Raw genomic sequence first — 72,089 nt, forward strand, 5'->3', positions numbered from 1 at the left:
ATAATAAAAATTAAATCACTACGCTATGTGTACCTATACGCATGTAGTAAGTCTATAATATACCCACCTTTCGAGAATTTCATAACAAGAGGTTTTCTAGTCTATGTTAAAATAAATATATTGTATCTCCATAAAAATGTACTTTCATACATATTATATATTGCCAAACTGGTAGGTGCGCAGTGTTGCGAAGGTAGGCACGAAAAGTTTTACACAAATAAAGCCACGTCATGATTGCAGTTTGCAAATAAAGTTTATAAAACAGCCGCTAGTTATAAACTACATAAAAACAGTCCTAAAAAACGTTGTTTGTTAAACTGTCTGAAGATAATATGTAGACTAATTTTTTAATACCTCACTTCTATACTATTGTTGAGTGTGCTGGCTATCTCGTGAAAAAATGATATACAAGGATCAAATCATAATATTGAAATTTGAGGCAAATTTGTTAACGAATGATAACTGTTGTTAAATTTGTCTATTTAGTTAAAATTAAAAAAAAGTGAATAAATCAATGCAAGGACCACTAATGCATTGACTGATTTAAAAAGACAAAGTGAAGGCATACATAAAAAATTGGAGCTTTGGAAATCAAAATTTAAAAAAAAAATCGTCATGTTTCCACTTTTAAATGATTTTGCGCCAGATATATTGAAGCAAACAAAAATCTATTTACTGAGCGTTATGATAGTTTGCTAATGCACTTTCCCCATTATTTATTTCACAAATTTACTCTAATAGTAAAAAAATCATTTGATTTCAAAACTATGATATATTAAATATGTAGGTAGTTGTACGTTTGATGTGATACCTATATCATGAGTGATATATGTAATGATAACTCCCGTGTATGTGTATAATTTAGGAAACACTACATTATAGTACCACACTGCCCTTAACCTCAGAGATAGGTAGGTGGGCCCGACAAATATCCTGGCCTAGGGGCTCGCTTTTCGCAAAATCTTTTTTAAACATCCATCGCATGAAAAATAAATTAATTTAAATAAGTATAAGTAGTAATATAAGTAGTAAAACCTTGTTTATTATTTATATATTTAAGTTTTCTTTATTTTTGTATTAGTGCCTACATTTTTGACTATTTAAAAAGGTGTCTGAATTATTTAATGAAATAAAGGGGGGAGGCGCCAAGTTTCATTTTTTTTTAAAAAGGAGGCGTAATAACATTAAGTTTGGAAATCACTGATGTATTTGATAGGAACCGTAATTTAATACTTGTGTATTTTTGTAGATACTAAACATTATACTTACCTACATATAATAAAACAATCATTAGATTTACTTAGGTGGAAGATAACGGTGTGAAAGACCCCTTACTTCAAAAATTGTACTGAATTCCACACCACCGTGGAGGTACAGTTAAAATGCGGGTTTTTTTAAATCTGTGGTTTTCCCATTACGACTATTTCATTGTACTACGTTTTAACTTAATTTTCTAAGCATAACATATTATACAAACTACAAATGAATATATCTACATAATATTATCTAATTAAAATTTAAATGGTGACTCATAACTTTATATTATAATATAAAACAATCGAAATAATAAAACTACCTACTATTATATTTCTAAGAAAAATACTCACTTTCTGAAATGCAAAATATTAAGAATAACATTACCTACATAATATATACAAAATACATAAAAACATTTTATACATGTGATAGAGGTATTTTTTGCAATTTACATTAAATTTAGTCAATACCATTATGTACGGACTATGTCCAAAATGGTATACCAACATAAAATGAATTGATTTTACAGACATGGGCTGCAGAGAAATGATATTATATTATGTTTATACCTACATCAGATTGAGTATGATAACATTTTTATAATAAAATAATATTATTTGGTACTTATGACATTAAAAGCAAAATTAATAATTAGTAGGTAATCTTAAATGTATTAGTCCTACCTAAATAAATTCACTGATTTCAGGGACATAATAACATGGAGTTAATGTTATAGTATAATAACTACATGTAAATGCAACAGTTTCAATATAATTAATTATTTAGACATGTACCTACTCACTAATATTATTTTTTTTTTTAAAAAAAGATAAAAATAAATATCAGTAAGCACTTATTCATTAGACGTAACCAACTGAAAGAAAGCATAGTGGTTCGTACCACGAGAATGTCGTGTATACTATACTATTGAAAATACTAAAAATACTTTCTGCGACTATTGTATACCTACATACTTCATAAACAAAAGAATATCTAGTTGTATTTGAAATGCATGTCCTGACTAAATAATATTCTTTTCGGGCATAAGTTATTATTAGTAATTTATAACTACAATATAATTTATTATAGAGGTAGAATATGCAAGTACTCATATGCACAAAGGAAAACCGACCGCTTGCTGTGCGTTTTTGTGCAGGTCACTCGAGGTAGGTATATTTTCAAATGCACATGTTCCACAAACTGATGTAAACTTTACAGACCTTGTAATAAGGGTTGGTATTCTTCTAAATCTGGGTAAAAAGGTTTTTATGACATGCCCGAGATACCGGGAATTTAAGGTAAGTGTTTAGAAATAAACGTCATATGAAGCAAAGTTAACATGATAAAATAAACACTAATAACATTACATTAAGGGTTAGTTTGGCATTTATCGTCAGATGCACGGAACATTTTAAATTTCAAGGTTCGTTATATTATGGGAGGATTTATACGAGCCATCAGTCATATAATTAAATTGAACAAACACATAAATTGGTCTCGCTGTTCTAACAAATAACATTTTATAATAGTGTCTCACTTTACAAAATTATTATGTGGGTTTCTCTAACGTATATCTTTTTACATAGCCCTATCACTGTCTTATCAAAATATCGATCAGACTTTGGAAAATGATTAATTTTATATAGAAAACATTCAATTAAACTACTTGTGCATTTTTATTTTTACGCATAAGCATTTTATCTACAAATAGCTAAAAGTAGATTTTTTTGTATATAATAATAAATGGGGTATCCATGATTTAAGGGCCTAAATAAAGTGCGAGTTCTTCATGGCAACGGGAGTGTTAAAAACAATATCAATAAGACGAAATTTGAAAGAAGTCTCCGGACGGCCAAAAAATATGAAAGTGGGCGTGATTGTTTTAGAGCTAGACAGCGTGAATGTGGAAGCGAGATGCACGGCGTGAGCGCGGTTTGATTGGCTAAAGTCATATTCGGGAAATAAACACTCAGCCAGAGATATATTTCGACCGAAATTAACTTGGATATTCAGGTACGAATAGTTGGACATTCGGGAGAACACCACGGAGTAATTGTAACTTAACATGGCGTATTCGGGTTTTTTAAAAAAATATCTCTGTTCCTAGATAAAAATATATTTGTTTTATAAATGATTTCGGTAGAGTTCGATAAAAGAAATTGAACTGCATTAAAATGTCGATTTCGACAAAAATGGATATTCGGGAAACAAATCCTATAGCGACGAAAAGGTCCACGATGGCCGAGCGGCTTACGCGTCGGCTTATGACGTCGTGGTGTGGGTCCCAGGTTAGAATCCAAATATGGACTAAGTTTGAACCTAATAGTTTGAGAAAGTGGCTAACACCCATTTCTCGTAAAAATAGTTTTACTAATAAGTATAGTCCGACAACAAGAAATCGGCGATAACAGAAAGTCGCTGTAGTCACATATAGAAGGCTTCTCAGTGACATACCTGTCATGGCGGCAAGCACGTCAGGCATGTTCAAATAATATTTCGGATTTCTCTATTTTTAGAAGCGACTCCTTTTCTTCTTTGCAATAAACCAAAAGTTTACGACTTAATAATAATTGTAATATCACTCCTGATCGTTTTAGACAGTTTTTTATTACAAAAAGCTTCAATTTATGTAAATTAATAGACCCGTACACCACGGGAGCATAAAATGAAGTTATAAATTTGGAGGCGTTCCTCATTTGAAAACGGAAGTGCGATTAGCTGCAATGGATGGGATTGTTAGTTCACAGTTTTAACACGTGGACAAGAAGTTCTTGTCCGACAATACAAACATTCACTCTGCGGAATCCCATATGATCATATTAGGATGGGACATGGTCAAAAAAAATGTTAGGTAAGTAGGTAGGTGCCGCGGTCTTGGCAAGAAAAGCTTAAAAAAGCTCTCGACTTTGAGTCGAAAAGGAATTTTGTAATTTTGTTTCGGCAAGAAAAGTGTCGAAGCTGATCTCAAATTCTAGAGTTTCTTGAGAAATCAAGAAATCAATCTCGAATTCTAGGGGAAAAAATATTCTTGAATTATTGAATGTCGATTAACGAAGAAACAAAAACGTCGAAAAAACATAAGCTTTTAACCCCACTACAAGACTAGATAATTAGTGATAATTACTAGAGTTACTATAATTACTATAAGTTACTAGATAATTCTTAGTGATTAGATAATTTAGTTAGGTACCTTCTCTATTTAGGAGTGGCAAAGAGTAAGTACCTACCTGTTTGATGGGAGTAGGCTGTTGTTAACCGAAAAAATATGTTCATGAAAAGGACAGTCATACTTTTATAACAACATACAAAAATATTATGTTTAACTATTTTGAAATAGATTATTTTACAAAAAATTATCACCTGTGGGATGGAGCCTGGACTCCCACGCCAAGGTTTATTGCTGAAAGTTTTATCCAGTGTTTAACAAAGACCTTGCAAAGCGCGGGGAAAATAAACATGTAGGTAAGTAGGTAGGTATATTGACATGTAGACGTACATGCTGACAAAAAGCTTTTCGCTAAACGCTTTCCTCTCGCCCATACAACTGAAATATTATATTTGACGTCATTGGCGAATTTTCTTTAGAGACCGAACACTATTTATGTTCCTTGTTGAATGAGTCGAAATGCTGAGATAATTGACAATTCACTACGAAGTTTCACGAACTTAATTAGGTATATTTTAATAATTAATAAATTCTTGAAGTTAAAGATTTTTTTAGATGTCAAAGTAAACATTAAAATACACATACGTTTGCTATTGAATTTTTGCACAAATAATTAAAATTAATTTTGATTACGGTATTTATTAAGTCTAAAGTCAATTAAGAAATATTTGACACTGCTATTTAGTGTTTAGGTACCTACATTCGTATACGAGAGTAAAATAAAGTAATTATTTTATCGTAGGTAGGTAGCTAAACATTTATTTCCATATAAAGCTGTACCTAATAATTACCCACAGTGAATATTTTACCAATTAGTGCTCAAATTGTCTACTTTTGATTAAAGATCAAAGTGAATCCAATTAAAACCGGCAGCAAACAACGTAATACAAGCGACAGTCAGAACTAAATAAACAGATTAGGGTTGTAAATAGAAGCAACCCCCTTTATTGCAAGCGTCTACTTTTGACGGGGCGGAAAATAAATGGGAGAAGGGGCTCTAAGAGGCCACTATACTGTTCAGAGGGGAGCGAGAAGCTTCTTCACTAAAATACTAACCTAAGTTTATTTTTATAATACCTAACAATTTAAATATCTATGTAGGTATATCTGTTGGGAAGTAAAAGGTAGGTATATTATCTAGCCATTAAAGCAGGTATGTACTTATTACTATATTACCTATATTATATTTTATTGCTTAGTCGCGATTGAATCCGTCGTTGTTGTCTGATGTATGGAGCTGAAATTTGACTGGTACCCATGTCTTCACTTCTCAATCTCTTTCATATTGACTAAAAAAATATTTTTAATAGTTATGTCAAAATATTAGTTTACCTATTAACCAAGCAAGATAACATTTGGGAAGCCAACATTGAAATAAAGCACTGGACCGCCCCATAAGACATTCCAAATCACACGGATCGATGAATACTTAGGTATTTGGTCAATAAAATAAAGGGCAGGAGATTTGTGGTTAGGCACGTGATTGTACAAATACACTGAATTCTAGCCTACCCTTAGACAATAGATACAGCCTACCCTTAATTTTACCTCGAACACCATTTGGAAAACGTTAGTGTAGTGTTGAATGTAGAATGTAGTTGTAGATCATCACACTGCCACCATAAACCTAAGCAATTTGTAGGAGTCCCGTCAAAAGATCCTAGCCTGGAGGCCTGCTTCGGCGTGTGGGGACCATGGTTATAGGTACCTACGTATTTGTTTTCATTGAGACTACGAACTATTGCAGATAGTGTTGGGTAGTTTTTAAAATTCAATTAACACCTGCTTAAACCAAATCACATTAGATTAACCCCATAATAAAAAAGATATTCGTTTGATTTATAAAACATCTAAAATTGATAATATATTTTTAGATAGTTTATAGATATTAGATACTTATAGATTTTAACTATTATGGTATGGTTAGGTAGTGGTAACATTAATTAAAAAAAAACTAACACACACCATCTGCAATTTGTGCCTACCTACTCTTAATTCAATGAAAACAATTAAGTATGACACTATTTTTGTCGGATTTCCAGTCTACCTCCACTATGATTGTATGGTTTAGGCAGAGTTTAATTGAATTTTAAAAACCAACCAGCACCATCTGCAATTTCTATTCCTAGTAGGTAAGTACAACAGAAAAAAGTGTGATTGACAGAGTTTAGTGTGCCCTATTTATGTCGGATCTTAACAGCCTACCACCAGTCTTCACCACTGATAGGTGCTTACTGTGGATCTGTAAGTAGGAACTCAGAAATAATGGGAACTGAAATAAATAACGGGTAAGGCGATAGCAGGTAACCGACTCGAGTAAGGAAGAATCCGGGTTAAACTTACACACGTGTCAAGAATACGTTTTACGTCGAATACTGAAAACTGCTCTCGGTTTATGCATTTACGCTCATTTAATGTTGGTGTAGGTATTACACACACTATTGCACGTGCATAATGCGTTATATTTATTATCTGTTCTGTGGTAGATACCGACGTACTATGATATTGTTAGTAGGTACATAAATAATACATAATAGGTACCTAAAATACTTAATTCATATTTTTAGAACCTAAGTAGGTTGGTACTTGGAAAGCACCTTTGTAAGACATTTGAAATAGGTACTTATAATTTTATTGATAGTTGACATGCAATTTGTGAACTCAGAAAACTATTGCTTTATTCAGACACGGCACGCTTGTTATGATATTATGACTGAGGCAGGAAAGAAAAACGCACTGAAAAATAGTCGATGGAAATTGTAGGTAGGTACCTACTTAAGTAAAAGTAGTACCTACCAACACTTAAAAACATTAGGAATATGTTCAAAAATACATAGGTATCTAAAATATTATACAGTAGGTAGATATATTTATATTATCACTAAGTAGGTATAGGGCATTGTGTTTGCTGCGATGCATGATTCAATGATAGCAAACAATAAGTAGATATCTACTTTATAGCAGTGGCGAAGACTCCATACTAGGCGATTATTTAAAGCCTACCTTCTTAAGAAAAATATTTTTTAATTGCATATTGACATATTTATATACTTAATCACTTCATTATTTTATGTTATATAAAAATTATTTATTTTGCCAACGAGATCGCATATGTAGGAATGTATTACAGTATTACACAGTTTACAAAACAACTGCAAAGGTATTAAAAAAACCACAGCGCGCCGCGCCGTAAATTAAATAATAAATGCCGCAACTCTTCTCGACGTAAATAAATTTCCGATTATGTTTGGAATAATTCTGAATTTTTTTTGTATGGACTTTACGTCTCGTAACCTCAGCAAGTCTGCTGATTTGTACGAAATGAGGCAAGCTCCTTTCGCAGAGCCTAAAACATTCGCGCATAATATTGTTGTCACGACTGCGCACTTTGTCCAAAATCATTAATAATTAGATAATTAAAAAAATAATTTTAACGGCGTTTAATCGAATATTAATAAATAAGTAAGTAGGTATAGATTGTTTTTAAAAATAAAAATAAATTTTATCTAATGATTTTTGATGGGTATACATGTTTTGAAAAATACGTAATTTAAACACATCGCTCATTTTTATGTCGTCAATGAGTTTTTGAAGTTTCATTGAATTAGTGTGTCGTTATCATTTATTAGTGTGTGCCTATTCATTAGTAGTAAATATCGTACTATTCTCGTAAGTATACCTGACAAGTGTGCTCTTTTTATCATATCTCCACAGCCTACCTCTTTCCAAAAGTCACCCTTCGCCACTGCTTTATAGGCACCTACCACTACCGTGGAAACCGTGCTTATGGTGACACTTAAATAATTTATTATACTTTTTTTTACTTTATCAAAACCATAAATAAAAAATTGTTGTTAAACACTGTTAATAGTAGATATTCTTTTTTTTTGATGTTCGATATTGCACGAATTTCAACATAGATATTGTTTTTGGCTGATGTGTGTAAAATTAATGATATTTGCATGTCCAACCTTTGAATGTTGCGATTGGTTTCGATATACAAATTTAAACCAAAAAACTTATTAAAAAATTCTTTCGGTGCCATATTTTTTGCAATTAGTTAACTGGAGAATATGGATGGCGCAGTGTGTTGACTCCAAGAATTCCTGCCGTTCGCCAGTTTTATTGTGTGTTCCCATGTCATGCCAACATCTCGCAGTTTCGTCGTAGGTATACACTCTGTGGATAGTAAGTAGGTAGGTATTTAGCGGCCTTCCAGGACGCCGAAATCCTAGATAGGTACCTAGGTATTTCCTTGCATTGAAACGTTTGTAACCTAATAATTAGGTATCAGCGGCTAGGGGTAGAGGTAGACTGTTAAGTTTCGACATAAATATTGCACACTAAACTTTGTCAGTCATTCTTATTTGTTTTCATTGAATTAAGAGCGTACTTCAGTGAAATGGCAAATAATTTTCAACAGTAGGTGCGACGAAATTTCTCACTAGTCGCCAATCGGAGACAGACAGTCGAGGTGTCCGCACGTCGAATTGTTTTGTCATGGCGTCAGATGAACATATTCTTAAATCGTGTAAAGATGACTAAAAAACTTTACGTATGTAGGCACTTAAAAAAGAAAACAAATCAATGAATATAGGTACTATTATTATTAGTAATATAACAATAAACATAACATTAAATGGACGCATGTTGGATTTTTATGACAAATTATATTTCGTTCGGCACGCGTCATTTGCACAATCCGCGCATCGCCTAGCCACGATCTTTTTAGACCATACCTCAACTGAGGTAGGTATAGCCTTAATAATAATATTGACAGGTGGTGCGGATTAGTTTTTAAATTCAATTAAACTCTGCCAAAACCAAAACACTATAGTTTAGGTATGCTGTGGGCGATTCGACAAAAATAGTAGATAGGTACCTACCTAGTTACCTACATACTTTTTCAGTCACATTTATTTCTTTTCGTTTAATTAAGAATGGGTACATACCCACTGTAATTAAGAATGGGTACATACACATTGTATTATTACAAATGGTACATATTGGTTAGTTTTTTAAGGTCACTAAGCCCTGCCTAAACCATATCATAATCGATAAAAAAATTATAAAAAATATCTAAAATTATGTATAGAGTAATGGCATACTTTTAGATGTTTTATAGTTAAACGAATATTTTTTGGCTATTAGGTAAGTATCGACTACGGCTTGGGTAGGCAGGGTTTAGTTGAATTTAAAAAAAACTAATAAACACTATTTACACATTGTTGTATTATTTCAATGAAAACAAATACGTTTGTCTGATAAAGTTTAGCGCGCACTATTTATGTCGGATCTTAACAGCCTACCTCCACCCCAGGCCACTGTTAGGTATAAGTATAAGTACCTATGTAGGTACCCACAAAATAAAACATTTTAGGTGTATAATTAACAACTGGATACGTAGGTAGAAGTGGCGAAGAGTGGAGGTAGGCCGTTAAGATTCGACATAAATATTGGACACTATTGTACGACAACATCTTCTTGGCTACGCTTCTAGGCGTTGTTGTCTACTAAATGGGAGGAGCTTGTTAGTTTATAATGGAATTGCGGGTAAAATGGGCAGAGCATGTTAGTTCACAATTTTAACACATAGCCAAGAAGATGTTATCGTACAATAATCTTTGTCAGTCATACGGATAGATGGTGCCTAATTCATTAAGCCCTGCCTAACCAAACCATAATATATAAAATTAATATATTGTTCTTCTATCTATAAAATATCTAAAATTATGTATGATTTAATGGCTTATTTTTTGTTATTTTATACATAGATAAATATTTTTTGACTATTATCTACTGTGGCTTGGATTAGGCAGGGTTTGATTGAATTTTAAAAATTAACAAGCACTATCTACTCATTGCAGTCTTAGTTGAATTAAAAGAAATGCGTTTGACTGGCAAAGTTTAGTGTGCACTATTTATGACATTTATGTAGATATTTATGTCGGATCTAACAGCCTACCTCCACCCTTCGTCACTGGTAGGTAGGTACCTAAGTAATGAACAATGTCATTTTTTTGGTGTGTGAAATATGTCAAAGGTCACCTACATGATTACCTACATACCGAAATGTTTAGGTAACTAAAATTAAAATCAAATAAAATTCTACTAGGTAGCTAAGTGTCACTATAACATGGATTATTATTAAAATACAGACTTCAATCCAAAATCGTCACCCCACTTCGTGCATTTAATAAAATAAAATAACAAGGGTTCCGAATTCAATTTACTTGTCAGAGAAAGAGACACAATGTCCCTTCCTCTCGCGAATTTTCCCGTCACGTGACCGAATCAATCGAGACTTCAGCCCCTCCGATTGGCGGGTTCGCCGCAGGAGGTGGAGACAGACCCGTCGGGCCACGCCCATGGAAAATTGTACTACCCATTTTTAGTAAAATCAGTGTGAAGTGACACCAGACCGGTTTTGGAACTTTCAGTTGATGGGAAAGAGTCGCTGCGAGCGGTCGCGAACGGACAAAAAATCGATATTTGCATTTAAAATTCGTCTGATATTCATTTCAAAGCTATTGATGTTTGCGAGATATAGTGTGTGTATTAAAACAAACGTTTAAAAATATTTTTTCAATAATAAAAATATAATCATTTACTGACTTATTACCGTGGATTTCAACCAATACATTGTTCAATTTGTATATGGTATTAATTGTGTACTGTTTGTTAAGAGACTGAAAAACTGAAACCTTAGTGATATAGTGTTTTCTATCAAAAACTAAAATCCATTTTTATACCTATGTTTATCTATGATCGTAGGTTGAATTAAAGACTCTTATGACACATTGTTAATTGTTTATAAATATTGTATTAAGTCTTAAATGATCTTTAAACGACCTGTTTACAAAACATAAAAGTGCCGGCAGATAATATAATATCAGTGATGAAAATAAGTAAATAAACAATACTTATACCTACAAAAGTAGATACCTAATGAATCGATGTTATCACATTTACTGTGAAAATATTGTTTTGAATAAATAAACCAATTAAACAGTACTGTAAGCTGTCACACATGTAGATTTATCTAATATTTTTTTTTACATAATTGACCCATCTTAAACATAGTGATAAACATTACAAATGTACAGTTTGGGAACCGGAATAGACTGAAACCTTCACTGTGTGATTGCAGAGAAATAAGCTTGAGCAAGGGTTAAAGATTTTAAAAGGATTTACAAGAATTATTGAAGAAAACATTTTGGTCGCTTGGTGAAAATGTCATTAAAATGTCACGCTGTCGAATGAAGAATCTGACGATCTGATGCAAAAGTGTCAAACTGACACGGTTCTCAGTCACATTAATGTTAAAAAAGCAGCCCCTGTGTCCAGCGAAATCCGCGCTAGACTTTAGCATGACGATTCAAAACCTATCGGCAGCTAAGCAGCGACAGGCGATGGCGGCCCCGACCGACGCCCTACGCCCTACAGGCCCAGAGCGACCCTCCGCGCCTGACAGGCAGTCCTCCACCCCAGAAAATAATAACGGACATTCGAATAAAAACCAAGCAAGGTTTAGTTTTAGCGTAGCGTCACTTCTAGCCGATACCAGACATCCTAGGTCGAAAATGTCTCCTGCCAGAGACGAAGAAATGGACTCCGACAGAATATCACCAGAAATTTTCCATCACCACCAAATAAATCCCCATTCCCCGTTAAGACAGAACGCTCCAGAATTACCAGGACAAAAAAGATCGAGCACTCCATCGAATTTAAATTCAAGTGCTGCTACCCCGCCTTTAATGACTTCCTCAGACGATGATTATGAAGATTCAGTCAACCAAGAGGATTCAATTGTAGATGTTGAAGATTTAAATATGGACGCCGCGTCCATGGAAGACGGAAGAAGTGATGATGAACGGGAATCGTTATTTAATCGTCAAAGAAGACTATTGCAAGAGAGGGAAGGAATTTCACAACAGGGCCCCATAAGACCGACGCCTTTCAGTGCGCTCGCTGCTGCGGCGGCAGCTTACCAGGCAGGGTTAGGTGCTCCACCTCCAGGCTGGTCTGTGGGACCTCACGTCCTTGGCCCGTTTGGACCCGGCGGAGCTATATTTCAGAACCACGGATTTCCAGTCTCGCACCTTACAGCAGGTAGATATTGTAATGCTCATTCTATTTTACATTATCGAATATTTTTGTGAAGCGATAACATATAATTATTTCATATTTTTGATTATTTCTGAAACTACATCTAGGTACCTACCTACCTAACTAAATAATCGTATTTCATATTAGTAATTGGCAAAGACGAAATATTGGTACCTAACTATAGATAAAAATGAACATGATTAATACCTATCAACATAAAATTAAAATGCTGGATAAAGATATTTGTAGTGTTATAAAATTGGCATATAAAAGCAGATTTGACCTACCTAAAATGCCAAGAAGTATGATTAATTTTAAATAATTCGTATTTATCATGATCATACTTATACTTAGTAAACTAATTCTAGGCAACTATCAATATGTATATTTTCTCACCTGAGTTTCATTCAGCGACGGAAGAAATTTACGTGCATACCTACCTACCTACATCAGTTGCGCAGTGCCGCTTAATGATTTAATAGTCTATCAGCAGATAAGCTATCTATAAGAACATAAGTAGCTACCTGTACCTTTACTTTGTGCAGGTAAAATGAGAAATCTTGTAGGTAGTAGTATTATTTTAACTAGGTAAAGTAAGTAGGTAGGTAGGTACCAGTGGCGAAGGGTGGAGGTAGGTATTCTGTTAACATCCGACATAGGTCGTCAGTCGTCTAGGTACCTACTAAAAAGTAGATAATATTGAACAAGTATGTATCCAGTTGGTTGCGTAAGTAATCTAATTATAATTGACATCTTGATTAAAAATGCAATCGGCTTTTTATTGAAATTAAGCTTTAGAAATTACTGACTAATTTATTGCATATCGACAGATATTAATTATTGTTTCATTCCTCAAATTACCAATCATAATGCAACATAAATAAAATACTCAGTTAGGTACCTATGTATAACTAATAGGCAAAATGCAATATGAATATGTGTAGGTGTACCTACCTACTCTTAAAGGTTGACTCACGAATGTTAGCCTATGACCAACTGCGAAAGTTTTAAATTGTTATTTTTCAAAGGCGCGTCTGGGCGGAAAACAAAAAAGAGTTGGAGGTTTACCGAGTGAGACAAGCCGATACAACAGGTGCGATATAAACACTGTTAGTGGGAGCTACCATAAACACAATAACTTTGTCGGTTAAGCGGTTCCATGATAATAATCAGATGAACGTTTGTTGTGGATGATATTTTAATAGATTCCTTCGAGGGTAGGTAATTATTGATTTTTTAAAAATTAAAATATCATTTTCACCTACCCCAACTCGTAACAGGCAATTATTGACGACCGTAGAAAATATGCTTGTGTAGACATGCTTACAACTACAATTACATAAGTACCTACTTTGGGTTGGTAGGTCTACCAATTCCCTACAATTATTAGCGGTGATTTTCTTTCACCCAAATATCGTAACCGAGTCGTCAGAAAAATTAAAAGAGGGCCCTTTAAATAGTTCAAACAAAACAAATGCAGTGACGTCCCGTGGGGGTAGGCAGATTGAGCGTCGCCTGGGGGCGGCAGTTACTTGAAGGGCGGCAAATCGAGGAGAATCATGTGGAATATGTATAAATACCTATTATTATTTAAAAAATTCAGCTCCCTGGTTTTGTTGGGTTTGCAATGTCTAGTTTACTTCCGATGCCCTTCGACGTACTTGGTGACCAGAAACGACACGTGCAAATTTATGAATTACAGTCTTAGTTATTAACCAGTACGCACGGAAGTTGCGTTGGTCGTCGAAATTAAAGATGCACTCTCCTCTTACAGAGCGTTCCACCTACCACTTCGGTCCACGATTTTAGTCTGTATCGAAGCGTCACGCCGTCATCGATTATCGATTTAATAATGCCCAAACCTTTGCGATCTCAAACTAAATATATCATTACAGTAGAACATATTTCTTAGATATTGGAGTCATGAAAGGATGATAAAAAATACTGTATGAAAAATGGGGTGGCATTTTGTCTAGGGACGTCACTGTAAGTAAGTAATTTATCAATAGTTGAGTATAAAATATTATATAAACTATAAAATATATAATATAAACAAAGAATATAAATGCATAAAAACTATTTGCCAAATATCTACTACTAAATTGGTTGAAAACACTTTTGCATAATAGGTCTAGGTTATTGTGATTTGTGAAAAAGGAGTCTAATACCTATACGGATAAATTTAATTAAATGCAACCAAACCACGTAGGTATGTATGTGTAGGTAATTTATACTAAATTAAAAATAATATTTTTTTTAAATCCGTAGATTTTTTTTCGAAAATTAAAATTGGGTATCCACCTAGTTCATCTTTTTATCGTCGGCATCTTCAAAATCAGTCAATGCGTTGGACCTCTTTGTCACAAAATGTGCGACTGCCTACAATAGGTAGGTATAGAGGAAAATTAATAGTTATTGATATTACAAAACAATAAGTGGGTACCTACTTAGATACCTACCTAATTAATATTATTGAACACTTTATTTCATTACAAACAATTTCGATGATATTATTATGGAATGGAAGTAGGTAGGTACCTATTTCTTTTTGAATTTAGAATAATTTCAGTTTGCTGTCATCATTATTTTCATTTATTCCATCACAAAAAGATCATAGATTCTCAAATAATTTTTCATCTGCGGTCAATTATTGTTCGAGGATGTCAATTTTCCGTAAACTACATAAGTAAGTAGGTACTAGGTAGGTACCTAAGTAAGTACCTATCCACTTAATATAATATATTATATTAATAGTTTTTCAGAGCTCAGTGGGTGAGTTTATAATTAAAAGATTAATGTATGTATGTGGGTAGGTTTGAATGTATTTGTAATTGAATTATACATTCGATATCGACTGCAAAGTACTTATTAATTTGTCGGCTTACTAATGATTGGCGTTTTAATTAAACGCGCCTATTGCATCCACGCGATTTTATAAATACCTACCTAATCATTATTAAAGTAGCTACAGTAGTTTAGGTACTTATATTATGTACCCTACGACGTGTGTGAAAATGTTCGTAGACAATGTCTTTTTTTGGTTATACGGTTATACGTTTGAGTTGCGCGCGACGCTCAACGCTCCACCGAACGCGCCTACGTTGGACGGGGCCTAAGGGCGGCTCTCGTGGTGCAGTGCGTATGGCGCTGGCCTTCCACCCGAGAGTTCTGGGTTCGGTCCCGGTGAGGACACAATATTTATGTGAATTTCTCAAAGCCTGGGTGTTTGAGATTGTTCAAAATTACTAACAACTACCTTGTACGAAAAAGCAAGGACATGGTTAGATATTATTAATTCTCTAGACTTAATAGTCTCTAGGTACCTACAAGGCAAGATGCGCAGGAGTACCTAAAGTTGAAATGAGAAATAGGTCTGTGTACAATTAATACCTATCGGTGGAATGCATACGCGCAATCGTGAAATAAATACACTATAGTCAGGGTATAGTCAAACATGCTATGTAGATGCAGTTACCTATATGTACCTACCTATATTTAATAATAATATCTACTAATTATCTATACCCAATAGGTCCTCAGCTAAATTCTGTCTGGCAAAAGGAATAATACATATTTCTTATACGTATTGTTTGCTCAATATGTGTTTAATCCAAGGAAATAATGGATTAAGTATTAAAATGGCTAACCATTCCTCGTTAAAAGTTTGTTATTATAGCATATAGGTACTCTGTGGAGACACGAAATAATGAGGTAATTTATACAGGTTTTCCGGTATAAAATGATAATCATTCTGCAATATTATACAATTTTGTATCTAGTACCTATAGGTACATATTTTCTAATTATTTATACCTATCATAGAACGGCACTCCAGCGAGAACTCTGGCAAAAAATGATTGACAAACTGTCTAGGTGACAAATACCAAAATCAGAGAACACAAAATAAATGGGAACTGACTACCCTACTGGATGTGGTAGGTATAACAGGGTACGGATTTAGAGTGTGAAAAATATTGGATAAACCTAACGCGACTTTAATATGTTTGGACAGTTGGCGCGTTTAATTTTATAGCATAAAGAGCCTAAAGCAGTGTTTCCCAACCTTATTTGTGCCATGCCCCACTTCTACGCTTAAAAAATCTCCACGCCCCCGTATCAAATTGTATAGTTTCCTAACAAGAGAATAATGAATGTATTGTTGATTTTGTCAGGGTTGAAATATCAAAAAAAAATAATTCGAAAATGCGTTTTTCAACAAAAAAATGTAACAAATATTGACGATTTTCACATTGCCCCCCAAGACATTCACATTGACCCCCGTGGGGCGTACGCCCTACGTTGGGAAACACTGGCCTAAAGAACAAAATATATCCTGCTTCAAAACTATGGTACATGGGGACTGGCTTTCACATTTCTATATTTTTATCTATTATGTGAATCGCCTAGTTTCAAAAGCCCCTAAAACGATTTTAGGTAGTTCTGAGAAAAATGAGAAAAACGATTTTAGGTAGCTATGAGAAACTCGTATCTATTAAATCTGTGAACGGCGTGTATTTCTTTTTTGTTTCGTTATATTCTAAAGAGTATTTTCGCTTTCCATTTTAGGGGTATTTGAAAAGCACACCCAACCATTTTAGCGTGTTTTGAAATTTACCCTAATTTTTGATCATACGTATTGACGGTTTTTAGCGTTTTTTTTAGTTTAATCTTTGGCCATCATATAGGTAACAAAAATATCCATCTAAATACATATCTAACTCAAAATTTTTCAAAACCCGTTTTAGGGGCTTTTGAAACTAGGCGCTTCATGTGACCATCACAGAATTTCGCATTTCTTTGTTTACTAAAGACTTAGGTATCTATAACGTCGTAGGTAAGTTACCTTGTATATTTATTATTGCTGTTGCACTGATAACAAAAATTCATTTGATTACTCCTGCTTTTAATATCCAAGTAGTGTCTGTCTATAAGCAGATATAAGCATACTTAAGTGGATGTTTTCCGGCAAAGCAAAATATATTTTAGATATGTAGGTATATGTGCATATGCAAGTAGGTACCTGCTGAAATATTTTTCAGTTTTAGGTAGTTGGGTCCATAGTTTTCACCAAAGAGGTTGTATAGTTAACTTCAATACCTTTCTCAAAATAGGAAGTCTTGCGTAAATAAAGTAGTTTTTTGTTATTTGCTATAAAAGGCAATTAAATATTGCAATGTTTTTAAAAATACTTTTTAACGGCAACTTGTCATACAAGTAAATGAGAAATCTTTTCAAAGTGAATGCAGAGCAAAAGGAAAATAACTAGATTTATATATTTTTTCTAACCGCCTTGATCGCCTATTATCTCCGCGAATGCGAGATATTTATTTTGCAACTCTGCTATAATTTGGCGCACACTTTGTTTCTCGCTTTGAACCGGTTTATTACACGGCCAGTGGCGCGGCGCCTCCATAACTGAGGTTGACATCATATTTGAAAAAATGAAACCTGCGAATCCAATGCAATTAATGCAATATACCAGTATATAAACTAGATCAACGAGTTATTAATAGGTATACAAATGATTTATCCCCCAATAACATCTCAATAAACTTGATTTCTACATATTAGGTATATACCAGGGAACTCAGAAATAATGGGAACTGAAATAAATAACGGGTAAGGCGATAGCAGGTAACCGACTCGAATAAGGAAGAACCCGGGTCCTTACACACGTGTCAAGAATACGTGTTACTGAAAACTGCTCTCGGTTTATGCATTTACGCTCATTTAATGTTGGTGTATTACGCACACTATTGCACGTGCATCATGCGTGCTTCATTTTCGTAGGACACTCACACATTCAAAACACTGCATCAACATGCGGCGTAAGGAATATAGCCTATCGGTATTCAATTTATTATCTGTTCTGTGGTATATACCTACAAATGCTCAGATATCTAGTCACTCAAAAGGTGACAACATTTCAATGTGGTCACGATCCTCAGCCATGAGGAAACGACCAAAAAGAGAATGCTTAGGTAATTAGATAGGTACCTACTTAGACAATTATTGTAGACAGGTAACTAGGTAGGTATGTAATTATGCGTTTATCATAATTACGGCGGTCTTTTTTACTACCCCTGCGAATAGGGGCGCCTGAGTCTGACCCGCGATTTTAATTTTTAATAAATAAAATCAACCACCCTAAAATTAAATTACAGTTGGGTAAGTAGGTTTTGTATGGTATATAACGTAGTTGGGTCTTATGTATTTTTACTGTATTTTTTGCCAACATATGCCAGGTAGGTACAGATGAGATATAGTGAAGAATAATGTAAGTACATACGTATTACTATTAGAAGATAGACATATTTAAAAAAATATATTTAAGTATACCTACACGGACCTAGTTGAATTATTAAAAAAACATTGAATGCATATTCTCGGATAAATTCATAAAAAAAAGTTTTTTGTCTCTCCTGTAAGTATAGTTATGCAAAAAAACATGACACACACAGAAGACAATATATTATAAGATAAGTATGTATCATTAATTTTTTAATGGTATCTATTATTGAATCTTGAACAGCTCGGACGGCGATAAAAATGTAATAAACATAAAACAGCATGGCCCTTAAACTTATTGCGTATGATCTCATTCATGTGTTTCATTTTGCTGTAATATCATATTTGAAATTGATATATAGGTACCTACATGCGTTATTCACACTTTGCAATAATATATCTACTAACTTAGGTACCTACATGTTTAACAAAAAAATACGAGACCTGTCGTTCCATATGGATTTTTCTAGTGACCGGCTTGAATCGGTGTATGAATATATTATATCTATGTTAGTAGTCTTACGAGCGTTGGCTGTATTTCATTAACCGAACGACAAACATCAATTAAAAAGCATAACTGCAACACAAAGTCATGTGCTTACCTACCTATATAACGTACAAATACAAATAAGTATTACTTAATACAATTTAAGTTGTTAGCCACTGGACCAATGAGTTGAGTCCAAATACACAAATTTATTGGAAAACAACAGCATTCCTTCCGCTCCGAAGTGGGTGTTTTATTCCGCCCAGGTAACATTGATAATGGACGCCACTGGTGGTTTAGAAGGTGGTAGATATAATACATACTGAGTGAATAAATCATGTAACTGAGCTTGATTTGATTAACCGGAGTAATTACATAAGGTTGTAAATGACTGTTATTGGAAACTACTTAGGACATAACAACTCTGTCCAGGTACAACTAATTTATTACATATTTATTGCCGCATTTTTTCCCCTTTGGGTTAGGTTACCCAGAGGTTATCAAACTATATCTACATGTAGTTTTTTTTAACCAGTGTTAAGATCAAGTAAATTTTGGCACATCTTAATAGCTGTCCTGTACATATAAAAATGATTTTAGCCATTCGCTTAACGGGGGACGTGTTATAAAAATAACACGTAAACTTTGTATGAATAATATTTGTATCATTATAATGTTCTAAAGTTAATTATCATGGAAATAAACATAATGTAATGATCATTTAAAGTGGTTTTCTACCAAACATTTGTTTTGTGGATATCGTTTTAAATCCCTCAATTCTAAAATTTCAAAAAATAGCATATTTTGCTTCAAATGATGAATCGTTTTTCAAATTATTCATTGTCGACATTATTCAATAAAACAGTAATAAATAGATAATTATGTAAATCCTAGTAGAGACCGACATACATTTATCCACCAACAAATAAAATACTTATGTAATGTTTAAAAACTGTTTATGTAACAAACATTTTTGTCGAATATTTTAAACTTATGTTTGTACTAAGATGTTCACGCTTTTTGTATTCCAATGCGGTTGGAAAACATGCGAAAATGCATTGACAAACGCTTGTGCACATGTTTAAGTAGCGACGCGTGGGCTTGTGGAGTGTTGTTTTGTTTAAAGCGAATATTTTTTTACGTTGTGGATTACCCAAATCATATTTAATTTTATAGCAATATCTGCAGCTGTGGAGATGCCTTGAGTTTTATACTAATGCATGTGTATGTGCATTTGTGTGGTTAAAAAGTTTGCAAGCAATTAATTGTAGGTACCTAAGTACCTATACTTTTTACAGATAGGTGTGCAAAACGCTTTATAAAAAATATTTAGTAACTAGAATAAATTACCAGATGCCAATGCCGCCACCTGGTAATTTATTATCTAAACGCTGATTTCACACAGTTTTTTTGCAGTATTCACTACCAAAATCTCTTTAACTTGAACTGAGCACATTATTATGGAAATTGACATTTACATAGTAGGTAGGTACATATGATATCATTTTCCAAATCGTGTTTTCTATCTTACACCATTATCGATAACTTTCCGTCAATCTGTCACAAATTAATTGTAATATGGTTTATTACGTTCTATAAACTCAGTATGCTAGTAACTGTGAGCATCTGTCAAACTATTGTGAGAGTATCCTGTCATTTGTTTTCTTTCGCGATTATAATTATACGAATCGTTTATTTGAGTGTCGGTTTATTTTTCAACCTTACCCATTTTCTATAAGTATCTACATCTTCTCCATGTCTCACTCTCTCGTACATATGTACATATGATTTCTTTCATGTGTTACAGATATAAATATAGGTACATGGTAGATAACATAATGTAAAAATGTAGACACCGTTCTGCCACTACACCACCGTGGGCGCAGTACGAAGTAGGGGTCAGAATATTATAACAGAATCGGTAGACGTGTGTGCTTTGTATTCCGTTGAATCCAACTGTTTGTGGTTTTTAGGTATCTCTAAGAACTCAAACTGGTATGATTGATATGCGAGTATGACTGCTGACAGCTATTAAAACAACAAAAGCATAATTCATGCTAATTATTATGATTTTAATAACAGCGTCTAGCTACAATTAATTAATTTCCTGGTAGTATATTTTGTTTTTTTATTTATTCGTCTGCATTTATTGTAAGACTGACTATGCTAGATGCATATCCAACCTAAATGATTATGTGGCCTATGCAGATATTATTATAGTTAGGTTAGTAAAGTTAATCACAATGCATTCTAAATATATATTTATAATAAATACTTAGGTAAGTATATGGTATACGGACATACGGTGATACCTACCCATATTGGCAACAAAGTATGGAAGTAGATACGTCTTCCATTATTTATAGGTATTATTAAAAGGATAATTAATAGATAAATATTCGTAAGATATGTACATATAGATGAATAATGTAAATGATAGTGTTGATTGGTATTTAGAATGTTAATTGATATCCTACTTATGATAAGTTATCCAAATGGTCATCTCTATTCTCTGTCTAGTCAATTGACATCGATATTTAATTTATGGTAAGTAATAATTATTTTATTTACTGACGATGTTAGTAGATGAGAGAGTACAATAACCTTAAAATTATCCTTACATACATAGGTACTTACTTATTTCAAATTGGAAAAACACAGTGTAAATTCTACCAACGAAAGTATAACTAAACTTAATAAATTAGTTGATAGTAATGAATAAACGTCTTGTTTGTAAACAATAAACATGTGAGTAAAAGCTTAGTTCAAAATAAAACTATAGATTTAGATTTCGCTATGGCGCTAAATGCAGGCCATGGCTAAAATAATAAGCAGCCATTTGTTTTTAGATTTCACGTTTGCGCAGTTGGTTTACAGCAGCTCTACCCATATTATGACGAAGGTACTGTCACGTAGGTCGTAGGCTGTATAGGTGCAATAGCGAAATAGGGACTTAAAACTTGAATTGATTGAAAGTTAAAATCATCCGGTCGTGTAAATAGGTACCCAGCTACCTAGCCACATAAATCTTAATTTGCCCACACGTATAAATAATATGTACTAATTATTATAAATAACTGAATAAGGTGCGCACTTATATAGAAATAAATATATAAGAGTAGGTATCTACCTACCTACTTAATTAGTGTAGCTACCCACATAGATCAAATTTGATAGTGTTTTATTGTTTATTGTGAGCGAATGTGCGTATGTTATAGCAGGCTTAATTAAAACAACCGCCTCATTTGTTTATAGCTTTTTTCAGGCTTAATACATCGACGGTTCGCAATCGAATGTCGCATAACTACAGGAGTTTGTATTGGCTCACAGAGTGCAGGTAATTGACAGTGAGTACCTACTACCTATACTTATAGAAACGCACAAATTGGCATACTAAATAAAGTTCTTTTGGTTAAAATCAGCTGCATGGGCCCCACAAATGGGGGGCTGACATTGCTCTAGCCTGGGGGCCCAGCGTGGTGATTCGACCAGCTATCTAAGATAACCATACACCACAGAGTTGCTGTAATATTGAAAAAAGTCACCTGCGGCGCTATTTAACTTAACGAATAGTACCATTTAAAATGACTGTGCGATGCAATTAAGTGTAATATTATGATGATTGATATAATTATTAATTGACAATTTAAGTGTAAAATTTTATATTATAGTTATTTTTAGTATATTTCCTGACTAATGACAATGACTATTTTTCAATATGATGAAGGTTTGCAAGTTACTTGACTACAACAAAAGGGGGTCGTGATCAGTGCTTCATAATATGATGCCAAGTGCCGACAACTCGATAATTCTAGATTTATTTAAGAAAATAGAAGAAATACCCCTAATTTTACCTCGCGGAACCTTGGGGTTCCACGGAATACCAGTTGGGGTAAACTACTGTAGAACATCACACTGCCCTTAACCTTAGCGATAGGTAGGGGGGCCGCTAAACATCTTGACCTGGGGGCCCGCTTCAGTATGTGGGGGCCATGATCAGCTGTGCTTCATGCTTGATAGGTACATTAATTACATTGAGTAATAAATAGTTAATACATAATGGGCGCGCACTTCTTCAGTACCTACTGGTATAACTACCTACTGGTGCTGAATTCCACTTTAATCTTTAATGCAACTGCTAGAATAGTCCTTTAAGACGCCTGCTATACTCAGGAAATGCTGTAATAATAAACTACAAACTTCTTGCAAGGAAAATCGACGCAATAATAATTATTTAATACTTATACAATTTATATAAGACTGGAATGCAATGTTATTATGTTATGACTTGACCACAACTGTTATACACTGTGTATCATCGCTCTTGTATCTAATTATAATTAGGTAATGTTATGTTTTAAGTGATTCGAAGCATGGAGTGGATAAGTACCGTCCGTGGGTACCTATCTATGTAAGTCGTTTGATCAAAGAGTTGCAATGTAGGTACTTATATATTTATAAAAATATACTAACTTATGTGCAGACGGATAAGGAATAAGCTCACTAGATTCCTGCCAGTGGCGCCTAAATTCACGCGTGAAAGAAAACATAAGTACATAATTTACTAATATTTTAGACACCGGTATTCACGTACCAAATTACTATATTATATTATCTAATTATATTATTGACAATTTCACAATGAATCATTATCGTAAATCTTTATGAAGGTGAAGAATATCATAAGATGGTATTCTTCACCTTACATCCAAGAATAAAATAGATTTTTATGTTTGAAGTTAGGTAGATAGGAGGTATACATATTGTTATTTATATTATGTTTTTATAATTATCTCAATGGCTAGTAAGTTACAAAAGTTTTTGGAAGAAATAAAAATAACGATTTATAAAATACTTCCTTATAGGTACTTACAGATTATAAGTTTTCTATCCAGGGAGAAACAAATGGGAGCTGAAATACCTAACAGGTGTGAAGTAACGAGCAACTGGTCTCTAGTGTGGACGAATATGGGATACACTTAAATAAATAAAACGCTTGTCCTTCGTTCTGACAACTGGTGTCAAGTTTATGCACTAACGTTCATTCAATATTGGTGTACTTGAAGGTTGGAACATACACTATTGCACGTCTATAATGTGTGCCTCATTTTTGTACGACACTCACACATTCAAAACCCTGCTTCAAAATGTAGTGTATTGATAGCCCATCTGAATTCTATTTATTAATCTGTTCTGTGTTTAAGCCTTATGCAGAAATCCCATAGAAGAGAGCGTGGCAAGGTGTGAAATTAACAATAAGTTTTTTTAAGACAACAATTATAAAAAGCAGATACTCACTCACTTATTATGTCGTAAAATAGATCGACGGCATAGTTTTGTACATTTTTTTCTGGACATCAACATAAAATTGATTCGCAAAAATTTGGGATCAGTAAGATTAATAACAAAAATTCTAGAGCGGCATAAACTGACACAATTCACGAAGTAGATAATTCACTCTATCTAAACATTTCGAAAATTTTACGGTGGAAGTTATTTACAGATTTTTTGCCCCTCTATCGATAAAAACTACAGGCGTTACTGGTAAATCGCCACACAAAGAGAGTATTTTCTACATAGGTAAACAATAAAAAATGGACGCGGCGGAGAGGTAAAAATGTATTATTTGCTAATTAACGTTCAGCATTGTTGTCTCTCACGTGTTGGAGTATTTTATTTAATTACGCCGTGTAGTAGTGTTTGAGTTTATTCAATTCACATCCAATTACCATTGCTATTATCACTTAGTTACTTAAGTAATGTACTGACAAGCAAAAAATTAACACAGTATCCATTAACGAATTATCATTGGCTAATATACCTAAGTAGGTACCTATCTATTTACTTACTCATCTTTGGATATAGGTAGTTTCCTAAACAAAGAATCTACTCTATAATATAAGTAATAAAATAAGCTCACAACTGCAACATTTTCTGTTTAAGTTTTTCTATCACAATGAATTTTAGCCTACTTTCCGCATAGCCAGAGACTAGAAATTCGGAACACAGGTGTTAATGTAGTAAAATACATTCTTTTAAAATTTGGGGGTGGTCCGGTACCTATGTCGAACATGGGTCTTCATACTTATAATATTATTAAAAAATAACATTATTGCAAATGAGGTTATCAATTAAAAACCTTCACAAATATCTTCCGTGTCAATAAATAAACAAATTGTCGATGTTGTACATCTACTTTTTGAGATGATAGAAATTAAATATTGCATTAATACGCGTCGTCGTTTAGCGCAAGTAGCGAACGAAGGATAGAGCTTCTAACTAAAAAAAATTGAGGCCATTTATAACATAATACTTCTTCTTGGCCTATTGAAAACCTGACTAATTAACTGAGCCCTTTAAGAATATTCGTCACTTAGTTAATCTAGTTACAACATCAATTGATAAGCCTTTGAGCTTCAAACCTTCATTCAAAACAAACTGACAATGCAACAATTTGTATTCTTAACTAAATTTATTCAAAACTGACAGCTTTCCAGATCCTCCGGATCACGTCAAACATTACGTAAATGCGAAATCGAAATATCGTTTGCGAACTTGACAATCCGTACAAATCCCTATTTCGAGGCAGGCTATAAGGAAAATGATGTATTTTGCAAAGACAATTGATACGCAAGGGAAACCCCTTTCGAAATTCTGAAAGAGGGGATGGAAACTTTGTCCCATCGAAATAGATAGTTGCTCAATTTCGATTTAGATTCTGCAGATAAAATAATTCGATACCCAGTACAAAGTAATTTAAAATTATTAGAAAGGAATTAATAACTAGGTAAACTAATTAATTATAGATTGAGGAGTATTTTAAGTAAAATTAATAACACACGTACATATTATTATTTCTTTTTGATGCAAGATAAAATTTACGAATGACAAGAAGTATTTAGGACTCGGTGATATTTATATCCGGTATTAAAATAATATGAAATAATATGCAACTTTTATTGAAAGAGCATCTACCTAATAGGGGTGACTTTTTGTATTACAGAATATGATACCAAATAAAAAATTCACAATGTTCTTGATGACAAAAAATAGTGTGCATTAACTATTAGAAATCATAAACATTTTATAGTAAGTACCTAATTTGATTCCACAATTTTATTATTGTATTATACACAATATCAGTTTTATCACAAAAGACATTTCCAATTGGTAACGAACAGTTTTGCAACACAATATTTATAACAATTCCGTTGTGTTTATATACCTATTTATTGTAAATTCTAAGCATTAATAATTAGCCGAAATTTAACCAATAAGAACTTTAATCAAATCAAAAGTCTCCACACGAGGCAAGGATAATATAATTAAATTTCTCAATCAATTAAATAGTCAAACTAATAACACAACGTATAGCAACACATAATTTTATCATTGTAATTTATTCTATAATATATTTTACAGAAATTAGTTAAGAATTTACCTAATAATCACATAAAAGATAATAATTATGTACCTACCTTTATGTACAACTGAAAACTATATCGAAGTATTTTTTAAATTTCTAATGTTTCTTTGAAGTGTCGGCGTCGAATTGCTACCTGAACTGTATTATGTAAAATAAAAAATGCCTGACACTGAATACTTGTTTTGGTTTCTTACGTCCGTACCTTTTGTAATTTGCTATTGTAAGTGATTTTTAATTTAAATAATTAACAATAAAGAATCATTGTATAAAAAATCTTTCGTACACTTGTAACGCTAATGCAATGAGTACATTCATGAAAAATATATCATGTCGATGTAAAGTTGATAAATGAATCTGAAATTCAAAATGATTTGCAGAATGTAATAGTTTAAAATTACTGTTGTAATAATATTTCAGCTTTAACATCTTTAACATTGGTATTTAATAATTAACTGATAGGTAGATGTTTAATTGAACATTCATATGTATTGCACAAATTCATAGGTATAGGTAATAACGCTTTTTATAATTTATTCATAATGTGTTTGCGTATTATTAATTACCTAGAGATTTTAAGAAAAATAATGTTATTTTTACTAGAAAAAACTAAGTGATGTTTTTTTTATCAAAACATTTCATAAAATCAGACGTAGCTGTCTGTATCTACATCTATGGAAATATTGAATCTTTGCATATCTTTAATACAATGAGGGGAATTTATCTCAAAGAAACTGATGCGTAAATTGAAAGGATAATCTCTAGTCAATCTTGTAAGAAAATACGTCCTCAATTTGAATAATGAATACCTCTTTGGAAACATGGGCTCCTGGTAGGTATCTGGTCTTCTATTGTTAAGCCAATTTTTTACTCAAAAAATTTAATGATGATTATGATCTTTGCAATACGATAAAACGATGCTAATTTAAAAAAAAATGTTTTAATTATTTTGTGTTTTTGTAGGTGCATTGTTTCTCGTTAATAAATAGATATTAACTAGTTGATACTAGATAGTTATGTATTCAATACAACTGTCAATAATAATTGTATTAGATGTCTAATATTGTAAAGGATATATTATTTTATTTACTAACATCGTTTACTAATTGAATATAAATCATACTGTTAAATGTACTTACTAAGATACACACTTACAACTTACATTAACAGTGTCAGATGAGATTTATAAATTACCTGTAATCACTTAAATCCCATGAATTTGCCAGTTTTATAATAATAGTAAATTTATAATAATTAGATAGATACTGTTTCTTACAATTTAATTATTTATTTGGATTATGGCCATTGATAAATTATTTTATTCAGGTTTAATAAGTTAATCTCTATTTACTATTTATAGCCAGTACTTACCTAATTATATAAAATATGTCTTTGACTTCAAATGGGGTAAGTAAAATATATAAGTATCTAAGAAAATGAATAGCGCGTTGAATTTCGACTTTAATTACAATAAATGAAAATATTTATTAGATACTTCTGTTAAATAAACGAATAGTACCAAGGTATCCACAGAGTTATAGAAAACTTTCTTATATGAAGATGGAGCTTAGATATATGAAAATGAAGCTGAATAAAGAATACGAAGACTGATGAATGGTAGTCACTAAATCATTTTGCAATACAGATTAATTTGTTTCACATTCGATGAAAAATCATCATTAAGATTATTTAGAATATTCAGACGGACCATAATAGAATATAGTAAGTATATTTTTACGTCTAGGTATCATATAAAAGTTAAAACAAAAATGTGAAAATACGCATCTTTTTTATTTATAAGGATTTCAATGCTGTGAATCTATTGATAGATATTTTTTTTATATCCACATATCAATTCAGGATCCCGAGAGGTAAAGTATCGTAAGTGAAAGAGTTGACTTTTTTTGTCACGTGGAAAAATGGGATTATCTCATTCAAACCGCATTTTGTATTACTTTATATCAACAACAGTGACTGTAATTAAATTATTGGCTCGGATGAAAAAGCTACGTTTTTGGCTTACGACACATCACCCCTCGGGTACAGTACCTATTCATAACCTAATAACTATAACTCTCTAATCTGAAATAAATATAATTAGGTAGGTATGTATTAGTAACGCCTATGTTTTTATTATGCAATTCGCATAGATTAAGTTGTCCACATTCGATGCAAATATTTTATAGCAAACACGATAAAAACATATTATTTAATATTACTGATACCGAAACCAATTTAAACGGCTATTTGAGAATATTCAATCGATATTATAACGATAAAATTTCAATTTTCAATATAAATAATTTAATATTTATTATTGATTAATATTTCCGAATGAATAAAGAATCGTGATTAAGCTATTAAATTGTCAATAGGTAGGTATACTTATAGGTACCTGCGTTATCATGGGTATTGTATTAGATTAGGTAGGTAGGTACTTATTTTTGCTATGCCTATGTGCTCCTATGTGGTTATACCATTTACGGGTATTATAAAAGACTGTAGTTACACACAAGTTGACAACATCATAAAAACGGCAACCTGGTTCGATTTACAATTCTTCGGTAAAAGAAAGCATTCAAATAATTTAGGGTAAAACACCTTATAATAATATGGTAGTTAAGTATAGGTAGGTACCTACTAAATAATATTTCATATAGCTGTTAACTTTTCTGTATGCCAACACTTATTTTTTAATTTCCATATTAAAATACCTATACATCATAATCAGCAGCTAGCAACTAGCTAGACAGTTAGTAGGTAGAAACTTATTATAATATCAACCAGCTTTCAAAATTTATGTATTTTTTTTAAAATTATTGTTAATATAAAGACACAAAAGCGTGTGCAGTTTTAATATTATGAAACTTGTTAACACATACCCACTGTCAAAATAATCTTAAAACAATTAATATAATAAATTACCTTCTTACCTAAATGAAATACATATCGTGGCATAGGTATATCTGTTTTTTGCCTTCGTCGCTATTTCCCTCGTAGGTACCTAATAATATACTTGCATTTCATTACAATATTCTTGCCCACTAAGCTGTAATAATTTAAAATAATAAGTGAGTTCTAATTGTATGATGTTTGTAATGTAAACAATTGCATGGAGGACAATAATAATTAACAAGGGCGATAAGTCAAAAATCATTACTTTTCAGCGGGTCTATTCTATACACAAGGCTGCTTTCAGTCCGCTACGGCAGCTAAATAGGGTAGGAAAGTATCGAATTATTAACATTTATTGTAACAATTACAATAATTTAGTTATAATTGTTACAATAAGTGCTATGTTTTAATAGCATCTCTCTTCTCTGTGATTATTTTTAGACCGAGATAGACAGTTTTGACAGTTCAGACGGTTAACTTATTGTAATTGTTACAATAAGTGTTATGAATTCTATACTTTCCTACCCTATTTAGCTACCATAGCGGACCGAAACCAGGATTGTGTATAGAATAGACCCTCTGAGAACTAATTTAAAATAATCCAGTATATCGGCTATTTTAAAAAATTGTTTGTCGCTGGCTTTCACTAAACAGACAATAACTGAATATTGATATTTTATCACAGTGTGTGTTTCTCTGTAAGAAATTTACTAATTATTCAGCGGTGATAATATTTAACTAACCTAACACTTTTCTCTTTTACGTATAATCTACCAATATACCTTATGATTAAGTTGTAATATTCAGCTCATTTCTCAATATTACAGTAGTGTAGATAATTATTTTAAATAACACCTGTAAAAATATAATAACACCACCAATGGCGATAGGCCACACCTAAAATTCAATAATTAGTATTATATTAAGTACCTAGTTACTGTATTAATTATTATATGTTATCTCTTTATTTTTACATATTATGATAATATTGCAGTCATAAAATTTCATACCAAACTTACAGCTATGATTTAGGTGTATGTAGATAGTAGGTACGTAAGTAGGGATATGAAAAGCTATCAATTATATTTAATTAAATGGCGTCCATGCTAACGGGAGATGAACAGAGCACCCTTTTGATTTACCCCTCGTGCGTCTACGCCACTGGTTTAATATTATTTAATGTCAACTGAAGCCGATTATAATGCGATTTTGTTAAGCCAATTAGGGGAGTCGATCGAGCGCGCACTGGGAATGTGGCGCGGTCTGCGCACAAGGGAATCAGAGTTCACCACCAAAACGTTACAACGACCTCTGACGATGTTTCAATCAAATTATTACTTATGCAATAGCTGAAAAGGTTGTATCATTGCAGATAAATAATTAAGGTGGTCTGTTGATGCTGTGTGATAATAATCATATCGTCACCGTTCAGGCAAAAGTCACCAACCCTGAAAATGGCAGTTTTGAGTTGAGTATGTCACCCGAAGCGTAAAATTATGTTCTTTAAGATGCAAAACTCACCACGGTACATTAGTTAGTAAAATTTTGCTTAAATCCGAATTATTTGTTTTTTCACTAAATGACTTTCGATAAAATCTTAACAAGCAGAAGTCATTATAGGTGAATAGACATTATTGACTATATAAAAAAAAAAATCCTTCGTTATAAATATACAAGCAAAAGTCACTATACTATGGATGGTGAGTTTTACTGATCCTTCTTTTGGCTAACATTTTTCAGATTATTAACAAGCAAAAGTCACCAAACCATAATTGAGCTACCTTGCCTCCTTCAAAACGTTCCAGATGTTTTAATTAGCATCAAAAAGTAAAATTACCTTAAAAAAATTATTTCGAAGAGATGAGAAAATAATTTAATGTAGATAAAACCTTAAAAACATTAAAATCTGATTTTTCCTGCATTTTCAAACTTTCAAATTGCGATATCTCAAAACTATGTTTTTAGGGTTGGTGACTTTTGCCTGAACGGTGACGATATAATGGTTAGTCGATATGAAACTTTTTAGTAAATTTATAAAATATTGATAAGTGGAATTAAAAATTATCTATGTAGGGTAGGTACCTATTCCAAAAACGTTGAAGAAACCTTATATAGAAAATGGAGCTTGGATATTATAATGAGAAGGTTCAGTTAGTTGATATCAAAGTGATGCTAATAAAATACATCTCAGAATAATGATTAAAATTACTGCAGGTCATTTCGTATTGCACATTCATTTGTATACAATTTAGCACTATTATTGTCCGCATGTGTACCACATCGTAAGCATTTCAAAACAACTAAGTATTCACCCAATCTGGTACTTTCATTGATTAATTGTTAAGATTTCAGATAACATCTAATACCGAATTTTTTATGAATGGTAGGTATAGGTATATTTTTTTAGTGGTGCAATAATATGGGTAACTAAACCTATATCAACTTTAAGCTGTTTTCATAAATTTTTTCGCCATCCAATATCAAAGACGATTCATTTTATTTTCAGTGAAAATTTGGAATACTCCGCGGCGGCCCTGTAAAACGGTTACGGCGCACACTTTGTTTTCCTCTAAATTCTAAATAGTCTCAATTTACTAAATTGCAGCGGTCAAAATAGCTTGTTGGAGAGATGTAAACGATTTTAACAAACGAAAAGAATCATAACAATGATCACATTGCAGAGTCAAAAAAAACCTACAGTAAACCTATAGTGATGCCAAATGACGCGCGGCATTTTGTTTTCACCATATTCGACTTAACTTGAAAATTTCAGAAGAAACTGAATAGGTAGGTACAGTCAATCTATTTTAAATATTATTTACATAGGTAGAAATACTGAATCCATAGATATTATTCCCGTATAAGTACTTATATTAATATAATTATAAGATAAAAAGAACTTTTATACCACGTTTTTAAATTTTCTGTTGAATCATATAAACTTGACAATTCTATGTATTAATAATTTAGGACAAATAAGACAATTGTCAACAAATCATTTTTTTGCTATTTTGCAACAAACAAATATAGAATACTGAAATGTCATTTTGATTTCTATAGTAACGCACGTATATATTAATAATTTAGTTGTTAGGACCACCCCCTTAGCAACCAGTAATAGTGGATTGGATTACGGATTTCTTCCGAAATAACTTTTCATACAAAACAGAATTAACTGAAAATGAATTCAATCCTACTTAAAGATGGCTAAGAGTATTAAAAGAATGCATTGGCACCGTGTTCTGATATATTCTAAAAGTTTCAAATGTCTAGCTAGTCGGGAAGTTACTTAAAAAGCGATTGCAAGATTTGTACTGGATAAACAACCACTGGACAAACAAGAATACTAGCTAGGAAAAATTTGGTAAGAAATTAGTTGGCTTTAATAATTACATATGTACATATTATTATCAAATAATATGGTATTTAAAGGTGTTGTGTAACAGTTTCTCACGGTTTTTTACATAATAATTCAATTACCGTTTTTAGTAGCAAATATACCTAAGTAGGTATTAATTGTGTTGAAAAAATTGCTAATTTCTTATAGAATTATAAATCAAAAGTTCATATTACATATACTTTATTGTGATGCTACGAGTATTTACGTGTATAAAATAACGATGGATACATAATTTAAACGTGATACTAAAGATTCGACCGTGATTGGGCAATTCAATAAGCTAAGTGACTTAAATTGTTTAAACGAAGCCCTTATATTATTATCCTTGTGCACCATATGAATAGAGCCGTTTATTAGCCGAAGTTAAAATATCGTTTGTGTTATGGACAGTACCTATCGCTATAAAGTTTATAGCAATTGAGATTAATTGATTTGTAATTTTTATTTTTTGTATGCGGTTAGGTATTTGATTTTACAGTGGTTGCCAACATTACGTCTTAAATTTTGAGTACCTACTTATTATCCAGATAATCCATAATTGTGTACTTATTCAAAGAAAAAATGCTGATTTTCTTATGTACCTACCTAAATATAAATGCATATATTATTATCTCATACAATCAGTAAGTACTGGTGAGAAAAATAATTGATTAACAACGTTGGAACAAATGTGATTCAAACTACCATGTTTCTCTTGCCAGGTGAGCAATTAACACACGTGACTTGCTTGCAGATTTTGTCTAATAGGTACAAGGTATGATCTCTACAGGTAGAATTCGTCATATAAAATAATAATGTTTTATATCAATTTACCATAATAGTATGGGTCTCCTGCTAATCCATTACTAAAGACCCTCTGCCATTTTCAAATACTTTAAAAGCAAAAAACTGATTAATTATTCTAGAACGAGAAAGTGATAAAATGAGACAAAACATTTTTATTTGATGTTTCATAAATATAAAAATACAAAATGGCTATAAACTGATCGGTAGGTAGTTCTAAAACAATATTTACCTAAAATACGTCCTATGTTATTGTCCACTACAAATATAATAATGAAGTCCTTTTTGGATAATTAAAAATCATGAGCTTTACGTTATAATATATGCACACATATTATTATAAACCTCGTGACTTATTTTAAACTTATGTTATAATATGTACTTAATTATTAATATTGGTACGTATATTTTATTACTTAATTGAATTTTATATAAAAAAGTTTGAGATATGTTACTTTTTCATATAGGTGTAGGTAGGTACCTAAAAATTTCTGTTGTTTTATCTAACATAGTGTTATCTGACACATTTCATGTAGTGGTTTAATTTTAAATGAATTATTTAATAATATAATTATTATTGATGTGAAGTAATGACGTTATTAAGCACGATAGAAATTCGTAGACGCTCGCCGTAGACCCTCGTATTTTGGTTTTGTTAATCTTCTGACATACAATGTTTTATACCACTGCACCATTTATTCTCCAATGACCCCCATTAGATACTTGGCCAATCGTTTTGTATCACTCATTCTGATTTTATTATTATTATAGGGTCTACGGTGATATGGAGGGTAATAAGTCAAAACAGTGTAACGGAACTTTATACCGGTTAGGTTTCTAGATAATTTGCAAATAATGTGTAGTTATTTAAAAATACAGTTTTGTTCAAAAAAAAAAGAAAGTAAGTAGGTATTTAAAAGACTTATCGGGTGCATTAAAATGCGCGTGAAAGAATTCCGACATCAAAGGATGACCACTGATTTACGACCCAAAACACAATGTTCGGTCGATGTTTTAGGTAGGTACTTCTGATTTTATATTTTGTATGTGTATTAAAATGTAAACTGTATTATGTTAGTATTTTATCAGATTCCTACAGATCGACTACTTTATGGAATTCTATAAAATCTACCAACACAGTAAAGTTATTAACTATAACTGTAAGTCCTTGTGTTGTAGTCAAAAATTCAATATCTTGCGACATATCTAATACTAATACCTATTATAAAAGTGAGGAAAGAACTTAAATTAGAGCATTGTGGATTCATTTGTAGTAAACTCTATTACTTTCGCCCACCTCTCGAAAACCGCAAACATGTCTACCAAATTTGAACACAATTTTAGATTCAGTGAAACTGTTAATTTCTTGGTTATTATAATATTATTGTTACGACACATTCCGTAGTTATAAAATATAAACTATTCAACCCAGGCTATCCTAAATGATTGGGCAAGATAATGCGTTTGGATCGTATTTATTCACGTATTAGGGGGCATGTTCGTGGTTTCAGTAGGAGATTTGCGGATATTGTCCATGTATTTAGAGAATATTAAAATAAACAATCAAAAATATGCCAAACGCGTTTGTCATCATATCGAAAAAGTAAAAACAAAGATGGCGAGATAAAAAATCAGCATGTTTAAATTTTAATCTAATTACAAAATATTTATTTGGCTCTGGCAACGAAATCAACCACGCTAAAAAAGTTTGATAAATAAGTAATTATATTAAGTGGGTATTTTACGAGGATAGTTAAACTTTAGTTTTAGAGGTCTCTTATAAAACAAGAGAGTTTAGTTGAGAACGTATGGTGAGTGTAGCCTTATTATTTTCTACCTGTTTATTTATGTCTTAATTCAAACGACCGACCATTTCATTTATTTCCTTATCGCGTTATAAAATAACATTAGTGAATTTAATATTCAAATTATTTTAAACAATAAAAGCACATTATTTATTACTTATGGTGTTGGGAATTAATTCAAGTTTTGTGTGAAACAATAGATTAGTTTTTTTCTGATTCACGATAAAAACAAAAAAAATCAAAATATTGTTGGGCAGGTAGGTCACAACGATTCTTCATAATATTAAATACTAAATAGGTAGGTATGTATTAAGTTAACTAATAATACATAATAATATGTACTAAACTATTCGTTATATTATGTGATTCACGAAGATCATAATATGGCTCCGTGTCTAAGAAACATTTAGAATTAATTACTTATGGATTTTTTATTAAATTTTATACATGGTACCTATACATATTAAGTTTTGTTTTAAAATTCAGTTTAACATATACCTACATAATATGTCTTCAATACCACCTGGGCACCTTAACTAGTGTTTAATGCACTCAGAATTCGCTAGATGTCGGTTAAAATTTCACTCGGTCCAATGTTTTAATATTTTTCCATTAGGTATATTTTAGAAGATTTCCAATTCTCAGTAATAGTTAAAAATCAAAATAATTTAAAGTTAAACACAATCAATGAATACCTAATAATTTAATATAATATTATATTATATTGCCAACTCAGAGGCAGTCTATTAATTAGTTTTATTTATAGATATAAGTATTAGAGGGGCATATAATATTATTGTGTATATATTTATGCTAATTCTCTTTCATGGCTTATCTCCATGAAATATGATGATTATTTTCATGGTGAGACAACAACTCTGACTAACGAGCAATGCAATAATTGCTATGTTACACCTAATCAGTTTCTTATATCGTTAATCGAGAAAATTCGTTTTCTTTAAAAGTGTAGTGAATTCTCTAATATCTATGACCATGTACCTGCAAAGTCGGATTTTCAATGGTGGGTGTAATAAAAACCAAATCCTTACCCTAATGTTGAATGAAGGTAACTAACTATGACTAGTTTAATTCAGAACAACAGGCTTACACACACCCAATAGCACGTTAAGTGACGCATAGGCTTGATGCATTAACTGATTACAATAAAATGACATTAAGGTATAATTCAATAATTGTATGACGAATCGATTGTGTCATCTGCGCCGAAGAAAATCGTGGCTGCCCATACAGCCAATTCGTATTTTAAGAAAAAGTATTTACAACGCTAAGGGTACCGTGAACCTGAAAATTTGAAAACCTCTAAACTACGTAACAAAGGATGTGTGAATAAAAATATGTACTTATGCATCTTCACACTTCCATAATTAAAACGTGCACCTATCAAATAAATCATTGACCTCATTTATAAAATGTAATTTGACGTCTATATTATTGAAGATGATTACTATTATCCTCATTAAACAGATGTTTATAACAAAATAAACTTTGCAAAAAAAATCTACATTTAAACGAATGTACGTTTTCTCCACCGGACAGGCATAACTCACATAGCTTAATCGTTTTATTTCTTTTGAATTGAGACTTTAAATTATTATTCGCAATATTTTATAGCTTTTTTTAAAACTCATTTCTGCCATTAATCACCACGCTAAGCAGCGTGTAAATTTAAGAAACGGTTAAAGAGGGAGAAAAAAAGAAAAATAATTACCCACAGAAATGAAATCGAGAAATTTGGAGACGATGTTTTAGTAGGCGGCTATAACTCCGACGGAATAGTTGACATTTTTTCAGTAAACGGACATCTACATTACATTACAAACGAATGTGGAAGCATACCGCATACCTAATAATATCTACATATGTATATGCAATGTACACCTATAAGTAACTACTATTAAACAGTTTACCAGATTCAATTATTTAATACTAAACTATTATTTATTTTAATGTTTACCTTGAATTGCAAAAAATATACATATTTTTGATTTTAGAACAACCTCTGAAACACAGGTTTGAAATCACATTAATCGCAATCTATGTCGTGAATTTTACCTATCGAGTTATCGATACAACTAGGTATCTACTATTCATATAGAAATTTCTAAGATATGAAATCAAAATGTTATTTCATGCAAATGCATAGTAAATAGTTCCATGAAAATAACACATAGTTAAGAAATTTCCGCATGATTCGTAGGTATATTATATCGATGGCTTTAATCAGAATATGCCATGGTTATCGGTTCATGTAGGTACCATTCGGTTACTTATATTATTCCACTTGCGTCAGCGGTCAGAGTGAGTTTATGTGGACTATAAAGTCTTAAGGTAGGGTTCCTTGTATAAGTAAATCTTTATAAAGCGGTACCATGGCTATGGTAAAAGCGGCTTGCAGTTGTAGTGGTATTGTTTGCAAGCATTGAAACACGCAGTACAGCAAACAAATCCAATTATGATTTACCTATACGTACTTATATATTATCGTTTTGAACATTCATTTTTAATCACACTACTTTTATATATTTATATGTAGGTAGCTATTATTTTCACTAATATCATTGTTAATATACCTGTTACGTCTTGTATTCCTTGTAGGTATTTCTAAATACGATTTTTCAAACCATACTATGACCATCTGAAAGTTTGTAATGTTTACACATAGGTATTAGTAAATATTATAATAAATAAAATTAATCTGAATAATATCCGTGCATATATATTTTAATCGCTGAAGTTGCCCATAATGCAAACAGGTCAGCCAGATATAAATTAATTATTTTTCAGAAAAAATAATACGTAGAGGTAACGTAAAATAGTTTTGTTGTGTAGATAGTTGTTTTATTTTTGTATTTTTGGCAATAAAAAGTGAATAATTTGAGTTCATATAATATTGTCGTGATTACAGCATTTTTATAAAATCATTTGTCAGCTAGTTATGAGGTATTGGCATGCTATTAAACAATTGAACGAGTGTTGCCTTAGAAAATTAATACAAAAATTAGCCTGACTGTAGCATGCTAATGCATAGTTGCCATCATTTAAATGAGTGCTGTATTAGTATGCACGGCTTTGTCGAAACAATAGAACCGTATTAAAATCGGCGTCTAAACAATATGTGTGACCAAATGACCACACGAGTCATTTATATTTTTATTATGTTAACTAAGAAGACTCTGAAACTACCTATCAGCTAATTGTTTGAATGTTTACTACCTATGACGCCTGTATTATACAGTTTATGTTATGACAAGCCCGTGCATTAATAATGCATCTGATACCTACTAGGTTTATGGCAGTGAGATTAATAGGTTTCTTAGTTTCTTTTTAGGAATAGAATATTTTATAGTTTTTTCAAGTTCAATAAAAACGTCAACTACGGACAATTAAATAGAGATAATAATTAGTACACATTCGATATAACGTGAAGTGGACTGCCTTTTCGGTGAAGCCGAAACAAGTTTAATTTTCGGGGGTGGATAAATATTTAATGAAATTAGAATAATATTCTAATATTTCGTTATTTATACATTATGTTATTTTTTAATAGTTACGCCTTTCTCATAACATGCATAACAGTTTGTCATCTAAACGAAACGTGCATTCAATATTGAGGATATTCGGGAGGGTTTATATTTCACTTAAAATTCGTTGTCTACGGCGACTGCCATCACATTTACATTTTCATTAAGTTGTTCTGTGGATATAGCCTATCCTTGACTAGCACAGTAAAATATAATATTTGAAAGTTACTTTTTTTTATCTGAAATCATCGTCACACGAATAAATCCACGGCTGGATGAAGTAATCTTCAAACTGATTCAATTTCTCTCAGTCTTAAGGATTGCGTTTCCACATACCTATTCGATAAAAACCACGTCGATCGAGCCTAGGTCTACCTTTTGCACGTTTTTCATTTCTGAATTACCACTTGTTGACTAGATGTTTCCAGCGGTTACTCTTTTTAGAGGTTTTTTACTTTGTAAGCTTTTTGTTCTTACGCGCTATGTTCAGTATACACTTATTCATACAGCGCTATGCTAATTTAAGTTTCTCGACCTATTTTGTTGTATCACTTTATGTTTCACCTCCATATGTGATTACTGGAAGTAGTTATTTATACCTACTACACTGCTTGTCACTGTAGGTCTTAGGTCCTGTAAGGGGAACAAAAGCGCCCTAGCTCTGATTTGATTATAGAATAATTTCGTCAAATATACATGAATTATACGAGAGCTCACATATCGTCAAATCGTCTGTCTCTAATGGTAGGGTTATGTGCAGCCACGCTCAGAAAACAACTGAAACATAGGCTATCTAGCAGAAGAAGTGTTTAGCGAACACAATGAAGATAAGTGGAATATAGGTACCCGCGACTTGATGAAGATGCTGGGTATCCATAATTTAATGAATAGGGATTCTGATTGACGCTGTGGTTACAACTTATAAATGTCAAGAAAAAAAAGCATGTAAAGAAATGTAATATATTTAATCGTTAATCTGTCTCAAGCAGTTTATCACTTTTGGTACTGCCTGCCTTGCATGATAAACATTTTATGTAAAATAAGGATAAGTTACATAGCATGCAGTATAGCAATATTAGTGGTACAAATACTTAGTATTAGTACCTATAAAATGAGTAGACACGCGATGTGGTGTTTCGACCGTTAATAAGGAAAAACGTTTATATACTTTTCCTTAACCCAATAGATGCCATTCACCGCAAGGTGGATAGGTAATCGCTGTATGAACTAAATAAACCGTTATCTTAGTGTTAAAACTTGGATAATAATATGTACCTATATAGAAGAAAATCACTAATACCAATGAAAATTTCCACTTTAAGAAAAAATAATGGATATAAATTGCCGTGAAAATTTTATACATTCTATATAAAACTAAGGCCGCACAGATATGATGCTATTAGTTTTTAGGACGGTTATCTCCAGACTCAGTTATTTTAAAATAAATGGTAAAAACCGTGAAGCACATTGTATATTTTATTGAAGCACAATAGATAATTTTCTTATTTTTCATACATATTTTCAAATAATTAGAAAGAGCGAATATCAAAAAAAAAGTTGGTTAACAAAAATTTAAAAAAAAATAGCGATTAATGAATATAACCGACTTTGCATCCAACCTCCGATTTAATACTATTTTAGGATCAGAATTGGATTTGATAGTAGGTACAGTATAGGAAAATACGTATTATGTAAAAGTTCTTAGAGAACCGGAGTCAAAAGAATAAATAAATATAAAAAATGTTAAATGTATCATTTGGATTCATATATTGTATCGTTCTTATAACCATAACCGGTAAGGCGTGAAAGGAAATAAGCATTTTAGGACATTCCCATAGGATGTAGGTTGCATCTTGTATTTCTCTACCACATGGACATATTGAACGGGTAACAAGACCAAGTTCATAGAACCAGCGAATTTACAATGTTTAGTCAATAATTGGCTGGTGTAGTGGTCCCTGGTTCAAGCAGTTATCTGCATTCGCCATTTGATATTTGGAAAAAAATGTGTGGCTACTTTGATGGAGGCGTCTCATTTTTGCAAGTCGCTGTAGTCGCATATATAAGACTTCTCAGTGACGTACCTGTCATGGCGGCAATACGTGCTAGAGGCGTGTTTAAATAATGTATCGGTTCTCTTTTTGAATGCGACGCCTTTTCATCTTTTTAATAAACAAAAAAAATACTAATAATAATTTTAACATCACTCCTGATCGTTTTAGACATATTTTTATTATAAAAAGCTTCAAATTACGTAAATAATTTACAATACATATAATATAGACGGGAACGTAAAATGAAATGATATATTTGGGGGTGTTCCTCATATGAAAACGAAAGTGCGATTAGCAGCACTGGAGGGGAATGTTAGTCCACAGCTTTAGCACGTGGACAAAAAGTTCTTGTTCGACAGTAACTTAGGTTTTCATCTGAGTGTTTAATTTTTAAGTTAGATACTTATTACATAATATTATCTGATAGTGTGTCTTTTGATATATTTTCTTATGATGTGAATCCTGGTTAAACACAAAATCTGGATTGCTATATTTTTTCTCTGAAAACCTATGTGTAGTTGTATGCATGTTAATTTAATTGTATGCCATTTTATTGTAGTCCGTGTCTCGAGTGGGTTAATTGTTACAGTCTCACACGCAAGTTTCGTTCAGCCGGTTAAAAAAGAATTAATTATCCATTTCAGCATTTACAAATAGGTATTATACAAAGTTATGGATTATGGAGTCTTCTCCACCAGTTAGTTGTCAAGTATTGTATAAATAACATATAAAAATTTAAATATTTATTTTACAATTTAAATTTTATATGATTTTCTTTATAAACAGAAATTCCTTGCATTGCAAAATATTATAAATAACTAATGTTTTGTGAATGGAATTTTAGAAAATGATATTATTCTTTGATTATACCAAAGTGATTACTACTACAATATAGTGAGTAATATGTACCTACCTTTGGACTACATTAGGTACAACCCTCCAACTATTGAGATCAACATTAAATTTGACAGAATTGTTCGTAAATAAAAAAAAATATGACTAACACCCGCCTGTTTTGATGCTATGCCATGGTTGCTTATTTGCCCTACTGCTATTTGCGATTTTACGTGAATGTTCATGTATGGTTCATTCATTGTATAAAAACTTTTTTAGGGCCAACATTTTCTTTAATTTTTCACTCTCTGTGTTATAAAATATTTCAGCGCATTAAAAAAATATTTTTTTTACTTATCTAAGTAACTAAAACTTCATAGTTATTCATTTATAAAAGATAAAAAATATATCAATGCCTAAACAATTTTAATATTTAGTAAACAAATATAAGTATAGGTACCTACTTATAGCGTATGTACCTACAAACTATCGCGATAATAACAGTAACTGTTTACACGTAAAAGTGCTGACTGTCTCTCTAATATCATTCTTCAAGCGTAAATGAGACGCTATGTCGTATGGTGATTACTGCGTGAAAATCCATGCCAGAAGTTTCCGAACTTTTTTTAATCATGCAATATTGCAACTTGCACGATACTATGTGTTTACACGTACATTTTCTTATCATGGTCGCGATAATAAGTACGTACTTTCAGCAGTAAATCCATGTATGTGTGAACGGGGTATTACTTACAGATAAATGTTGCTGAAATGAATTTGACCTACGATAACGTTAGGGTTGATTCTTGATTATTGTATAAAATTTTGTTGAAAATTTTCGTTCAAATCTTCGTCCTATTTTTGCTAACGCGTCAAGTATTGTGTATTTGTAAAACTCAGTAGGCGATGGAATGATATACAATATGAAACGTATGAAAATGTCAGAGTGATTGTTTAATCAACGTGTCTAGAAATTTATCTAAAGTTAAATATAACGAGATTCACTTCTCAAATTATCCAAACACTTAATTAAATTTGAAATTCCGCCGCAGCGATAAATCGATCGGACACGGCACTAAAACTAAATCGTCACATTCCGACCGCTCGCGCCCTGCGAAAGCTCGCTTCGAATGTGACCGTTTAGCAACGCCGAATCGCGGCGCTAAATACTTTCCTGCCAGTGCACGTTGGCTTTGATCTCGGACGGGCGCGGAAAATAAAGGAGCGGCAATTTGGAATAATCTGAATTGTAAATAATTTAAATGCGGTATTTAAATTGATCGTTAACTGGTTGTGCTTTCTGGTACATTGTTGGCCTATGAACTTATGCTTTTAAAACATGAAACGTTCTGAAAAAGCGGAAATCGCAGACTCTCTTTGTTTATTTATGTATCAGCATTTATCTGAATGACTTGAACGAGAAAAAAAATAGCAAAACAAAAAAAAACAAGGATTAATTGCTTGTACCTACAAAGTAATATGTACCTACTGTCCCAGTGACGGTCCGTGGTGACATGGATTGTCTTAAAATGTTGAAGATCGCAAAATGCCGTGTCCGGAAATTTGCATATAGGTATGCAGTTGGCCGTATCACAAATCATCGTGAGATATTGTATTAGAAATAGATGAAAGTATCTATAATTTTGAGATTAAATTCAAGTCTAAATAAAATACTTACAAAATACGCAATAAACCCGCTGAAATGTAAGAGCAATAAAGAAGAAGATAGGTAGATAAATAGTTAGAAATACAAACATAGCATGCTTAATTTATATAACATTCTGGTAGGTGCTCACAAGTTTAGTGTTAAGAAAATATCTAATAATAGTGACAGCGTTATTATCAGATATTTGATAGCTATCAATATCAAATTAATGTTCTTATTGAATCTAATAAAATTGGAACTTGCAATGAATGCTCCACGAGCAACGCGTATAGCTAGGGTATACAAAGCGCAAAGCTATACGGCTATCTCTTTCCGATAAGAAAGCTCACGGAGAACTGTGTAACGTCAAAATATAATACCTGCGCACAATAAAATTATTGACTAAAAAATATATGATTTATTTTCTAAATATTTAGAATTTTGATGTAATAGTTTATGTAATTATAAAGGTATTTATTAAAAGTTTCTTGGTTCTTCAGTTGCACCTATTCTAAGTTTGTATGAAAAGAATCACCATCGATGATTTTAATATGAAGCGTTTGTGTATTACCTATATCAATTATTATTAAACTACGACGTAGACGTTTAATTTGTTTTTTCGTAATTTAATTTTAATTAAAATTATTATAAAATATGTACAAGGGGCTTGTAAGGACAATTCTTTTGTGTCTCAAAATGCAAATTTACACTTATAACATACATAGTTAAAGCTATCTTGTTTGGGCGGAATTAGACCAGAGAAGGCCATGAAGTTGGTAGGTATACCATTTTTTCAAAACGATCATCATGGTCTTTATTTACTTATATATGACACTTTTATCTGATAATAAATCCCGCGGAAATATGATTAAAAAATGAAACAAGGTTACTATTATAATAAAAAAACATTAGTTTCTATCTATTTCTATCACATATGATGTGTATTTTCAATTCTGAAATTCTACATAAAGGGAGGGTAGTATAAAGTTGTAATTTTGAATAAGCTGAAGTAATAATATTTTTATGATACTTATTAGCTACTCGATGGAATATTGTAAAACAGGATATATTAAGTCGAAACGTGGATAGGAAGAGAGTGCTTTATTGGGCCGTTAGAATGTACCGCCTGCCAAAGCATTTAAATATAAATTTAATGCTTTTTCAATTCCTCGCTGGGAGCCAGCGAAGCGTGACATCTGAACCGTTCACTCGTTTTAAATTTGAGCACCCCCCAGAAGCTAAACGCTGTTTGCGCACGCCTTTTAAATCAATTCGCATTAGGTGTTTTGTTTACACTTAAAGTGTGGACATGCGTAAGTATTATTAACTTCGACCCTTTCGATAGAAAGGTTTTTAATAAAACTGTATAAGCAGTAAGTAAGCGTACGGAAAAGTGAACAAACCTTTACCTACGAAATTTAAATTATAATTATATAATACCTATGAGTTTTCTACTATTCAAGAGTAGTACCAACAAAACAATCAATAGATTTTGCTATTGTGCTTCTTCATACAATGTCGCTTTCGTAACTACACGATTTAATTAATCGTTCATGTGCGTTTAGCTTAAGTATGTCACCTCGTAGCATAGTGGATAAACCCAGGAGATGCAGGTTCGATTCCTGCCGGGTGTCTTACTTTTTTCAAAAAGATTTTTGGTTATAATATATTTTCTCAGAAGTGTTTTTCCAAATTATGTGTGTTCAATATACAAATGTAAGTAGGTATATCTTTATATTCAGTTTGTGGTATAAAGGTAAGTCAGGTACTTACCGATATGTAGATATTATAATTAATATTAGTAGGTGAGCTAGAAACAAATAGAAAGTAGGTAGGTACCTACCTACGTTAAAGGCTTAAATTTTAAATTAAATTGTAAGTAACGACAATCATATGACATGTATGTATCATATTGATAGTTAATTAATTTTAAACGAAAGGGCGTAGAAAGCTGATGATCTGAATAAATTTACAGTAAGCATTTATTTTAGTTATTATAGTTGGTAGATGAATGAAATATCTTTTTATACAAAATTAAAATAGTTCAAATATATAAATAGACGAATATATACTTATAAGAAAAGTGGTAGGTACACCTACTTATCGATATAATTATACCTAGGTACTTATTTAATATTATATCTATAATAATTGTAAGAATATAAACTGAAATCATCCGGGGTCGATCTAGGTACCTACTGGTAGATGAATGACACCTTAGCTTATTCCAATAGTTCTACGTCCTTAGCTCTTCGCTACCACGTACATCAGCTGTTGAACATGGTGAGTTCGTCGGTTCAGTCTGTTTTAATGCAGCCCTGTGATCTTTTAGTGTTACCACCGTATGACTTTGTGGACCGGTTGCCCACTAACCGAAGGTCTATTGCCGTTTCAACATCTTGGCGACGTTTGTCACATTGCGTACTCTTGTTTGATTCCTTCTCCATATGTTTGTTTTGTGGCATTTGCGCGTTATGACCAACATGCACATTTTTGCGCTAGGTACTTACTAAACATGAAATAATATTAATAATACGTGTCATAATATACCTACCTATGAATTAAAATATCAAATTATTTAATTCACGATCATATTATTACTTAAGTATGTATCTATTTTGTGCTAATAAAAAATATAAGTAGGTACTTACTTAGATAATAAATAAAAAAAATCAACTCGCTCCAGTTACTAGAATGTGTCATGTTCTTCACATAAAAGCTGAAAATGACGTATTAAAATAAAATAAGTATCTTTGGCCCTTATCCAAGTACTAATGTCTCATTCAAATGAGATATTTGTGTGAGATGTATGCAGAAGCCGAACGATTTTAGAAGCGGTGACATGGGAATGTGTCTATACAATTATTATTATTATCATCTCTTAAGCGTGGCTTTGGGAAACACTAAACACTTGCAACTGTAAATTTTCAAGATTTATTACACCCCCCATTAGAAAGGATTTATTTTTAATTTGAATTTAAAATGTTTTGACAGACCGCTAGTGAGTTTATAGTGGATAAATCAGTTTAATTGTACACTTTTTCATTCAATATTTATATTTTTATTGTTGAACGATGCCAATTCGCTAATGTGAGTAATTGTTTTATTGGATAGTCTAAAAATATATATAGTATACTTAAGTATTTGATTATAAAATTAATATTAAATGAGACATATTAATAATGTGAGGAGACTATTCTGATATTAATTTAAATAACTCTCTTCCTAACCATTAAGTATTCTAAGTTTTAAGACTACACCAAGCAAGTTTTAAAAACAATAATAATAACATAACATACCACTATTTGAGACAACGCCTGCCGGTAGGTTTGGGGTGTTGAGTAAAAAAATTCACAAAATTCATTTTCACAAAAACCGAGGTTCGCTTATGAAGAGCTTTATTATGACCGAATATATTGTAATCGAAGCGTTTGCTTGTTTTATAATATTTTGGAAAATATAATGACTTGAAAGTAAAAAAGAGTTTTTTTCCATCAATCTTGTATTGGCTTCTAATAATATTATAATTATAATATACATTTTAAACGTGGCGAAATGTAACATGTAGGTACCTACGTACAATTTAAATGCAACCAGCACCCGGCATCTTTAGTTCACTATTGTACATACAACCGGTACATAAAATTACTATATTTGGAGAGATTCTGACGCCGGTTAGTAATTAAAGTAATTGATATCTTAATTTAAAACACAAATCTAATTGCCAAAAATTTGTTAAAGCAGTTGATACAGTAAAAATTATTAAGTAGTTAATTTCATCGTAATAAGTGATAAAGCACATTGTCGTGAATCCACAGGATGTCATATTTTTTCTAGTCGGTATGTAGGTATCTGAGGTGCTTTCAAATTATGTATATATGTAAAATCATATTAATTTTGAAACCTAATTTTCAACCAAGTAATTATTTATTTACCTAGATGGTTTTGGTGATAAATTTACAAGTTTGTCCGAGATTAATTTTTATGATTAATTACAAAATTAAATTACAATTACAAAAAAAAATACAGTAATATTCAGCAATTTAACGGTACAAAGATAAAATAAGGAAAGTTTCCTTTTAACTAGGATATTAAAATAAAATCATATAAGAGTGGGTATTCGTAAATAAAATGTAACCGAACGATTTTCTCGAGTGTGAAGGAAAATCAAACAAATTCAAAGAAGAGTGCCGAAAGCTCTTAAAAGCTATGTCGACAAAAACAAGCTTTCAATTAGTTTTGTTTACAAAACATTTCAACAAAGAATCTGTTCACATCTTTACACACAATTTCCACTAGGTACAACTAAGAATGTCTATAATAACTACTTATCTGATCAATATATAATAACATGTAGGTTCTAGTTACCTACTACCAATGAAATAATGCATCAGCAAGGAATACTATTATATTATTCTGGTATTTATTTTTTTATTTTTTGAGGTACTTAATAGGAAAGTGTGATTTATAAAATTTAATATTTTCGCACTGTAAGAATATTTCACATAATTGACATAGGTGCGACTGACATAGTTTAAATATATTTATATTATTTAGTATATTTTTTTGTAAAACCAAAATGGTCGTGGTACGACTATGGCAAACAGCTTCCCCTTTGGTTTGACCAAAACAAGACGCGTGCGATCGAAACCACGTAGGTATATATTAGAAGTCCTTCGTTTGTGTAGGTGTATTTCTATAATACTGATTAAATAACTAGAAAATCTTATTATTAAATTTAAAATTAATTATTGGGTATATTCAGGAAATGACTTATTTAATCACTAAATGAACTGATGTTGTAAAAGTAGTGTAAGTATACATACTTTGTATGTTGTTCAAAATATTCAAAGTAAGTTGTAAATTTACACCAAGCTTTTAAGAGAGATACTTAAAAGCTCCGTTTGCAAGTTTCCCACAAAGCTGCACCGAAATTTATTGAGCTTTTAATTTATATGCGATATTGTATGTGAGTTTATTGTTTCTTCGGTTGACATTGTTATGACGATACGATCACAATAGATTGTCACCGATTTAAAAACAAAAGAAAAACTATTTAGCCGATAAAATAATAATATAGTGATAGAAAGATACACATAAGATAAGTATTTTATAGTATGTTAGTAAGTGAGTGAGAAGTTATCACTGGGATGGTACTTTGGTACCTATATATTACCATAGTTTTATTTCGAAGAATAGAAAGAAGTAGACATGTTATTTTATTATATTTATTCAATCAAGTAGGTATGTAGGTATAGCAATCATATAGGTATAGCAAGAGCTTAAATGCTGACGCCATCCATAACACGTAATTTATTTATACGTTAGTTGACATTCTCCATAATATATTAAAATAAACGAATTAATAATTACACTTTATCGAGTATACTTAGATATAGACATTTTGTGATAAAGTTTATTTAGATAAGTACCTATTATCAATGCCCACAATGGGGGAGTGGCAACGTGTCTTTTGTGAAGTCGTGCTTCATGTGTTCGAATCCCAGGTCTGGAAAATTCACATGTTATTATTTTTCAACGTGTGTTGGAGCCAGAACATTGAACTAATACGTTGAGCATATTGTACCTAGCTATATATAGCTAGTTTATATTGTGTAATGTGCGAAAAAGATATGTAAATTCCGAATTATAATTATTGTAAACAGTGGTGAGCATTTTATTAGTGAAATCGAGAGTAGTAAGAAGCAATTACGAAAATTTGAATTATCCTACTCTCCCTCTATTATATTATATTCTCTATCTTTTTATTGCTATTCAAATCACGAATAGAAGTTATTACATTACTTAACGTCAAATACCTATTATCCTAGTAGTACTTGAGTGGCTAGGTACATACGTTTAATTATGTGAATAAAACAACACGTGTCAATTAAATAATGTTATTAGATATTTGTTACTTTATTAAACACCACAACAGGCCGTGAAGCCCAATAAAAGTGGCAAAACTCCCAGGCATGAGAAATTTACATATTAGATTATGTAAATAGATTTTGACCTCACCGGGATCGAACCCAGAACTCCGGGATTGAAGGCCAGCGCATTACGCACTGCACCATGAGAGCCGCCTATAAGCCTAGAGCAATAATATAAATTTTATTCATTTATTTTAAACTGCCAAATATTTTTAAAATACTGCTCATTATTTTGTATCGTTACGGAAACTCAAAAAGTATCTGGAACTATTCTGATATATTTTATTTTCTTTGTTGCAGATGCTAATGGCGAGCCCCCAAAACTAAAATGTAACCTGAGAAAGCACAAACCTAATAGAAAACCAAGAACCCCCTTCACCACGCAACAACTCCTGGCGCTAGAGAAGAAATTCCGCGACAAGCAGTACCTTAGCATTGCCGAACGAGCGGAGTTTTCCAGTTCGCTCAGATTAACAGAAACACAGGTTGGTTTATTTGACTGCACTATTTTTTTAAAACTAATTTACCCAAAAATGACGTTAACCAGAAAACATTCTTTTTCTGGAGAAGGCCTCAATTTTGGTAATTGGCAAAAAATCTAGATACTCGTATATCAGAATAGGTAGTTTAAATGTCTTGAAATAGGTTTTTTTCTTCTTTGTTATCAAATATCGTCGTTCATATTACATATTATATTATATTGTTATATTTATTTTGATATAATAATATACAAAAAATGCATCAGGTGAACATTGTAAGCTCTACATTTTAGACATTCAAACGAATCTGGTGTAGTACTGTTTTCGGGATTTGTTTGTGTTTAAAAGCTTTCTGTAATGTAAAAGAATGCTACATTTAAAGCCATACAACAGATGTATATTTTTTATAGGTAAATAAATTCAAAAATGGTAGATCTCGCAAAAATGATAAGTTTGGCAATGTTGTTTCAATAGCGTTTTGTTATAGTATAGTAGTATAGGTATGTAGTAGGAAATCTACTAAATTACTAAATTATTGATCTTGTAGTTGATACATTATAATTCCAAAGTACGAGTATATAAGAAAATCGTAACTAAAGCCTTTTACATAATATATATTATTTTTTGGATATTTTGAATACTTACAATAAATTTGTGATAGGTACATATCTGGTCTATATTAAATAATAATAAATCGGTACATTTTTTTTGTTCGGCAGGTTAAAATCTGGTTCCAAAATCGCCGTGCAAAGGCTAAACGCCTCCAGGAAGCGGAAATAGAAAAACTCAAAATGGCATCGTTTTCTCGCCACCCCCACCACGCGCTGTACCCCCACGCCCTGCATCAATACTTCCAGCATCCTGCTCATGCTGCGGCAGCACACGCGCATGCTCACGGAGCCATCGGTGCGCTCATGGGTGGACGGTCGCTTGGCCCTCCGTCCATGCTTCCTCCGCATCTCGCCATGCTCCACCAAGGACCTCCCAGTCCTCAGAACAGCGTCAATAACAATTCATCAGGACAGCACGCGACACCTTAGGATGAAGCCGCCGATTTTTTCGAAGTATTTTGGAAATATTTGGATGCAGCTATTTTAAGGCGCAAAGAAAATTACGTGTGAAGCCTGTTTTCTGTAGAGGTACAGAAAAATAGTTTTCTTGATTGAAAAATGCACAATTCCGGCTCACAAGTATATAGAAAAGAGTATTTCCTACATCATACGTTTGGACATAGGTACGATGAAATATATGGAATATTGTTGTCAAACAAAAATGTGATCTCGGCTACTCAAACACGACTAGAAACTCATCATCAGAATATCCAATCAGTTCTAATCTGATCGGAAGTAGTAAAATTAATTAACATAAAATAATGAAATGTATGCTTATTCTTACATAAAAATCACGTATTTTTGGACAGTTTGTTTCAATTCGATTGCTCAATATTTTACATTTGTGTTTATTAATTTTTTTATAAAATCCGTGGAAATTTAAATGCTGAAATATTAAATGAAGCCATATAAAGCAGTCAGTAGATATAGGTACCTTATTGTATTACAACAGTATCTAAATTGATTGACGTTGGAAAATGATAACTATACTACAGAAGAAAATGTTTTTAAAAACACGAAATACTCAAATACAGATCATTGGATAACTCAAAGTTATTTTATTAAAGTTTTTTTTTTTACAAAAAAATAGTTTGCTAAATAATTAAAATCACCAACCTATAAACCATCAGAGCAATTTGTGAATTTTATAAACAGACAATTACAAAAATGACAAAGTTTTAATGATATTTATTAAGAATTAAGATGATTGAGAGACAATATAAAAGTATAAGTGGAATTCATCTTTTTGTTATGAATAAAATGAATATTGTGAAAAAAACTGATACCAAACGAGTGAATGAATTGAGTGCAATACTTTCATGTTGAAGACAAGAAAAATCAAAATGTCGATAAAGATTAATTTTGAAGAGAAGGTTTTATAATTGTGTAAATGTAAATATGTATTATGTATTACTGAAATTGCTTAAGTAGGTATAGGTAGCTATAATACTATGTCTCATTCAAATACAAATTACCCATCATTGTAATATCTAAAAAGCTTTTTCAATCGGCGATAATATTTTTTTTTTTTAAATAATGACTTACCAGTGTAAATATTTATTTTGATTATTATTTTATTAGATGGTAACGAATAAAAGTTTCTTAGAAAATTATTGTAAATGCTTTTTCCAAAAAGTCTATTGTCCAAGTTCCTTATCGAATCTATAATTTCATACAAACTTAAATTAAAATGTATATTATAATATCTTTTGAAAACACCTAAGTTGTTCATTTTGTTTTCATATTATATGATAGTTGCCGTAATAATAAATTATTTTTGTATATAATACCAAAGAAATTGTTTAATAATAGTTTTAGCTATTACTTACATACTCACCGCAAACGTCGACGAAAGAAAATAAATTACATATTAGGTAAATTGAAAAGCTGGACAAAACAAATGCGTAAATGCTAAACTTAATTATAGTTTTGAGAGAAGCACACTTAAGAAAATCGATTCTCTATTTTTTACATAATATCAGTCATTATTTTGATTATCTATTGGAGGCACCTATAGTTGTTAGATCCAACATAAATTGTTTTGTGACATGGTTTATAAGAAATCTAGAATTCTAAAAACACTCGCAGCAAAACGCTTTAATTGTATTTAAAACATTCTTCTTTCCAACACTACAATAATTAATTTACCAACTCGAAAATATATGATGATCATATTGGTAGGTATTTAAAAGAAATATATTATAAAATCTCTATTCAAAAAGATAGAATTTATATACCTATCTACATTATCTATTATATTATTTTTTATCCATTCTACAGTAATGCAGTATACTTATGTTTAAAGTTGATATAAGGGAAACTGACGTTGATTATTACAATGTTTCGTGTGATATCGATGACCTTAGAGTAATAATTATCAAATTGCTTTTTGTTACTTACTTACATAAAAAAAACAGAAAAAGTATGTTATCTATCCCAATAAAATAATATTATTTCGCAACAGTGATAAATAAAATATTTAAATAAAAATTACATGAGTACTTAACTTTGTAAATATTAGTTAGTTACATACCTACGTAAGAGCAAAAAAACAAGTGATAGTCAAAATGTAGGTATTATGATATTATATATTTTTATTTTTGATTTATTCATTTGTAATTTTCAGAATTTAAGTAAATTATGAAATAATTTAGTAAGTACCTACGTATCTATTATGTTATAGGAATCTTGTTCGAATAAAATGAAAAAAATCAAAAATGAAATCGAATTTTGAACATATTATTTATATTGGAAATTTATTTTTAAAACTCTCGGTTTTTTGTCTATTATCTGGTATAGTATACATATTACCCCAAAAAACAAAATATAGTAAGTATGCAAATGTTTCCAATCATTCTAAATGTTTTTATACGAATTCTCGTGATTTTTGTATTCCATCGCAAAAGAAAAACATGTGCAAATGCACTGGCAAACAACCTATGCACTTGTTTTCAGGAAAAAATTTACACTTTTACTGGATGTAGCGACGTGTGGTCTCGTGATTATCATCTGAATAAAACGAACATTTTTTTACGATGTGGACTGTCCGAAGTACATTCAAAATGATATCAATGTTTGTATGTATTGAGTTAAACGTTAATAATTTAGTACTGTCACGTTATCACTCCTACATGCACTATGCGGTAAAAAATGTTTTTGTTTTAATAAAATATGCTAATGTTTAATTTTCCTCGGTGAATGTGAGGACTTACAGAATGTGTTTTGTACCTACAAAGGTTGTGAAAACAGGCTATCTGTTTTAATCTTTTAATGTATATTAAAAACTCATAGAAACTTCATCATAAATATAACATACTTTTCCACGTGCCCACATACATAATACAATACAATCTTTCAAATTAGATACCTGCCTACTGTATAGATGTATGACATATTGAGTATGTTTTGACTATCACTTGTTGAAAATTTAATTATAAAAATGTAATCTTAAAATTGTAAATATTAAATGGTATTAATTTTTTAATATTACATTGTATGTGTGTCAATTTAATTATTTATGTGATAAAAATATAATGATTTTGTAAATATTAAGACTTGAAAGATATGTTTTAAAATGGTACAATTATCAATACCTACCTGCTATTAAAATAATTAATAAAATATGCAATTTGTGAACAGATTGTGAATTAAACATGGAAATGACTTTTATTTATTATTTTTTAGTGATTGTCTTATCGACCACACATTATTTTCAAATCGTCATAATCATCATCGGCCTGGCTTGAATCCACTGCTGAATGAAGGCATCGTCTTCTTTTGCTCCTTTCTTGGTTCCTAGTTTATCGCTGTCAAAGATATCCGTCAAACTTGATGATTTCGTCGATATAGCGGGGTGCAGGGTGGTAATCGTTTAGTACAAATTGAGTTCGACTGTATGACCAGCAGTTGTCTATTAGCTAGTTAGCCGAGCAACATTTCCGATTTATAACCGTTGCCAGGGTCTTATTTACGTTTGAAAGGGCCGTGTATTTTTCTATAATCTAAGGCCGTGGGCTAATACATGTTGCCCCTTCAACTTCAACCATGAATGTTTTAACTGAAATTAATTATGTCGGTATGCATGTCATTATGTCTGAATTGAATGTCTGGTGAGTTCTGATAAGTGTACAAATTTGTGCACAATAATAATATTTCTTTCGGTGGCCTATAAATTCGCCACCCCACAAAAATAATAGAAATGAAAAAAAGTTACTTAAATTAATTAATGTGTCATTTTAATCAAAAAAAATATAAATCGCAAAGTATCTCACATTTTCATTATATACCTACCTACCTACGATGACCAAGCGGTAACATGTCAGTGTAAAATGTCGTGGGTTACGGGTTCGAATCATGGGACTGGCAAAAGTGGTTAGCATATATTTCTCGTAACTCTGTGGATGCCTATAATATAATCTTCTTAGGATCTCACATGCCAATATTGGCCGGGCACCTAAACACAAAATTTTTGTTTTGTTTATGTAATAACTATTGAGGAAACTTGTGAAAAATGCACCGCACCCGCAGTCGAATATCTTTGTTATTCTAGTACCCTTCGAATTTTATATCTTTGCGTGTCAGGCTATTTTCTGGGGCCCTTTGCCGTACAAAGAATTACTGTAGATTCGTTTTATATATTAAATTTAAATGTATGTTTGACACTGACCGACTTTATTCTTTGAGAATTTGAATTGTAGGTGGATAAATTGGTAAAGCACATTGGCCGGAATCTGATGGATGCGGATTCGAGTTCCGCATGTAGGTAAACTTGTTGACCGCGGAGCATTTAATTACTATTTACTTACTGCATTTAAATAACATGCTGATTATATCGAATGGCCAAATTAATGAGGGCACAACAGGTGTGCCGTCCATGTGGAAAGGATTAAGTATGTATGTATGTTTTCTTTACAATACACTATTTATATTCCTGGGAAATTTGGATATTAAATTCTGTGAAATGAAATGCTCATTAACATTTTTGAAAAAAATATGTATATGTATAGTCAACGATTCAATGAGAAGATACCACGGTATGTATGAAGATTACGGCGAAGTTTAACCAATATGTACTTATTATATTATGTTGAAGCTCAAAACATCGGAAAAATTCCATAGCATTAGGATTAGATGCATTTTTGCCATAAGTTTCTTTATTTTTTCGACGAAATTTTCCTATACATACACACCTACTTATATGCTGAGAGCTTTTTCATTTACAGTAAATTTAATATAAAAATACGTTACTGTGGGAAACGTGATCAACAATAATTAATTATTATACTTATAAATAATTTATCAGTTTTGCACTTAATATGAATAAAAATTAATTAAAACTTTTACGATGTAATGACATTTTGTATAGACTCTAAAATAAATACATAGATATCAGCAAGGCATATCCTAGTAAGTGGGAGTCCCCTAATTAAACAACTAAAATTGGACTACATGTATTATGATATTTCCTTTCAAAGACGATCAATGAAAGGCGGGACCGTAGCAGTAGGTATCCACGAAGTATATTAAACAAAATAAGGAATAAAAAAACTATTACTATATTATAATATAATTCTCCATTATTTTTAAATTTATCAATTTCCTAGGTTGATAATGAAGAGTGTTATTTTAGGTTGAACTTGAAATTGTAAAAATAACACAAAATTATCTTGTAATGAAAATGATTCTGGGCATATGCCCACCGTGGCTGTTCTTGACAAGGCACATTCTGGACGTCCAATTTTGGGCCATTTTTTGGGTATTGGAACATATTAATTTATTAATGATTTTATATTTATAATAAATATTAAGTACCTACCTACCTTACTAATTTAATACGATTTAGATTGGCGCCGCATTTGAAGCAGAGACTGCAGTGTTGCCAACTGTCATTTAAAAAAATATGCCAGATAGGGTATGAAAATAACCTATTTGGCAAAAAAACGCTAGATTTTTTATAATTAAAAAATTTCTAGAAACTACAACTTCGTCGAAATAAGTCATAATTTTTAACATTATTTTACGACATAAATTGAAGGAGAATTAATTGTTTTGCAACAACTCAGATACAACATTTAGTCATAACTTGAAACAATCGTATGTGACATTTAATTTATTGATACGATATTATAATGTACAAGCGGTCAGCATGTTGATTTTCAAGTACCCAAATTGGTAAAATATTGAAGCTTTTTTGTGAGAAATTTTAAGCTGGTTGTGGTGTCAAAAAACTCAAGACTTAACAACATAATATGCCAGATGCGTAGGTATTTTGCAAGCTAACTGGCATGAAAAACGCTAAGTTGGCAACGCTGAGACTAGATTAATCGCTTTTAAAATAGTGGGCTGCCTGTTTGAATTTTGAAAATAAGTTTCCTTAAGAAATCAATAAAGCAATTCAAGAAAAGAAGTTATCGAATCTCGTGAAAAGAGAGATAAATCACACAAGCTTAAGATATCTAGGTACTCACTGTTTCATTTTTGACTTGGGGGTATTATTTTTTTACCTAAAAAGTAAAAGATAGTAATTAATTATCAAGGTACAATGTCTACATAATAACGATGCTGGGGAATTTACGGACATTTGTTTTAAATCAAATACTACTTCAAAGAATTAATAATAGCGTGTCACTCTGCAAATATCAGAATAAGTAATTATAAGGCATTTGCAAATAAATCATTTAGTGATTTTGTTACATACTGGTCAAGCTACCTGTAGGTCACACTTTAAGTCAGAATGGACAGTTTGGCATTCTCATATTAATGGATTTAGAGCTTGAGTTTTTATTATTGTACTCATTTATTTTTATGTGTTCCTTGTCTCTTTTTATCATTAACATTTTTTTGTGCATCTAAATTTAACAAAAAAACGCACAAACTATTTTTGAATGGGTTTTAAAGTGGAACAAATAGAGTTCCTGGGGTCATATCAATCTCTTTGCATTTTATGAATTAATAAATGGTATCATTTTGACCTCTTATCGCGAGCCAATAAAATAAATTATTGCCAAGAAATAGACATCACAATATCATTTATAATTAGTAGTTAATTGATCGTTCTGTGTTTATTTTAAAAATTGTGCCAAGAATTGAAATGACGTGCGATGACATCTCGCATGCCAAGCAGAGATGAACTGAAAAAATAGTTAGGTACGGAGGGTATTTATATATTTTTAATCAAGTGTTATAATGGCAACCACTGTTCCTAAAGCAGATGTTTCTGAAGCCGTGGGTATCAGGACCGACCCAGCATCTTGTAAATATATATGTTACTTCTTCAACGCGTCTTTGGTACAGTACAATAATACTATCGGTTTGGTGAATGGACAACTATTTCTGATGAGCATACTTCAGTGAAACGGCAAATAATTTTCAGCAATAGGTGGGACTTAATTTCGGCCGCGTTGCCAGTCGGAGAGCGATAGTCGACCTGTAAGCACGTCAATTTGTTTTGTGATAGCGTCGGAGGAATTAATTTTTAAATCGTGTAACGACGACTAAAAAATATTATATATTTACTCGAAAAACAAAACATGTCAATGAATATATTATTATTATTACTTAAATAACAATAAACATAACATTAAATGGACGCATATTGATTTCTTATAACAAATTATGTTTTGTTCGTCATGCGTCGTTTGCACAATCTGCGCGTCGTGTAGACACGATTGTTTTAGACCGTGCCTCAGCTGAAATACGTCCAATTATTGGACACCGCACTGCTGAATTAAATAAATATACGTTCGTTACGATATTATACAGAAAGTAGAAGAGGAATTTTAATCAGTTCTATCTACTACTTAGTAGTTTTAATTCATTTTTAATTTAATTATAAAAATAAAAGAACTCTCTTCTCGTTGGAACGTAAACATATGCACAATTAAATTGTTATTAATTACGTGTGTATCTTTAACTTCTTACCAAGTATTAAATAAACATATAAAAATTTAAATATACATAATAATATTAAATATATATTTTAAAAGTACATTATTTCACGCACGTCTATTAACTTTCGAATTTTTTTCGATTGCGTGGCGCCCAGTTGTCCCGGCGCCGAATCGTCCTAGACCCTATATTGAATCCTTAATACTCCTGTTACTGTAATGACACCTTAGGTTACCCAACCCATTAAACTGCAAATGTTTAAGTTAATACGAACTTCGGCATCTTCATATTTTGGCTATCATCGTTTTGGAACCATCAAGGTATTACATCTAATTAAAATGTTATTATTTTAAAAATCGATATAAATTATCCAGTAAATAACTATAATTGATAGATATCCGTCAGATTTTATTTAAGTACTTGTCATAAATTATAAATTTACATTGCAAACAGATTGCGACGCATTAAGAACAAAAGAAATATATCTAAAAGTATTTATGCGACAATGACTTGGATGCTGTAAGCATGTATACAAATATTTGTACGATTATAATTAAGCCTTTTTGATCATTTTATAAATAAAACAACTAGCAGATAATGATGATGAAACATTATTAGAATAATGTTGCCAAAATAAGGATATCCCTTTACCTACTGTAATATTGTCAATCTCGTAGGGTAACTCAAGGTGACATCACCGGAACAGATGGAATTTATTAACATCGCAAAGGGAATTTTAAAAGGTTTTAAAGATTAACGTTTTCATAAGAAAGCACTATTCCGGTGTTTTCCTTTGGACAGTAAAAATATTGTAACCTTTACAGCATTTTTAAATATTAAAAGCTTGATTAAATACTTATTACATTTGAAAGATACGCGCCTTTGTATTTTATTGGTATGTTTTTGTTGTATGAAAAAACACAACGTAGTAATATTTATCAATCAAGTCGTGTGTAATATTTTTTTGGACCAAACATTCATAATATGTCACTAATTTTGAGGACAAATGATTGCGATAATTATAGGTTATAATTATAAATTAATTTCATTGATAAAACATTGTCAACAAGACGCAGTAGGTACCTTAATATAAATGGTAAAAATATCAATTCATACAGCAACAGCATCGATTTTTTTTATAAAACACACGGTTCTACTCCATTCATAAAATATATTTTTACTCGACGAACTGTCAATGTATATCTGGTAATCGTGTCACATTTCGCCACAGCACAGTTCACTGTGAGCTGTCTTACTAGTTACTGGAAAGAATTGAGATTAAACAATAACACATTGTTCGCAGAGCATTGCAGATAGTAATGTTCCAATAATTTTATTAGATTCAATAAGAACATTAATTAGATATTTATTGGTATCAAATATCGACTTGATACTTACGAGCACTTGCCAGAATTTCGAATTAATCATAGGTACCGTAGTTCTATTTTACTTCTCTAGACATGAATTTGATCTAAATATTATATGGGCATCAATTTTCGATACAATAGCTCACGATGAACTGTGATGCGGGCAACTACCTACATACGTACAGATTTTCGGATACGGTACAACCGAACATTTTCTTTGTCCGCTTACATTTGATATTATTTTATGTTTATAAAATTTATACTTTATATTATATATATACCTATTTAGTAATTAGTTGTAAAGTCTTCCACTCCAAGTTACTTCCAAGTTTTGTGTATTTCTTTACATTTTTGTTTACGGAATTGGCCGGGTATTTTTTACAACGTTTTTATTAGCTCGTATTCTTGTTTGTCCGGTGGTTGTTTGTCCAGATATGTCCATATATCAGAACACGATGCCAATGCATTCTTTTAATACTTTTACCCATCTTTAAGCAGAATTATTGGTTATTCAGAAAAATCGACTATTATTGGTTGCAAAGCGGGTGGTCCTAGCAACTAAATTATTAATATATACGTGCGTTACTATGGAAATCAAAATGAAATGTCAAAATGACATTTCAGTATTCTATATTTGTTTTTTATTTACTTTACAAGTTTGAGCATATTGAGCATAATAATTCAACAGAAAATTTAAAAACGTTAACGATAAAAATCTCTTTTTATCTTTTAATTATTTGTATTAATATGAAGGAAAATTGCTATTTTTTACTATTATTACGATGGAATAAAGCCACGAGAAAAAGCCCGTTCAATATTTATAGCTTTATTATTTTAATAATAATATTGTATTATAGGACATTCCGTAGGTATTTCGTATATTTCAGCATATTGTATTATGAATGTAATTGTTTTTTTTTTAAAGAATAATTATACTAAATATTTGTTTTCGGTATTCGGTACTCCGATCCACGGTCCAGTATTATCGGTTTCCATGCTGAAAATACGGAAAACTTAAAAAATGATTATTTTTCACAATTTGAGTGTAAAAAATATTAAAGAACAAATATAAAACCTCGCAAAAGGGCCTCCAAACCTGTAGACGCCACCAGCCTCGGCATAGGTATCTGAAACAGTCATTGAGTTAGCGTTACCTGCGCTAAGACTAAGCAAGTCTCCAAGATCTTTCACTCACATGTATGTATAACTGTATGTTCTTCATTTTATATTATGCTACCTTTATTCTATATTCTACATTTTGTATTATTCTACCTTGAACAGTAAAATGAAAAAAAAATGTGTAAGTAGATACCTATTTGATATTAATTCTCGTAACCACTTGCGGCCGAATTAATACAATACATTGATATATTAATACTATTTGTACTTGATGGAATTTGAATTTAAATTCTTATGGATTTAAGTTTTGTACTATTCCATTTAGGTTGTTTTTTTCGACCCGGGTTTCGCCTTTCGGCATCTTCAGGCGCCGTGTACACTCACCAAAGGCAAACACACACTGACGTCAGTGTGTGTTTGCCTGAATAGTACAAAACTTAAATCCATTAGAATTTCGATATCGATATAGTATGACTTAACCTTCTTTAAGATTGTACATGCCTACACCCAATGCGACATACTTGCTTTAATAAGAAAATTGCATCCATGTGGTAATTTGAGTTTTTAATATGTCAAGCCCTTTCTACGAAATCCCCTTTGATTGTCAGCCATTTTTATTAAGGCTATTCTTCAGCTGAGGCTTGGTCTAAAAAGATCGTGACTAGGCGATGCGCGGATTGTGCAAATGACGCGAGCCGAACGAAATATAATTTGTCATAAAAATTCAACATGCGTCCTTTAAATGTAATGTTTATTATTATATTCGTAATAATAATTGTATATTCATTGACATGTTTTCTTTTTCAAGTACCTGCATGCGGCACGTTTTTTAGTCATCTTTACACGATTTAAGAATATATTCCTCCGACCCCATCACAAAACAAATTGAAGTGCTCACACCTCCACTGTCAGTCTCCGATTGACGACGACTGTGAAATTTCGTTCCACTTACTGTTGAAAATTATGTGCCGTTTCATTTATGTATGCTCTTAAGTTGACCTGGAGTCATTCCTCTACAGTAGATAGTTAGATACATTATTAACATTAATCAATATCCAATCACTATCAGCCATATTGTAAAAATAGATTTTCAGTTCGACTTTATGCGTAAGAGATATGAATTTTTATGTTTTTCCTCTTTTTAAACAATCTAGAGCCCCACTTTCGGAATCGCTGATTTAATACAATTTAATTAACAGTGTTTTGATAATAACGTAGGTGCTTACTTATTTTATTGCTAAGAATATACTAATAGGTATATAGTAATTTATATTTAATTAGGAAATAATTTTAAAACATTCTGCTATTCTGGTAGCAATTAATCATAATCATTTAGCGAAAATCTACAACAACCATTGCTGAGGCATCCGTTGTCGGCCATTTTGAAATTTTATCTGAGATATTAGTAAAAATTAAAATGCCTGCCAGTAAACAATGGAGGAAATTTGCTTCGTTAATTTCTGTTGAGACTGTTTCGGTTTTCCAAAGTGAGGCTTCATTTTTATTTTGGTAATCGTTTGCATGCAAATTCTTGTGCGGCCGAGCAAAGCCAACTCGCGCCGGAAAATATACTCACCTTCCTTCGCTACTAAACGTATGCATAATAGATAAATTACCATATTATCTGATTTTTCAGACATATTTACCTTACAATATACTATATAGAATATCTAATACATACTTGCATTTGATGAGGTAGGCACTTACAATTCTGTGGTCTTCGGTCCATCAAGTGAAAAATTGAATAAATTAAAATAAGAATTGAAAAGGGAAGGAACACATTTGTCAAAATTGATTAATGATTAATGCTTAATCTATTTCTATGACAGAGATAGCAATTGATATTAAATTAAACCGAGGAATGATGTGGATGTGTATACGTATCCTCAAAATTCCCTGGACTGACGAATGTTCTCAAACGAATGGGAAAGTAACCAGAAAACTACAGTATGTAGGTACATAGGTACTTTAGCCACATTATGAGAAAACAAAAGTGTCTAGATACAGTATTCTTCAACTTATAATCCAAGGAAAGATATAACAGGCTTTGCATTCGTATAACGATAAAACATAATAATGTATATTATGAACAATCACAAATAGCAGTTAATACTCAAGTAAGTAACCAAATCAAATAATTATTGTATTAATATCTTTTATTTTTACATTCAATGCTGCTAACGATAATTATAATATTATCTGGTACCTATAAGTAGGAATTGCAATACCAAATGAAAATATCAGTACCGGTATTATGGTGTTTCATATTGAATACCGGTATTAATTCAAACATACTAAGAAAAAATTTTCAAGGCGATCTATTTATTTTCTCAGTACCTGAAACTTCAGAAACTGAAGCCAAGAGAGTAGTTTTTTAATCTCTACAACCAAATTCCATCCATACTAAATCGAGAACTCTTTTTTCAGTTATTGACAAATTATTATTGATTAATAAATTATTGATTAAAATCGTCGAGTTGAGAGCTTTTCCGGATATAAGAAATATGCGGTGGAATTTTTAATATTTTACTTTTTCCGAAAATTCAGTCATTCATCTGCGTTCTTAATATCAAAATACCGTTATTTTTTATTTTTATAACCAAAATTTTGGTATCGATGATTACCGGTATCCCGGTTTTTGGAGTACCGGTATTGCAATCCTTATATTATACAAGTAGTTACTAATATAACCATACTGGAATCGTTTTAAATAGTTTCATACGACTTCCTTTAGGTATATTATATACTGACGTAGTACAAATCCTTTGGTGATAAAATATAATGGAGATGACAATTAAATAAAGTGAGCTAAATTAAAGCAAATTAGCACTAAATTTGCTGATTTGTTTGTATTTACTAATCAGGTATATGAGTCATGTTGTTTTAAAAGACGTTAACTCGAATTTTAATAGTTTCGAGAAAAAGTAAAGAACTACCTACTGGCTATTATGTAATCAACACAACAAATACAAATATGTCATCTAAAATAATCGTAAAACATTCAAATTGGGTGTTGAAATATACTTTGAAACTAACTGTTTGAACGTCGCGCATTAGCGTATTGAGGAAACTTAGGTCACGTGACAAATGGCATAACTTTTTGCCGTTGGCTTAGACTGGAGTTAACAACTTTTGTTTTAAACTAGGAGGTGAAATTAGCAATGTTTGAAAACGACTCAATCATTTTTAAACCAAACAATTTTTAAAAAATGGGCTATTGCTTATTTGTAGAACTTTAAAATATTGTATAATCTGGAATTACTAACCTAGTTGTGCTCAAACGACGGAGTTAACAACATTTGGATCTATACGATTCGTATAAAAGAAGGTTATTGGTGTATGATTGATTTATTGTTAATGTATGTGTGTGTATCTACATATTACTATTTTAGTAAACTGTGTGGCTAGTAATGTGGAATAAACAAGACAATTAATTACAAATTTACTAAGTCAATAAATTAGTTTTATCTTGTTTATATAATTACACAAAGAACCAATTATTATTATTAATGTTCTCCAAGTGAGATAGCACACTGTTACTTTAAAAAAATATTAATATCGCTTTATACAATTTAACGTAATTAAATTGTTAATGGCAATTATTGTTATTGCCAATACTTACATTGTATGAGGCGCGAAGAGATAATTTTAATGTTTTTAACATATTTCCAAGCAATTTACTGAAATATGTGCTCCAATTTCCAGATTAAAACAAATATACAAATTAATAATAAATTTACGATTGCCGCAATTATTTATATTGACATGGTGACCTTTGTGAATTAATAATTATTAAAACAATACATTGTAATGAGATGACTTCGTGCATGTAATATAATTATATACAGTTACGAATTAGCAATATGTGATGTTGCTAGGGTATAACTAATGAAAAAATATTAATAGTTGATATATGTATCGTATCGTAAGAAAAGTGTCGATACTGTAATACCAATAGTTTTTAAATATAACAAAAATTCAGTATTTTTTTGATAAAAAAAACATACTTTTGTCTCACAACAAGAAATCGGTGATAGCAGGAAGTCACTGTAGGCGCACGTAGAACAGTAGTAAACGTAGTGACGTACCTGTCATGGCGGCAACGCGTGCTATAGGCGTGTTTAACTCATTCGCTGCTGACTATATAAAGAGATTTTAATTAGCACCTTTAAAATGCACGTTAATTACATCGATCGGCCGCCTGGTCATTACGCACATGTGCGTCTTCAGCGTCCAAAGTATTAAATAATGTATCGGCTCCTTTTATTTAGATGCTACTCATTTTCATCTTCGTAATAAACCAATAATAATTCTAACAATTCAATAAACCAGAAGTTTACTAATAATAATTCTTACATCACTCTTAATCTTTTTAGACATATTTTTATTATAAATAGCTTCAAATCACTTAAATTGATATATCCATACTCCACGGGAGCGTAAAATGAAATGATACATTGGGAGCATTCCTCGGTTCAAAACGGAAGTGCGATAAGCTGCACTGGAAAGAACTGTTAATTTATAGTTTTAATACGTGAACAAGTTCTTGTTCGACATTAGGGTACCTGTAGGTATCAAATTTATGCTGTCATGCGAAATGGCTATTTGACAAAATTTGATCATTTAAGTGTGAATTAGACAAAAAATCATAGTTTTAATCAAATTAAAACCTATCTAACATTCCTAAATGACTTCCCTTTACTGCATTATCTCTTGAGAATGACTTCTGTAACGAAACCGGATCGTCTAGAAAAAAACGGACCCAAAAACCCAGTGACGTCCCGTGGGTGTAGGCAGATCATGCCCTGCTTTAATTTAATTAAAAATAATTGAAGCATATAAATTCTGATAACATAACCATTGTTGTATTGTAATACACATTGCAATGGCGGTTTATCACACAGGGAAATTTTTCAGAAAAGTACCTCCAAACATGTCAGTACCACAGACCTTCGCGTGCCTAAAACCACCACGTTTGATAGAAGATTTCGTGGAAATGTTAATTTAACGTGTTTTGTGTACGTACACTACCTACTTACTTAGCTATTTGTCTGTTTAAGGCCAAAAATAATTAATAATAAAATAGGCACCTACCTTTTTTTCAGACAATTTGAAACTAAAAATTAAAGGGGACCATAATAATATGTCTGTTAAAGCCAGCAATTTTCCTAGGGACGTCACTGCAAAAACCAAACAAAAATACAAATTGAGCAGTTTATATTATATACCTACATATCTCAAAACTATGCCTACTGTTAATTATTAAGTTATTAAGTAAAAATCAGTAGGTACCTGTACCTAGTATGTACTTACTTATCATACATTATATATAAAATAGGTAGGCGTATTCACAAATTATTATATAAGAATTCACTGATAATATAGTCAATAGTGGATATGAATTGTGAATACATGTAGCTAGTTTAAATTGTCTGTACCATAAAACCACATTGGAAAAAAAACTTACAGTAAGTGTATGTAGTTAACGCGTTAATTAAATCATTTTTTTTATTTGCCGACCATGTTGTTCCTTGTCACCTTATATAGAATATCAGTCGCAGCATAAGCTCGCCGCCATTTTGTCGCAAATTATACGCCATCTTGTGGCGATTATACAACGTAATTGTAATAATAAGTGTGGATATGTGATTTTTTTATTGAAGATATCTACTGAGTAAGTTTCAATTAAAATCGATCCCATAATTGCATATTGTAAATAATTGAATGTGCAGGTATAATAGCTACCTACAGGCTTAGGCCTGCATAAGATCCTATACTTTCTTACAGGATATTATCTTTAAGTACACAGGTAATCTATTCGGTTTATAAAAACAATCTTGCTGTAAAGACAACTGTCGATCAGTAACTCGAAAAGTAGTTTCATGTTTTTTTTTGTTAAAAAAAGGAATTTCGAAAGGAACTTAAAATATACAACTACCTAACTAAAGACGTAAGAAATTTGATATAATTAAGAATACGAAAGGTGACTTCTGAACTGTAGATATGGTATGCATAATTTGAAAATATTTCTGAGAAATATAATACAACCACTAGAAAACATATTTTTGTAAAAAAAAAAAAAAAATGACACCGAGCAGGATTTGAATGTGCGCCCTTCGGAGTTTGCTCTCACGTGCCCTGACCACTAAGCTATACTTACGTGCCCTAACTAATTGCGATTAAGTTAACTAATGTTTTTACAATACTCTCTGAAGCGCATTCCAAATGGCTTTACTTATTGCCAATCGGCCTTTGGATTTTTTTTTTAATAAATTGATTATAATAATATTTATATGCCTACCAAAAATTATTCGATGATATTCATAAGGTACCTAAATAATTATCTTGAAGATAATCAATAATTGCCAATATCATTCATTGCAATATCGAGTAATATTATAATCTCGAAGAAACTGAACCTAAGATAAAATAGAAAGTCGGTTAGTAGGTACCTAGATATAATATATATATATATATACATATTATATATTTAGGTAAGGTCAAAATAAATTAAAATGTAGGCAATACTCCCACGTTGTTTTTAAAGTTGATTTGGAGGTTTAGTAATCTTGATTGTTTCTAAGACGAATAGGTAGGTACATTATAGTGTCATTTATATTATTTGTATTACGATCTGTATATCGGTAGGTATAACGAATCCAATCTTGTATAGGTACTTTTTACTACACATATTAAGTCATAATATAATCCTATATGTCGTTATTATTCATCAAACATATTTTCAAGAAAACAAATAAATAAAGGCCATGGACTAGGTATTTACCTAATGGTGAAATATCATCGAATTTGTGTGTTTGTATAGTTATCTGCTTATTACATAATATGCCTAGGAATGGCTGTTTTTTATTAGATACATCATCTACTTATCGCTCATCACTACAAAATTGAGTTACAAAAACATTTAAAAAACCACACCTGCCAATCGACGTTTTGTGCGGGCTGACTATAATGATACCAACTTGACGTTAATACAGGAAAGCTACTGAAACAAGGTTTTTAATTTTTTTCCTTTAACGATATCTACTTTTGAAACAAATAAAAATAAAGTTTATTTGAAAATTTACACGATTTAATAAACGAATAATTACAGTTTTTTTTAAAATCGATACTAACTTGTTTTTGTCAAAATAGAACATATCTATACTTAAATATACCTACTTATAGTTAGGTACTTAAATACATAATATTTAGATTTTTCAACTGCATTAAACTTTAATTGTTGGGTTAGGTTAGGTATATATGTTATAACTTTATACATGACATCTCTAATTTTTAATACATATCTTCAATGCTTCAATATTGTAGTTTAAAATAAATACCTATACTAGGGGTGGCGAATCTATGGCACGCGAGATGAATTTGCACGGCACGCGAACGAAAACCAATAAAAAATTTCAACAATTTTTTACAAATAAATATTATACTTACCTACATATAAATAAATAATGACAACATAGCCATGCGCTTTTTCCCTCCGGTCCGCGGCGAAAATGTAATCCAAAAAAAACGAACCGACTGAGAAAATTTGTGCAACCTGCGGCCCGCGGTGAAAATATTTTCCTAAAAACGAGCCGAAACTGCGAAAAACTGAGTAACCTGCGGCTCGCGGCGAAAATTTAGTCCTAAAAAAACGAAACGATTGCAAAAAATTTAGTAACCTGCGGCCCGCGGCGAAATTTTTCACCTAAAAATAACGAGCCGACTGAGAAAAATTGTGTAACCTGCGGCCCGTGGCGAAAATATTTTGGCACGCGTATGTAAAAAGGTTGGCCAACCCTGACCTATACTAATATACTCTGATTCAATTTTGGACAAAAAGAAAATTAAGCAAATGGGTTAGGTATATTGAGTTTTCATAATCGTTTTCAAAAATAATCAAAGAACATAGACTATAGAGAAAATTCAATGTGTAGGTATAATACACAATAAATGTAAGTACTTTATAATATAAACACGAAACACAAAAAGAATACCTACCGGTTTCATGTTTACGTATCAAATACACAAGCCGTTCCTTGATATAAGCTTTGTTATGTACATTCTATACAATACGGCATAATGTTATTTATACATACAATTGTATCATTTCCATATAAATCATTAATTAAACGAGAGAATTAAACACTTAGAAATATAATTTAGTACACTTTTTTCTCTTTCTACAATGTTTCAAATGATACACATTTATGCTGTGAGAGTGCATTGATGAAGCTATAAATCATATACGAAATCAACAAAAAAAGCTCTCGCGAAGGAGAAATGCGTTAATAGGTGCAAGTTTAATTACAAAAAAATCCTCTTGCGTTCAATTAAAATGCCATTTTCTCGGCAAATCACAATGGCGGAATTCGCTAGAAGAGTCAAATCACAATAATACAACGTACGAGTAGGTGCACATATGAAAATTTTGTTCAAATATTTTCTTACGTAATTAGAGACTTCGTCAGGATTCACGCGCTTGTAACGAGACTAATAAAAACTTGGTCGGTGTTTGCTAATTACTATACATTTTTATTCAGTGGAATCTTATAATATATTTTAACAACTTCGAGAGAATATTTATTTAGGTAGGTAGGTACCTACCTTTATTATATAAATTTTGATTTGAAGCATAATTTTCACGACTACTTTTTGTAAAAAACTTTTTATACTTAGGCATTATGTTATATGTTTTTATGGTCATGTATTACAAAAGGTCATGATTTTCATTGACATTAGTGTAGTGAAACAGTAGGTACTTTAGTATCTAATAAAGAGATTTGAGAAACTAATATGTTGTGACGACACCGAGATCGAATCCGCAGTCCCCGGATTAAAGGCCAGCGCCTTACGCACTAGACTACGAGAGCCCCTGTATAATATTATAAAATCTTATTAATTTTGTTGGTATTCAGCATATTATTATGTACAAAAAATATGATCACAACATGATAAGCTTTGCTTATTTAGTAAAATAATAAAATTAACTGTGTGTATTCAATACCTCCTTAATTATAGTAAGTAATTCTAAAGTATACCTACGCACGGCAAGGAGCATGTTGGCCATAGCGAGTAAAAACCACAAAAAAACCAATGGATAAGGAAGTAGGTAAAAAAGAGTACGCATGTGATAGGTGAAATGGACATGGGCTGGAACGTTGCTAAGCGAGTGAATAACCACTGGACAAATAAAGCACTTAACTACCACAAGGGTGCCTTAAAACCCGCTGGATAGACGAACTCATAAAGTTCGGTGAATATACGTGGCAGAGGAGAGTTAGGGATCTAGAATAGAGGAATTAGCTAGGAGAAGTCTTCATCCAACAGTCAATCAACCCCGGCTGATGATGATAAATCGGGATACTTCAAAATCAATCAGTGCCTCGAGACTCCACGTCCCTTAATGGGTCACTGATAGGACATCAGAAACGCACACACATTTCTTAAGTTAAGATATAGATATTTTAAAGAAATAGTATTAATTGTATAAATATTCTAAAATTATTGTATGGCGAAGTCGTGTTTAAATCAAAATTCATAAAATTATTATTAAGTAGGTAAAACCATACGCTTATATAGTATATATTATAGTCAGTAATGGTACCTAGTACTAATTTTATAAATAATAACTTTTTAAAATAACTCAGAGGTAATCAATGAATAATATGAGTTTTATTTTCGTGCACATCATTTAGTTTAGACGAGTATTTTCTAAACATGCACCGTGTATGCTTTTGCCCCTTTCTTTTAAAACACGTAGCCAACTGGCTATTTTTCACCTTTCCGATTTTCTAAATTATAGTATTTTTGACAAAAAATATCGGGAATGGGACGATTTGACACCGCGAACTGGCCTCCGCCGATTGGCCTCCGGTAATTGGCCGCCGGTACAATCGGACGCCGGCCCAATTGGACGCCGACCCAATTCGACGCCGACCCAATTGGCCTCCGGGAGGATTGGACGCCGCATAGTTGAATTAAATGCGCAAAGGAATAGACGTACGTTACGATTTGTTGGAGTAAGTAAGCAAGTCAGTTTAATATGCTTCTATCTTCTCAGTAGTTGTACCTTATACATTTTGCGCTTGACACATTTTTAATATAGATTGAGAATAATTATTATGCCTTATGATGTTTATTAAAAGAAAATAAGTCTTCCCTCGCTAAAACTTAAAGATGTGCATAATCAATTAATTTATTGTCTATACACGGGTACTTATTTATATTTACAACAAATATTAAAAATAATGTTAGATGTTAGAATGAAAATTACATTATATTTCAGCGTTTTATCGACTTAATATTATAATAAAGCTTAAACATGTATATTATTATGCATAAATGCGTATTTTAAGATAGTATGAAATTAAAAACAAAATATTAAGTAAGTTATCTGCTAAGTATAAATGTTTCAGTAGTTTGATTGATGAACTACTTAGGTACTGGGTGCTGGACGAAATCCCGAAGGCCGAAATCCCGAATGCTGAAATCCCGAATGGCCGAAATCCCGAAAAATAAAAAAATACAAACATCAATAATTGCGCAATTTTTGCAAGAAGGACAAAAACCCATTTTTTGTGGAAATATAAAAAAAATGTAAAATACACACACATCAATAATTGCGCAATCGCGCGCGCAATTTTTGTAAGAGAGACAAATCTCATTTTTGCGGAAAATGGGTTTTCCGATTGCGCAATTTTTTTTCAGGAGAGATCGTTTTATAGAACGAATAGATTTTGTGTCTCTTGAAAAAATTGCGCAATTCGCGATTGCGCAATTATTGATGTTTGTATTTTACATTTTTTTTTATATTTCCACAAAAAATGGGTGTTTGTGTCTCTTGCAAAAATTGCGCAAATATTGATGCTTGTATTATTTTTATTTTTCGGGATTTCGGCCTTCGGGATTCCGGCCATTTGGGATTTCAGCGTTCGGGATTTCGGTATTCGGGATTTCGGCTTTTGGGATTTAGGCTTTCGGGATTTCGGCCATTCGGGATTTCAGC

At 31.6% G+C, this 72,089-nt stretch overlaps 1 protein-coding gene across 1 annotated transcript; it reads left to right on the plus strand.

The window, feature by feature from the left end:
- The first annotated feature begins 10,876 nt into the window (after nt 1-10,876).
- On the plus strand, nt 10,877-53,013 carry Dr (muscle segmentation homeobox protein Drop). The gene is made up of 3 exons (XM_085953906.1): nt 10,877-12,535; nt 49,922-50,106; nt 50,820-53,013. Exons 1-3 carry the CDS (start codon nt 11,743-11,745, stop codon nt 51,138-51,140), a joined length of 1,299 nt encoding a protein of 432 aa, XP_085810032.1. The 5' UTR covers nt 10,877-11,742; the 3' UTR covers nt 51,141-53,013.
- Nucleotides 53,014-72,089: the final 19,076 nt, after the last annotated feature.

Source organism: Rhyacophila brunnea, unplaced genomic scaffold, assembly GCF_057557595.1.
Source record: "Rhyacophila brunnea isolate RB1 unplaced genomic scaffold, BYU_Rbru_1.0 scaffold_4, whole genome shotgun sequence".
Taxonomy (NCBI): domain Eukaryota; kingdom Metazoa; phylum Arthropoda; class Insecta; order Trichoptera; family Rhyacophilidae; genus Rhyacophila; species Rhyacophila brunnea.

What these genes read in the sequence shown, in the direction of transcription:
- Dr (XM_085953906.1), top strand. Translation starts at nt 11,743, where the DNA reads ATGTTAAAAAAGCAGCCCCTGTGTCCAGCGAAATCCGCGCTAGACTTT. An exon ending in AGTCTCGCACCTTACAGCAG is followed by an intron (nt 12,536 to 49,921) that starts GTAGATATTGTA and finishes TCTTTGTTGCAG; the next exon opens with ATGCTAATGGCGAGCCCCCA. An exon ending in TCAGATTAACAGAAACACAG is followed by an intron (nt 50,107 to 50,819) that starts GTTGGTTTATTT and finishes TTTGTTCGGCAG; the next exon opens with GTTAAAATCTGGTTCCAAAA.